The following is a 60948-nucleotide window of genomic DNA, read 5'->3' on the forward strand; positions in this document are numbered from 1 at the left end:
TAACGGTTAAAATTTAAAATTCCGTCTTAAAATTTTGAGTTCAATCCTCTAATCAACAGGATCGGATGAATTGTGAGATTAAAAAAAAAAAAATTGTGTAACCCGATATCACATGTTTTAGATCATCAAAGCATAATTTGGTAAGCTTAGTTCTTTAGATATGGGACGATAGTCTCTTTTAAACAAAGCAAAAGCCTCTTTATCTCTATATAGACCATAGAACTCTAATCCAAGGCTAGCCTTCTCCTTCTTAGTCGCAATGCTCGTGGCCGTGGGCGAATTATCATTCTCTGGAATAAGATGATGCGATTTGGTTAAATTTAAGAATGAATATTTAATTACAAAAATTTGTAAAATCATTATTATCTTTTATGAAATTAGGATATTCATTCCAAAATCACATCATTGGTGTTGATATTCAATCTCTCGTGTAGATGAAAATATATGATCAATTGCAAAAAAGATTAATTTTCTAGTCCATAATCTTAAAAGAGTAAAGAATAAACCATCGAGCCTTGAAGTTAAATCGGACAATTTGTATATTTTTATTTATTTATTTTATATATAATACGTGTAAAATATGAAATTATTATATTATAATTTATTTTAATACGATAAATATAAAACATATTTTTATTTTTATCAAATTTATATATCAATTTTAATAAAAATTTAAATAATATCTATTTTATATTTTTTTCTCAATGATATTACTACTTCGTATTTAAAATTATCAAATTTATTGAACACACTTATAGTGCTACGATGAGATATTGTCATAATAATGGGTTTGTCTTGAACTATTGAATCGCTTAACTTAAACATTTTAGCCAATTTTATGAATATGAATTGCATTTAAAAAAAAATTTATCAGAAATCAATTGTGTATCAAATCTTTTGTATTTCAAGTTTGAAGGAAGGAAAATAAAGGATATTTTCCCCAACAACTTACAATACCGCTTGTTTTTAACACTATATAAGAAAAATATAAAAAATTGAGATTTTAAATTTTACAATTGGAATAGGAATAGGGTTTATATTTTATGAGTGATAGTATTTATAAAAATTAATAAATTAATTATTAATAATTAATTAGATATATAATTAATATTAAATATCAACCGACGCAATAATTTTTATTAGATGAAATTCAAAAATTTCTTCTCACTAAATAAAAAATTATTGAATTTCAGTTAGAAAGCTTAAATAAAATCTCCAAAATCTGTGGATAGAATAATATTCACAATTAATGAGAATTAAAAATATATAAATAATTCAATGAATTAGTTTTTGAAGTTTTGAACTTTAGAAACGGAATTATCACTTTTGAATGACAAAAGTAAAAAAATAATTTATTCATGTAATTTTATCTAAAAATTTTAAGAAATTAAAAATATTAATTATTAAGAACTTATTTTTGCTTCTAATATTTTAATTCCTTAAAAAAGAGTTTTGAGATTTTAGATACCATATTTTCTTTATACATACATTTTAATTACTAAATATGATAGTCCGAACGTATATATTTTATTTCACGTCAAACACATATATATACTTATTTTATGTTAAATATATATAATACGAAAATTATTAAGTCGTAATTTTTATTAATGTAAAACATAAATTATTATTTTATTTTTATTGAATTGATATATAATTTTTCTTAAATTTTTAAATTACATAATTTTATAATTTTTATATCAATTTTATATCAAATCATCATTATATCGTACTTAAAATTATCATTTTCTTATGATATTTAAAAATATCATATTGCATCTAGCAAAATAATTATATTATATTGCTAATATATATAACCATAAATTGTGTTTTCTTTTTCTATATTTATAATTAAATAAATTAGTTAATTCAAAAACATATTTCTTATCTAAATTTTCCTTAGAAAACAAAATGTCAAAACCAAATTGAAACCTGTTGGCTCCTACGTCTTCAATTTCCATAACTAAACGGTTTCTTTTTGTTAGTACTATTAATATTTCAAATAAACCATTTTAAGAAAACCACATTAGAATTTTCTTTCGATTTTCCGGCTATTTCTCTGCTTCGTTAAAAAAAAAAATCTCTTTGATTTCCTAGCTGGATTTCTAATTTTATCTCTCATATACCCCAATTTTCCTTCACTTTCTCGTGCTTTCTTGATTGATGAATAAAACCTATTCAAAATGAATCAAGAATCAGATTCTCAAAATCACTATTTTCTTTTTCTTTAGCCCTTTCTTTGAGGGTTTTAAGAGAGAATTTAGGGAGAATAACATACTCTTTTGGTTAAAGATGACTCGTCCGGTTTTGATGAGAGCACCGCCTGTGACACGGAGGCAACCAGTTTTGTTATCGGAGGATCCGAAGACAGCGAGGAAAGGGAACAAATTCGGGGCAGTGGTCGGTGGGACCGTGGCGGAGTGCACGGCTGTGTTTTGCTGCTGTCCATTTAGCGTTATGGAGCTGCTTGTTTTGGGTCTTTATAAGGTTCCTGCCGGGCTTTGCAAGAAGGTTTGGAAAAGGAGGAAACGACAGCGTTTGATGAAAAAGAATCCGGGCTTTTTGGGTCCGGCTAAGGTTGGGCCCCCGAGGGCAGAGTTGGAGGCTGAGCCGGATCAGGTAGTGGGGAAAGGGGCCCGATGTGGGGACGATCAGGATGATGGGTGCGCAGGAGCCGTTCATTTGGAGAAGGAGATGTGGGACCGGTTTTATGGGACTGGATTTTGGAGGAGTCCTTCGCAGAGAGAGACGTGACGAGACGTATCACGTGATGGGTGGAATTAAATCAGTTTGGGAGTGGGACCTTTTTTTGAATGGGACTATGGGGGAGGTTTGGGAAATTTTTATTTTTGGTGGGTATGAAAGAGGAAATTTGAGATTTTTTTGTCTCGCTTTGCAATTTGTGTTTTAGGCCTCCAATGAAATGCATATTCAAAGTTGGACAGACTGTTAATTGACAAAGGCTCATGACTTTCCATCCATACCGTGTTGGCCAAACCTTGTTTGTTTTTGTGATTAATATTTTGATTGCGAAAGGAGATTCTAATTTTTTATGCTAGTGAATAGAAAAATATATTCATTTATCATTAAATCAAATACTTAATTCTATTTATTTTTATTTTCAAATTTTTTATTATTTTATATAATCTATGTGATTAAATAAAATTCAAAATTTCAATATGTTACTGAATTGAATTTAAAGTTTAATTAAAATAATTCACTCACTTTTGTAAATTCTCATAAGATTAAATTTTGATTTTTAATATTTACAAATTTTATTTTGTAATCCCTTAAATTATGATTTTTTATAAAAAAAATATTATTGAATTATTAAGTTAAAATAACATATCTTATATCGTATCCAATTTTTATAAGAGTGAATCTAAAATTCAAATACTAATTACGAATAAATTTTGATTTAATGATAAGAAGAGAGTTTTAAAATATTGATATCTTAGATTTAAATTCTAATAAATGGAGGTTTGGTAATTTAATTAAATTATAATTTATCAATTAATCATTCAATGATATAATAATTGATTATTCAATTGATAATGAGTATAACTAATCAATTTTTGAATTAGTTAGCATATAATTGAAGTTGGCTTGAAGATTACAAGTTCAAGAGAGCTTATCCAAATAATTTCCTTTTCAGTCTAATAAATAATAAAATAAAAATTTAAAAATAAATTAAATACTTAAAAAAATTGATTATGAGTGTAACTTAAAAAAAAAAAAAAATTCAATACCAAGTATTGTAAAAGTGGTGTGAGTTTTTCAATCAAATCTAATCATTGGTATGTGTTGTGTTTTTACATGTATTTAATGCTCATTAACTTTGTGGTAATATTCAAATAAGCTTTTCAATTTTGCTCAAAATGAAAATGTCTCTAACATTTTATTATGTGAAATTAAAGCTACAAACTTTTATTTAATTGTAATTAAATCATTCAAGATATAAAATATTCAATCTTTAGTTAAAATTTGTTAGTTGGATGATTTAATTCGTAAAAAATTATTTATTTATATTTGAATGAATTGACAAATATTTGAGAAAATGTTATTTTATAAATTATGTCAATTGGTCATTATTTATCTTTTTTAAATATCTAATGAGTATAATTGCAATAAATTAAAAATCTATAGCCTCAATTTCATGTAATAAAAGACTAAAATTTTATTTACATTTTAAAATAAAATTCAAAATTTTATTTAGATATTACGCCCCTTGATTTATAAAAATTCACATCTAAAGTAAAAAAAATTCGAAAATGATAAAATATTTTGACGAAATTTCAAAAATTTTAGTGAATTCGAAGAATTCTCACATGTTTACTAGGTTTTAACTTTTAAAATATGTGACAATTTTATAAATTTATTTATGAAGTAAAAATTTTTATCATTTATTTTGCAAAAATAAAAACCCTAAAATAAGGTAAAATTATTCAAGAATTATGTGAAATTTATTTGCTAAAAAGATAGAGGGAACCTTAAAATAAAAGCTAAATTGGTGAGTACTCTTATTGTAACATTGTGCTTCGCACGTTTGTTTGCTGGCCTTTTTGTACATAAAATGGTGATCGATAAGATTATTAGAAAAAGTAGTTAATAAAAAATTATCGCTTTTTTGTCTTATTTTAAGTATTCACTCCTTTTTTTTTTTTTTTGATGTTTCAAAATATTTTTTATTTTTAATATTAAAATATTAAATACATCAAAATTAAAGTTTTTTAATATACATGAAAATAAAGAAACACTGCAGTGACGGCATAGAAGAAAAAATCGTCAAGATATTACAGTGAAGTTGCCACGTGTCGAAACCACAGACGCCACAGGACCCAGCTGTAGGTTCTTTCTTTGTTTTCTCTTGTTCACCCCACTTTGCCTCAGTCTTCTCTCCACTCTCTTAACAATAATAAAAAGTCATTACTTTCATCGATTCTGCTAAAAAGATCCCCAAATTTGAAGTCTTACCCTTTGTCCAATCTACCAAAAATCTAGGGTTTTTTCCAACGACCCTGTTTTGGTAAACGATCTATTGGGTGGATAATCTACTGGTTTCCTTAGTTATACTTTTAAATGGAGGTAAAGTAAATTCTGGGTGTTTCTTTGATTTTGTTTTCTGTGTTTCTTTGGGGTGTTTGGTTGGTGAGGAATTGAAGGTAAGGTTTAGGAATTTGTCGGAAAATTTGGTGGACTTTTATGGGTTTTTTTTTTTTTATCTATTGTGAATTTTGGAGTTTCTGTTTTAGTAAAGTTTTTAAGGCTTAATAATTTTTATCCTTTGTTAAAGTGAACTGATTTTATGCATCTGATCGGTGTAGTGTCTGTGTCTTCAGTGTTGATTATATATGGACTGTTTTGATGGGTCAGTCTTTATCCAGGTGTTGAATTTGTTTACTGGTCACTGTTGGTTTTATTTTGTGTCTAAGTCTAAGACTAATGTTAGTTTCTTTTTTTTTAAAAAAAAAAAAATTTGGAATTGAGATTAAAAATGGATGCTTTGGTGTTTGGACTTGCAGGGGATGGAAGATACCAAGTCTGAGGCGCATTTAACCTCGGCTGCAGCTTTTGTGGAAGGGGGAATCCAGGATGCTTGTGATGATGCCTGCAGTATATGCCTTGAAGCATTCTGTGAAAGTGATCCATCTACTGTATGTATGCCTTAAAATTTTGATTCTTATTTGTTTGATATGTGAATGGACATTTCTTTGATCCTTGGTTGTTACGTCCCTTACAGGTGACCAGCTGCAAGCACGAGTTTCATCTTCAGTGCATTCTTGAATGGTAGTCTAATCTATATTCATTTTTTAAAATTCATTGTAGTTCTATTTAGTTCATGTTATATCTGTATATGTGAATGGTGGTGGCGGGATGGTCTAATTTTGTGCTGGAATGTGGCTATCTTCTTACTTTTATAAATCAGTCAGAGAAATGACTTAAGTTAGTAAAATGCGCAAATTGACTAGACTTGTAAAATTGGGAAAATGTTTACCAATGGGGATAATTTAGCTGTCGCTTTTGTCTTATGGTTTAGAATTTTGGATCCAGTACTGTTTTATGTTGTACATTGCAAGTTCTTTTTAGTGTTTTAAAAGTAGGGGGTTTTGTAAATTATAACCAAATACATCATTTCTAATCATGATGCTTAATTAGAATCAAATTGTGTCCTAGTTGCCTAGGTCTGGATTGCAGGCAGGTCAGAAGCAGTATTACAATTTAAAGTATGAAAGGACATTTTTCATTTCATTTTTTTATAACCAGAAAAGAGATCAAACCTCTATCAACTTTGTTGGCATAACTTCATGTTCATGATAAGGAAGCAGTTCAAATATGAATTAGGCATGATGTGTGCTTTTGTTTGTCCATGAGAGCAAAAATTACTCATGTGAAGTGTTAACTGATCATTCCCAATTCTATTAAACTCTGAAAGAAGGCTTCTGGGAGGTAAGATGCTTTGTATGAAGAAACGAAGGTGTTGCTCTATGGATGTTTATTTTGATGTTACAGACTGGTTGACGGATCTGAAAATGGTATATATTAACAAATTAGGGTTTTAAATTAGGTTTTATTGTGCCAAACTTTGTGAATAATTTTCCCTTCTTTGAAGGTTATGTTTGATTAAATTTCTTTCTTCAAGATGCTTCTCATACAAAAAAAAAATGCCTGAGTATGGAAAATTATTTTCCATTTTGCTTTCCATGGAAAGTTTTTTCTCCCATAGCTTGAGTTTTGTTTTGCTAATTCCTCACGAAAGATGTCACTCAAATTACCCTCCTTTATTGAGCCTTAGTCTAAGTCAGTCGTCTTCACTAGAGTTCAACACCATATCGTAAAACAAGTTGAAAATTTGGTGAAAACCTCACATGCCTTTTATTTGAATACCTTGCAAACCAATCCTAGGTAGTAATTTCTTTGGAATTATTTGAAGACGAGGGACTTATTGCAAAAATATCTAAATTCCTAAACGCTTGAAGTTTTAGTGTGTAGGGGGGATGGCCTATTCAAGTTTAAGATGACTACATATTTTTGTGAGACCATGAGGCCTGTGTGCAGCAAGTTTTTGGTTAGTGTAGTGGATAGTGTAAAATGGTCTGCATCTTGCACCTAGGCTACTTTCTTTGATTGATGAACTGGTGGCTTATGCAGAAGTTATCAGTTTCTTTATATCTTTTCCTCATTTTACATTTCGTTTTTAGGAATGCATTTATTTGAGTTACTTCATATTGTTAGATCTCTTAGCAGGACATTACTTCTCCTCTAAACATCTTAATATTTTCTGTTGGATATTTAGTTTGTTATTGGTGAATCAAAACGTGTGGTATAATGCAACTTTAACAGAGAATGCTGAAGTTGATGGATCACTCTGTTGTCTTTTGTACGTTATTTTACATGGCTTTAAGGTTCACCTAATTTCAGTTTTCTTATTATTTTTTCAATTCTTTTGGAATTTTAGGGTGGCCTTTTTCTTTTCCTTTTCCTCCTATTGGAATGGGGATAACCCCAAGTCATCTAGTAGGAGTAAAGGATTGATGGGCCCTGTAGGTTCGACCCCCCTTAAAGGGGGATATGAATGGCTGTGCCAAAGGCCATAGCTTATGTTTGTTTTACTGTGAAGCTTTTACCCCTCTTTTTCCCTCTATTTTTCTTGACTAAATTGTGTAGTATTAATCTCATTATAATCTTTGTTTGTGTATTTACCAAGGTAATGACAATTTCTTTTGTCAAAACTAAAGTAAATTGCTAGTTTGACAATATGCATGACTAATTGCTATATGTCTGTGATGTTCTTGTGATGCATGATATAGACATGGATTTCTATGAGAGTTTAGGAAATTCTAAGACACAAGAAGCAAACAGCAAAGGAGGCATTTATTAGAGTATGTGGGTTGAATGAAGTGTGGGTGGTTGTTGAGTGTATAATATTTTCTAGATGTCAATTATTATTATTATTATTATTATTTTTTGTTAAAACTGTTTTTCTCACCTCTTCCCTCACCACTATCAAAGGATTTTCATAACAAACTGGAATATAGGTTATGATGATGAAATACAGGTGTTTAGAGAAATATATTAGAGCTATAACATCCTGGTGAAGGTTTTTGAAGCTGTACTTGTAAGGGTTTGTAGAGATAATTTTTCTGAAATTTTGTTTATTTTAGTACTTAAGAAAAATATGGAATATTAGGATGTAAGAGGGTATTGGAGATTCTTTGTTTCAGATATTATGAGCACATAAAATCTCCAGTTTAAAACACCAGCTTTCTTCTACCATATTGCATTCAATCTCAGAACTAGTCCTGAATAGCAATCTATATTTCCAACATTAGATTAAAAAAAAAAAGAGCTTCAGGTTTGATTAAAGTCGAAAGCCGATTAAATTGAATGCTTTAGAAGAATTTATCAAAGAATATAATTGACAACTTCAATTATTCTAGAGTGTTGATGATATACTTATTACATGCTTTGAGGACTGTGACCCTCTTAATTTTCAATCATTCCACTTCATGAAAGAATCTGATGTGAATTTATGGGCTGTATGTTCTATTGAAGTTGATATCATTATATGAGATATGAATTCAGTTCATTCTACTTATCAAAAGGGGTAATAAACAGCAAAACTTTATCTTAATTCTTCATTTTACTATTTTAATCTTGCAGGTGTCAGAGGAGTTCTCAATGCCCCATGTGTTGGCAGCCAATTAGCCTGAAAGATCCAACCAGGTTGATATTTCTTCTATGTTTTTTTCCCTGGTTTATTTTTTGTTACCTGTTCCAGATTCTTCTTGCCCGTGTGTTTTTACATGCTCATCATATCTCTTGCTTTGGCAGCCAGGAGTTGCTGGAGGCTGTTGAACATGAAAGGAGTCTTAGGTTCAATCCTTCTAGAAATGCAACCATATTTCATCATCCAACTTTGGGGGATTTTGAACTACAGCATGTTTGTATTTCTTGTCTGCTAGTTAGATGCCTAGCATCCTCATTTTTATCATCATAAATTGAATTTAAGCCCTTAGGAAAGAGCCTTACTCATCGGGTTGCTTTAAATGCAGCTGCCAGTGGGGGCAAATGATGCTGAGCTTGAGGAGCGGATAATCCAGCACTTGGCTGCTGCTGCTGCAATGGGGCGAGCACGTCATATTGCAAGAAGGGAAGGTCTGAGAAATAGGTCATCAGCTCAAGGTCGTCCACAGTTCTTGGTTTTCTCAACTCATCCTAATTCACACACTTCTGGCCCTGCATCTTCATTATCTCCAACTCAGAGAGAAGGTGAACCAGCCCCTGCAGTCACCATTGGTACTCCATCCTCTCCTGCAAGAACAGTGGGTGAAGAATCTTCAGCATCAATTACCCCAATACAATCTGCCTCAGCTGATCAGCAGTCTGCCTCAGTGTCTGGCTCCGGTGTTCTTTTGGTAAATGATCAAGGGAATTCATTGAACAATAGGTATTTACTATTCGCTAATTTGATTTTCCGTATTTTTCTATTGAGTATTTCTCTGGTGTAAACTTCAGAATACATTTTTCAGCCTTGCTTTATGTTGATCACAATAATATCTACTTTTGTTCTCTTGCAGGAGGTCTCCTAATCAGTCTTCTCCTAATAGTCAAGATAGAGCAGGACCTTCAGAATTCCAGTCATTTTCAGAATCACTAAAATCGCGGTTTAATGCTGTTTCAATGAGGTATTGCTGATATGGAGAAATTTGAGGTTTTAAGTAGAGTGATATTCTGATGACTTATTTTTCATGATTTATTTTAAACTTGCACTTGTATTTTGACTTTTGGATCTTTTTAGATACAAAGAGTCAATTTCAAAGAGTACTAGGGGGTGGAAGGAGAGATTTTTCTCTCGCAACACTTCCATGGCAGATCTTGGTTCTGAAGTTAGGAGAGAGGCTAATGCTGACATTGCAACAGTCTCGCGCATGATGGAGCGTCTAGAAACCAGAGATAACACAATCAGCAATGCTACTGTATCAGGCAGTTTAGTAGATAGGTCTAATATAGAATCAAATAGCCACCGGATATCAGATGCTGGTGGAGAAACTCCTCTGACTGATGCCAGTGTGCAAGCTTCATGTGCTGCAAGTTCTGCTTCCAAATAAGTATTGTTTCAGCAACTGCATCAACTGAAAGTGTTTTAGCTTCAAAGGTAAGCTTAGGTGTTGAAATTACTTCATTTCAATAGCTGCATTTAGATGTTCTTTTATCTGATACACCTTCCTTTATAAAGTTATGAAGTTGGCTATTGCTGTGATGATTGGTTCCATGTGGTTATCATCATCTCATATGATTGAGTATATATTATAATTTTATTTAGTAGTATGTTTCTTTATGCTTTTATAATTTATTTCACCATTTTATAGTGCTTAATGATATAAAAATGCAGATATATGACTTTGGATAGTGACTGTACTACACATGAACATTGCGATAACATGCATGTCTTCTCTGATATTTGGTCAAGTTTTCTTTTTCCTGATATGTTTTTTATCGATTTTTTCTTCTTTGTCAAGCCATTCTCTATGCCCTGGGACATCTGAAGAGAACGTTGGTGATTAAGAACTGATTCAGAATAAAAGATGCAGAATTCGGAACTAGGGACAAATAGATTATGTAAATCTGTTTATATTTTTAACGTTATGTATGAATATATATAAAATTTTAAGCCCTGTATACTAGTTGCTCAAGTGTTGAAGATGTTGTGACAAATTCTAGCTTGATGAGCTTCATGAGGATTATACATTTTTAACAGGCACATACGAATTTTATTCCTATATGAGATTTCTACTTGATACCTTGTTTCAGGAACTTTGTTCTTCTGTCATAAGACTGTTAAATGTTGTTCAGATTTTTTACACAATTCGTATTGGATGTGCATGGAGAATGAACTCACATATTTAATATCTCAGACTAAATTAGACTAGAAAAGAAAAAAAAAAAAAAGAAAAAAGGTTATTCAAGCAGAATGTTTTAGACAAACCAAGTCAGGGACAGGGAAGGGGTTTCTTTCAATTGTTTTTCCAACAAGAAATACTTAACATAGCCTGCTTGTAATTGCAGTGATACACCTAGAAATCAAATTAAAAGGTGTATACTGCCATAGTTGCTTATTTCAGATCTTCAACCATCCAAACTTTTCAAGGGGAAACAAAGCCTAAACCAGGTGGATGGCAAAAGAATTGTCAATTCAAGCCAAGTTGTAAACTGCCACAAAGGGCATGAGAACACTCCCTAGCCATAGCTTGCCATCCTTCTCTTCGACTTCGCTAACTGCTTTCACAACCTTCCCCTCGCTATCCTCTAAAACCTGCAACAGCTTCCCCTCTGGGCTGTATTTGACAACTGCTGCGTGCAGCTTGCCTCCGACCTGAAGCAGGTATTGAATCTTTGTAGAGATGGGAAGCTTGAGAACGAATTTCCTAAGCTTCGGGTATAATCCCAAAATATGAGAGTACGTGGACCTGCGACAGTGAATTGCTACCCAAAATTCGCCATCTTGATTCGTGCGGACATTGTCAGGAAATCCTGGTAAGATGGCAAATACATCCGAAGCCCCTGCTTTCTCACCTTTCAACCAGTACTTGAGTAATCTGTATTTAACAGATATCCAACCATCACTTACTAATAGTTAAGAGTTATCTTTGAACTATCAAGAACCAACTTTTGAACACATACAAGTTTTTAATATCAACATCTCCTCTTGAAACCTAGCAATTGATGATCAAAGCAAATGAAAGGAGACCAAAATTGTGTTACTTTTCCAACAGAAAGACAGGTTACTTTCATCCACATAATAGCATAGCCTATTTGCACAAATTTGAACAGAATCGTATAGCAACGCTATTCATCACCCGTTGTAACTTCCATTTTATAGTGTGATCTTTTCAGAATTCCTAAAGCAGAAGATTTTTTTTAAGCAGTATCTCCTTTTACTGCATGAGTTGAAGCAATGGGTTCTAGCAGTGTTAAAAGGTATCTTCGGGTTTAAATCTAAATAAAAAACTTTTGTATTGGCTACAGCACATTTAAGGCAACAATATTGAATAAATCAAGAACCAAGCTCACCTGCCCGTACATGCTTCAGAAAATACAAGAAAAGAACCATCCTTGCTTAAGGATACACCATTAGGAAATTGGAGATTTCTCATAAGGACAGTGGTTTCCTTTGTGTGTAGATTATACTTCAGAAGCCTCCCACTATTCTCAGAAGAAAAAACTAGCTGCATGAAGTTCCTGAACATTATTATCGTGTCAGTACTAATTGATAGCATGTATGGTGGGGTCTTACAAAGAAGCAACATATATAATCAAAGAATTTACATGCATTTAGAATTAAACGATTTCTACCCATACAAAGACATAGTGTAAAGGGGAAGTATCGACCAAATCAAATAACTACATGTGGACAATCCTCTAGTCTCAACATGATTTGGACGTTCCTCCCCACAGCCAAATTTGCAACAAAATGACAGTGTCCTCTGCATCCTTTTCCATGTCCTAGTGAATAGGTGGCATTTGAATGCCCTTGTGATTCAACAAAATGGTTCAATTATGCATAAGTTTTTTCAAGTGTACCATGAATATCAACAATATTATTGTCCAGATCTTAGAAAGAAAAATTATCATCAGAAACCTACCTTCTCTGGTATTTGCTGCTGCTGTCAGTAAAATATACGTTTCCTTCGTTATCAATGTCGAGGTCATTGGTAAACCTCAGGGGCACCCCTTCTGCCTCAGTTACGAGTGATGTTGCTAATCCACCTTCTGGACCCACTTTGAACAACCCCAAATACGCATCGGCAATGTACAAATCACCTGTGTTCTTATCAAATCGGAGGCCCAAAGGCCTGCCACAGATATGCTCATTTGGCAGGTAACTCAGTGGTGATGGCTTTGGATTACATAGTTCTGACCTGAATCCCAAATTACATATGGTAAAAGATTATGAGAGTAATATTTTAACGGTAAATGAAAAAAACACCGTTTGGAGTAGGAGAGATTTTCCAAGTAATTCCCCACAAGAAAAATACATACTATCATCACAATTAACAGAACAAATAGAAAGTTAAAAATTCCCAGGCTCTGATACTTCATGCTTGGTTCATTATCATACAGCATCACTTCATGAAGGCTGGCATTCCTTATTTCCCATAGAAATTTGTACCAAAATTCAACTATGTAAAATTATTTCTGCAACAAAAACAACCAAAAAAGAAGGAAAAAAGGAACGTAAACCCATTGGCAAGAACTTGAAAACTCACCTATTGCTTGAAGTATAAGCAAAATCCTTCCACTTTTCACCAGCCCAGAAGAGAATACGACCGTCAGCAACACCAGTGTAAGGACCACGACCAAAAGGGTCAAATGCCATGCTCTCAGGACCCTGAACTTGGTTCAAGAACTTAATCTCTGATTTCTGAAGCAAATTATCCTTGTCCCTAACCGTCGGAACCAGTTCCCATGAGGGCATATCCACCTTGTAAGCCTTAAAGTCAGGAAATTCAGATATTGCACTGTGCTTAAAAGGGTCTATCCCACAGTATAAAGCAAGCAGCAGAAACAGTATACCAAGAATTCCCATTGGCGTCATTGCTAGAAATTTTGAGATAAGAAAAAAAAAAGAAAAAGCTTGGAACCGAAAATGATCTACTTTTCAGCAGACGTTTAAACCTTCACCAAAACTCGGCAGTCCAAATAGCTGGGCTTATTTTCCAAGGAACAAAGGAACAAACTATTTTGTTTGTTTGTATTGAAGGATGGTCAGAGGGTTAGGTAAAGCTCATTTTTGCGGCCTTTCTGGCTATTGGGAGATTCTGAAGTGAGTATGTTGCTGTGCTTAAATGTTGGGTTTTAGTTTCAAGAGGCAGGGCCATAATGTTTAGTTTACTGTCCAAAAAACCAACTAGTCATAATGTTTTTGTTAGGTGCATAAATTTTGGACCACAATACATACTAGTTACGAACTCACAAAGCTGTGAAATCACCTAAAAAAGCAAAAGGAAGACGAATATCCCAACGAAATAAGCAAACAAAAAACATTAAAAAAATTGAAAATTAAAGTCAAATAAAATCTTTTTATTTCCCGATCAACCCAAAATTTTTGTATTTTTTTGAATTAATATGTAAATTGACAATAAATTATATTAGTTTTCATCATTTGGTGCTTAAAAAAAATTAATAATTTGAATTTTTAATTTTACATTCATCAAGCATTTTGCATTATTAATGCAATGAAAATACACCACATTTTATAATTTTATTTGTTGATTTTTTGTCACATCAATATATTATTAACAAAGTTGATATTTAAAATAAATGATATGATAAGATGAAAATTAAGTATCAAAACGATAAAAAAAATTTTATAAGTATCAAATTATAAAAATAATCTCAACCAAAAAATTTTTGAATAATAGTATAATTCAAAGATTGAATTAAATATTAACTTTTTTTTATAATCTCATACAGAGCCCAAATTTTAATACGTATAATAAAATTAAAAACCCACAATAACTATTATTTTACATTTAATCAGAAAAGATTTTGAATTATTCTAATAGAAAAACTCAACATATAATATAATAAATATTTTCATTTCATTCTTAATATAAAGTTTTAATATAAAAAATTGTTTCATAAAATCTAGCAAATATCCAACACTTGACAGGTATAAAAATAATTAACTAATAATCAATGTATTCCGTTTTTTAATTAAATAATCAAGATATTTCACAATATATGAAAAAATAAATAAATTTATCTTGTTGGCCGGGGGTTGATTGGAGTTGGAGGAAGAATTGGTTAAACTCTTAATCTAGAGATTTAGATAAAATTAAATACGATAATTTAAAATACGTGATGATATTACGATACGAAAATAATATATAAATATATATAAAAATGATATAATTTAAAATTTAAAAAAGTTTATAAATAAATTGAATAAAATTAATATTTTATATTTTTATATTCATATAAAGTATAAAATATAATTTTTTATAAAATATAATATAAATATTGTATTTTATACCACATGAAAACACGTATTGTCCTATTTAATTAAAATCAACTTTTATGTTTAAAAGTGGCTGGGCAGGGCTAAGTTACCAACAATAAAAGTTGTTGGCTCGAAACAGTTAAGACTGAGGTAGATATGCTAGAATCCATTAATGCTCATCAATTAAAATTTTATTTTGATATAAAAATATCGTTTGAAGATAAAAAAAAAAAATTATATGAATTAAAATTTAAAATTATTAAATTTTATTTTTTAAAAATAATTATATGAATTAATTGGATTAAATATTAATTTTCAAACATTAAAATTTTAATAAAACAAATTGGTATCTCTTGTTTTATCCTTTGATGACAAGTAACCTAAATGTTTTCGGTACATATTTTCTAAAACAGTTGAATCTCATCCCATTAACTCCAATTCTCTTCTTAAAAAAAATAAATAAATAATCCTATATGTCATATTAGGAAAAAAAAAAAAACCTAAACGTTCAATATCACAATTTAAGTATGAATTTCGGAATCTCTAATCCTTCTTTTATCCTTCTAATTTTTTTATTTTTTTATTAAAAAAAAAGTGATTTCCAACCTAACTTTTAAACAAAATAAATACATGAATTTTTTTGAGTTAAATGCTCGAATGTTTATTTGTAGAGTGTTTAACTTACTTACATGGTCCAACAGAACTTGGTCCAATAATACTTGGGCCTGGCTTATGTGTCCCGGCCATCTTTCCACTTTAGAGAACAGCTTGTATGGGCTATCAGGTCCAATGGACTCTTCAAATTTGTTTTTGGGAAGTAATAGACATCATAAACAAGATCAAGCAACACACAGACTAGGGGTGAAATGTTGGTGTACAGTATACACTATACAAACACAAAGCCATCCATTTCAATTTTTTTAATTCATTTTAGGGATTGCTTGAATATAAATAAAATGTTTTTGTATCTTGAAGAAAAATAAATATCTCAAATGACATAACCGATATTACATAATCGATGAGAAAATATCATATAAGTGAATTAGAGATTTATTTTAATTGATTCATGCATTCATCTTTAAAAAAATAATGTTTGATAAATTTAAAATTTAAATTTTAATATTTACCATCTCTTTTATTTTTAAGATATAACCTACTTTATACAAAAAAAAAAATAAAATAAAATCACACGAGTGTTTTTGACATAATAATTGTAACTTAAAAAATTTTAAAATTTACAAGATCTATGTAATAATTTCTCATTATAACATCATGCAGCGTAAAGAAAATGTAAAATGATTATAAAATTTTTGTTTATCAAATATTGAGAAATGTTTGCATAAATGATAAATTGAAAAGAAAACAAAAGTGTTGGAGTATTGTTCTTAGAACTCATTTAGCTGGCAGGCTTATACAATATTGCATTTGGTTGGATGTAGAGAAATGGGAGACTTTGGATTTTTGTGTAGTGGGGATATATGCAATATTATGCTTGTAATAGTAGTGGATTCATAAATTTTTTAAAAATATTAATTTATAATATATATGTATATAATATTATCAAATATATATCAATTTTATCAATAAAAAAATGTTTAAAGAAATTTTTTTATTTTTTTATTTTCTAATTTTAGAAGTGTTTAGAAAAAAATTTTAAAATATAAAAAAAAATTATTTTTATTTTTTGTTTTTTAATTGTTAGATATTCATTCACACCTCATCACACTTGGATCCGTACCGATTTGTAATAGGATTTGATCATGTCAAAAGTGGGGCACTTCCTCTTCCTCTGTTATCGTCCATGGTGGGCAGCAGTTGACTCTTTTTTGTGTTATCTATTGTTATCAGCCTTTCTAATCTGTCTCTCTATTCCTAGTTTTCCATAAACCCTTTCTCATTAAAATTAATGCTTTTCAATCAAATCAAACTTAAAAACAAACTAATGCTTTTTTTTTTTTTTAACTCATTGAATAAAAATATAGATAATCCTTGGAGCCCCTGACTTGAAATGATGAGTTCCAAATATGAGATTTAGTTTAATTATTTATGTAAAATTTTGAAAGAGTGATATTTGAATTTTAAATTTTAATATTTTTAAATATAATATAATATTAAAATAATAAAAATAATTATAATAATAATATTTAAAATTTTAATAAAAATAATATATATTTGATAAAAATTAAAAAATATATTATTATTTAACATATCAATATAAATTATAATACCAAAAATTTAATATTTTATATATATTTAATACAAAATAAATATGATATAACTATCCAATTTATTTTTTTTTTCAAACTGTTCAATTCTTTGTATAATGAAATATGAACCCAAAGCCAAAGCAACTAGCCATCGCCGTGATGGGATGATGGAATTGGGAAAAATTAAATGCTTTTTGGCGAGATGTGTTGATTGGTGCACATGTTTTGGCTCTACTAGCGAACATTGACTGTTCTTCAAACTCCCAAGCACTCCTCCATTGAGTATTTTTTTTTTTTTTGAAAAAAAAACAAAAAAAAAGTAAGAAGAAAAGGGGAAAAAAGAACATAAAGTAAAAGAGCAATCATGGTAGGCATGACGCATGGAATGCGTTAATGCACGTGTTTATGTCATTTCCATGTCGTTCACATAAACCATAGGGTTGATTTAACCATTTATATATTTAAATAAAACAAAATATTAATAATTTATATATTTATATTATATTTTATATAAAAATTATTTATTATAATTTTAATTGATATGAAAGATATAAAATAATTTTTTATTTTCATCAAATTTATATATAATTTTTTTAAAAAATTTGTCACCGTATCAATTTTTATATTAACAAGTAAATTTATAAAATAAAAATGAATAAAGAGTACATAAGCAATCAAATAGATCAACCAATCAAATCATTATAATTAGATAAATTCAATATTAAATTAAACTAAATATATTTGATAAGATTTGATGGTTGAACTTGATATATCCATCTATATATATATATATATATATATATATATAGTGTTTAATTGATTGAATTCAACAAAAAAAAAATGGTCTTGCTAACACTAATGTATATGAAACAAAATACAAATAATAATAACAAAAAATCTAAATAAGAAATAACCATATATCTATTCTAATGAAATAAAGTGGAAAAATGCAATAAATTTTAAATTTATCTGAAATTTTGAGGTTTTTATTGAAGAGAGTAAAATAAATAAAATAAAACCCAAAGTATAAGATATTAAGTAGCAGAAATATTCTAAAATATAGGAAAATAAAAGAATGCAAAAAAATTAAAGAAATTCGTAAATGTTTAAATAATTAAAAATTTTAGCATAAAAATAATAAAAAAAGACAAAAAAAAAAGAAATAAGACAAAACTCAAATAAATCCCAATAAGAAAGAAGACAATAGAAAAAAAAAAAAAAAAAAAAGCTTGCAAAATCTCCAAATACTAATATATGGCCACAAAATATACCAAAAATGTCCTAAACATTTGAAAAATCCCCCCTTAACTCCTTGTATTGAGGATTCATTATAATTTATAAATTAGATTTAATAATTGAATTCTAACTACATAAAAAACACTCCAAAATCAAATGGAAACCTTGAAAACGATACCTCAAATAATTGATGAAATCGCCAATCATAGAATTCCCGAATCATCAAATTTTGGTTGTTTGAAGTTTAGCTATTTGTTAGTATTTATTTTTGTACATTAATTTGGGTGATGAGGTTAAAATGTTTTTACTTACTGCTTTTGACTTATTGGGATTCACCCATTTTAAAAATCATCTTATTACCCCTAACCAAGTATAATATCACTTAAGCAAGATCACAACATGTTTTCAAAGATTAATCCATGTTCATGCGTATATGTCCATGTATAGCCCTTGTTTCTATCCATGGGTAAAAAAAAAGCAGTAAAAATACCATTTTGGCTTCGGAACTTAAAATTTAACTTAAATGATTCACCCACCACTCTTAAAAGGTGAATTTTGTTAAGATTGCGATCTATACTCCGCATTTGCAGTTTCTTTATTTATCCATCGACTTCGGCTTTCCTTTATAAAAATATATATTTCTTCAAAGATCTTGAAAAAATCCTAATAATAATCATGATTTTCTTTTCTTATTGTATAGTGATTATATTATATAATTATAATTTCATCAAATATTATTTTAAAATATAGCTGTCGTAACGATTTTGTATCCGCTTGATGAATCATAAATGAAAGAAAAAAAATAGAGTTGTCACTAATCTATTTTTTGGTTAGGTGCAATTTGTCATATATTAAAACATATCATTTTAACGAAATCTTAAAATTAATTAAAATTTATTAAAAGAATAATTTTAAGGTCTGCGAAATAGTCTAGGTTCAGGAATCAGTTGCGTGTGAGAAATGATTAGCACTCTCATAACGTCCGTTTAAAACGGTACCAATTAATTACGTCTTATCCATTGATTTTGATAAAAACAATCTTATTTTTTATGTTTGAAAAAATAATTTCCTTGATTTTTCATTTATTATTTTTTTAACATCTTTTATTGTTTTATTGTTTATTGTTTCATTTTTATTTGAAATAATTCTTAAAATATTTCAGTACGTTGGTAATATTATAAGAATTTTTTCTTACCTAGAGATTTTTTAAGAATCGCTTCTTTGAATACCTTAAAATCTCATCCTCAGATATTCGAATTTAATTTTCGTAAAAACCATATTGTGCATGATATACAAAAAATGCTAATAGGTTAATGCACACATTTTATTATTGATTTTTATTATCTTTTTATTATTTACTTAAGTTTTTGAAGAAAAGATGAATTTTTATTATATTGAAGATTTTCTATAAATATTTTAATACACTGGTGATATTTAAAAAAATCTTCTCATCTAAAGATTTCGTAAAGTATCTCTATTCGAAATACTTTTAGAATCCCGTCATCGGTAATATTTAAAGGCCAAATCAGTTGTTTTTTTTTTTGTTTCCTTTTTCTTTTTTCTCTCTCTTCCTTTCAGACACTCTCCCCCTCTCTCTAAAAACCCAGAAACCAATGACTATTGTGCTATGCCGGTCATCATCGGTGGTCACCGACTATCGTTCGTCGATCACCAAAAAATCCCAAAGCTTACAAAAGGAATGTTCCTAGCTTCCTGAGTCCAGATCTGAACCTAGTTTTATGAAAAAATGCTTTAAACAGTGGGGATCTGACTTAGAAGTTTTTGCCAAATTTTTTTTTTTGTGTTTGTGTTTTTTTTTTTTTATGCTGGCACTGGGTTTCCCTATCTTAGGGATTGAGTTTTTTTTGTTGATTTTTTTGTTTTGTTTTGTTTTTTTTGACAGAATATTTTTTTTGCAGGGTCTTTCCTCCTTCCTCTTGTTGCTAGCTTCATTGCTCTATTTATAAAGCAAAAAAAAGACCAAAATATCAAAAAATTTAAGATTTTGGTGGCTTAAGATTAAGACGGCCTCCGATTGTCATAATGACTATCGGTGGCTATCAGGGCTGCTGACAGTGCAATTGTAGGTGGCTATTAGAGCCATTGCCAAAGAAAAAAAGAAAAAAAATAAATGAAAAGGAAAGAAAAGAAAAATAAATAAAATGGTGTCTTCAATTTCATATGATATATTAGTAAAATACCGAAATTTTCTTTTAGTAATAAGTGTTCAATCCCTAAAGGTCTCAAACACAAATCTAGAAATTAATGTGAAACATTAGAAACGTAAACAACATTACAATATTAATATTGATAAGTGGTAGCCTTTCTTTTTCCCGTTTCTAGTTTTGGTAAATCCTTTTTGTTAAGGCATTTTTGTTTTTGGTTTAGTAGGGACACTTCTTAATAATGATCTTAAAAAGTCGGCCCTTAATTTTGACTTTCAGACTACATATTTATATATATATATATATATATATATATATATATTCATTTCACACCTTAGATTTTCACATTACTTTAAAATTTAAACAAAAATCGTCACTTAATCTTCATTTTGCAAGTACAGTTGGGTTTAATTTCTAGATTTTATACAAAATATTTGACAAATTGTCATGAACACAGTGAAATTCTAGGTGACAGACAAGAAAAGGTGTATTACTTTGATTCATGGTTTCTTTAATGAGATTACATGTAAAATAAAAATTATGATAACAATTAGATATATATATATATATATATAACATAATTATCATAAACAATAGAAAAATTAGAAAAATAGAAATTTATCAAAAAATGTCAATATATGGAGAGACGTCTTAATTTTGAAAACAAAAAAAATATATTATTATCGATTGTCATATGATTTTTTCATACAATGCTAAATTCTTAATTTCGATGATTAAAGTTTAATTCGCGATAATTTTAAATAAAAAAATTGAAATGATGGGTTATTATGTGGTTAAAATATAGTGCATCATCATCAAAACGGTTTTCAAGCATCGATTTTTCAGATTTTTGTAAAAAAATCTATTTTCAATCAAACCCGTCATGTGAACACAAAATATAGATATTCGAAACTTCACATTTCATTCTTTTTAAAGAATTGTTTTCTTTATTATCGGTGAGTTTCAATTAAGTTCAAGTTGTATGACATATATGGTGTTCATCAATTGATTGTTGTTGATATTTGGATTAAGCACATACAATTGAGGCAGACACTGCATGTGGATCCTATGTTAGAGAAGGAATTTTATCCACGCACGACAACTTAGATATATGTTGAAGAGTGCACAAAGAAAAGAATAAAATTTGCGGAAAGAATTTTTTTTTTAAAACAAAATTTTTGTACTATTAACAAACATATGGTGTTCACCAAAAGATATTATTAATTTATGTCAAAATGTTTAGGTGATTCAGATATTCTAAAATCTAATCTACAATTTACAACTTTTTTATGAATATGTAAAGGTATTCATGAATATAATCGACTTAAGTTAACATCTCAAAATATTTGTTTAAGATTTGATTCAATTCGATTCATTTATAAAAATTTATTTATATTTTTTTTTATAAATTTATTATTAAGATTTTTTAAAATATTTTTATATTACTTTTTTAATTTTTTAAATATATATGTGAATTAAAATTAAATATAAGTTAAGTATTTAATAATAATTTATATATTCAAGGACTACGTTGGGTTCAGACTTGAAAATTCATGTCTAAGGCCCTGCTCAAGTCAAGCAAACAATCCGATCAATGAACAGATCAATGAACAAGATCGCACTCAGTTGTACATAGGGGATCAATGATGTAAAAGCATTTCCCCAAGTCAATGTATTTTCTTACGATGCTTTGGGCAAATTCAACAAGTATTAATGCTTTTTTTATTGATGAAGAAGGGTTCAAATTTAACTTCCAAAAGTTTAAATAGGAAGACACTGTTAAATTATCAATAATTTTATTAATATCCTTTTAATCTATTTTAGGGATATTACTTGATTGTAGGTGATCTCATACCTTAATCTTAAGAGACTACTTTGGGTATTATCACTATATATATATATATATATATATTGTCTTTCTTTTCAAAATAAAAGTTAAGTCTAAAATATTAAAAGAGTCCCTGAATTTTATCATTTTATTTAGATAAATTTTTATATTTTTATTGTATTTAAATAAGTTTTTATTTTTTAATTTGTATTCAAGTATGTCCTCATTCCAAATAAAAAATTAATTTATGTTAATGACTTATTTAGATATCAATTAAAGGATAAAAACTTATTTGGATAGAAATTAAAATTTAAAAATTTATTTGGATGCAATAAAAATATAAAAATTTATTTAAATAAAATAAAAAGTTTAAAGGGTTTTTTTATTATTTTAGCCAAAAGTTAATAATCGTAATTTAGACATATCTTTTAGAAAGGCAACACAAAGTAAGGGAGCTCGCTGGATTAAAAATTCCGATCTTTGATTGGATAACACAAAAGAGATTACCATTTGAGGAATATTAGCATAATAATGTCAACTTGTGCTTGAAGCTATATGGTATCTAAATCTTAATGGAGAGATGCACAAGTGACCTACCAGCCAATAGCCTGCAAACACACGATATATCTCTTTATTTGTATCTTAAGCAAAATTTATTTGTAAACAAATTAATCCTTCTTTATGAACTCGCAAGTACAAATATTTTTTTTCTAGCTTGAGGGAAAGATAAGTAGGTCATTCATTGAACCAGTTTTGAGGTGAGATCGATCACTAGTTGAATCTTTGGACCACTAGGTTGAAGAAGTTCTGATATCATGTCATTGGATCACCAAATCTATCTCAAAGTTTAAACAATTGCACACAATGTTAGGTTGGATTTATAGTAGCTAGAGATTTTTAAAATTTTTTTATCTTTAAGAATTAGCACAAAATTTTTAATTAGGATTTAGTTAGAGAAACGTTTCAATGATCTAATAATTAGCCAAAAAAAAAAGTTGTGTGAGCTATTAATAAAATGTTAAATTCTTAATTTCAATCATTAAAATTCATATCTTAACGTCTCAAATATATAAAAAAAAAATAATAATAATAAAAATAAAAATCCCATAAATACAATTAATTCATATCTTAACATCTCAAGTATAAAATAATAATAATAATAAAAATGAAAATCCCATAAAAACAATTGGTATACATCATAGACAATTGTGTTTGGTGCCTTTTCACGTCATAATTCTAATGGAATATGATTGTTAGGAATTAAATTACTAGAAAAATTACATTGCAATGTTTGGTATACATAAATAAAAAAGTATTGATTAAAATCTTGAAAAAATGTTGTTTTATTTTCTCACATGGAAAAGTAACTTTGCCACCCCTCCTTTAGGGAATCACATTACCATGTTTTGTAAGAATATGATACTCATGAGAAAGTTACATCCTCACGAATCTAACATACCAAATATGCAAATCTATTTCTCAACAAAACAAAATCTCAAGAATGTGAGCACATTCCACGTTACCAAATGCCCCTGTAATTTTATAAAATTATATGTTTACTAAATTAGAACTGCTCAAGAGTCTAATTACTCATCCAAATCTAAAGGTTTGTTTAACTTTTAAGAGAGTATGAGGAAAAAATTTAGACCCATAAACTTGGGTAAATTTTTTAGATTCGTTTAAATTTTACGTCGGACCTTAGACATAATAATTAAAACTTAAGCCCCACTCAACCGGCGTGAATATCATAAATATAATTAAACTATTATAATTATATAAATTTTTATTTTAATATTTTATTTAAAAAGCATATTTTTTATGTTTTATTATATAAATTAAGTTTAATAGGTAAATCTAATTAAAATCTATTTTTTTAACATAGGTTGGGTTTGAGAAAAATTATAAACCTGAAATATCAAATTGAATTGTAACTTAATAAACATATAAACTATTAATATTAAATATAAACTCTACTTGATTCACAAACACATTTATACCAAATACCGCCATGTATATATTTTCATAGAATCATCCTATAGTTACCAAATGCAAATCTTGGTAAATTAGAAGCGAACTTTAGTTTAGTGATTTCAACATTTTCCATAAAAATACTATATTAGTATTGTTTTAGCAAGAAATTGTATTGTTCATTGAATTTTGATCATGTCTTATGCAACTTTATTACTAAGGAGCCCAAATTGCTTAACGAGAAGCAAGGTGTAATGTTACTGTATCTTTCTAATTGTGGACAGAACTTATTATATTTTGCACATTTTAATTTGATTTTGACAATTAATTAGTTTCCTAAATGTTCCAATATTTGTACGTTTTTTCACTTGAAGAAATTTCATGAACTTTCCTCTTTTTCTAATTATTGTAGGGTTAGATAGATCTGCTCATGGGTTAGGTGACCCACCTAAATATGTAAATTCGTCTAAAATTTTAAAAGGTTTGAATATAAATATTAAGACCGTTAAAAAAAATTTGAATAAATAATTAAGACTCGATAAAAAAATAAGGTTGAACTTGAGTTTCACCATTTAAAGTTCAGGTTTGACTTAACTCAACTTAAAAATTAAAAAAAATATATATTTTTATTATAGTAGAATAAGGTCCATTTACTTTATTTTTTATAATGAACAAGATCATTTGCTCTATTACTTATAATAGCATAAAGCTCAATTTTTTTTTTATGCAAAATATTAAAATAATGATCTAATTTTAAATTATATTCAATAAAATTAAATTGAATTTAAATCCAAATGACTCATAAATTTAATTAAAATTAATTAAATTAGTTAAATTAATAATTTTAAAAAATATATTTTTTTCAATTTTAAATATTAATACTTTAAACGAATTTATACTTTATTATTACATATAAAAATAAACTTAAACAAAAAAAAGATTCAAAAAATCAGTTCAAACCGAACCTAAACTTAAAATATTAAAATATCACAATAAATTTATGATTTGACATTGGCAGCAATTTCCAGGAAATTTCAAAGAATTTAACTCTCTCATTTACAATTGTTTGGCAGTTGCAATTTATTTTGATCGCTACACTGCATTTACAAACCCAACCTATGAAGCATAAGATTAATCATATGTAAATACACATACAATCGGCACATGAATATATTATATTTTTTATAGCTTACATACCCAATATATACATTGCATTGCATAATATTGTCCATTTCTTTTAGGCGTAAAAATTTTTTAATTATTAAAATTAAATTTTAAAATTTTATTAATAAATCACATGATTATTGATAATATTATTTATTTTTAATTTGTTATACAGGTAATAATTTTTCTTAAGAGTTAATTATGTAATTTGGATAATTTACAATTACTGTGAACGAAAAATAAATTTTTTTTTCACTTTTTTTCTTGTGGATATACATTGTTTGTTATCTTATGAAACATTAAAAGTGTCCTTTACAGGGATGAAATTGAAAAGATGAATATTTTTCCGCTACGCCGGATCCTGTCTAACCACGATTTGGTTCTTAAAAAGGAAAAGATAATCTAGGCAGGGCAAAGGGATTTATATGAGAGACAATTAAATAATAATGTTGAGGAATAAATGAAAACTGATCTCAATAATAAAAAGGAGATTTTAATATGTACATTTATTAAGCAGCAAGTGCAAACTTTATAACGTGTGAATTTAATCTATTTTATTTTGTTATTTGATATAATAATTATGTTATATAAATTAAAATTTTATTTGATTTATAATTAAAATTTCTATACAAATATTTAATTAAAAAAATAAAATAAATCATTTAAACCCAATCACTAAATGAATGTCAATGATTAAAAAAATATAAAATTTTTTAATTTTGCATTCGTGTAAATAAAAGAAGAAGATGAAGGAATTAATGCTTTACAAAACCTTTTTATGTTTTAGCTTTTGTTTTAACTTTAAATATTATGAACAAATAAAAAATAATTTCATAACAATTTCTTAATAGTTAATACGTTAAGGTAAGAAGAGGTTAATAAAATATAATAAAATATGAATTCAAAACTTTATTTTGTTGAATTTAATTAATAAATTATATTTAATAAATTTAAAATTTAAATTTCAAAATTTATATATTTTTTTTATCCTTAAATCCACCGTCAAGCCGTCAATTACTGTCGTGAACCTTAATAATGATGCTAATATTTAGTTTCATATTTCCTAATCACTCCTCGTGTCATTATCAATAAACGTGGTGTTTCTTTCATTTAATTGGATACAAAAAATTCACACCCTTTTATTGATCTTATCAACATAGCTAAAAGCTTATAACTTTTATTTTTATTATTATTATTTTTTAAAATCTTAATACAATAACAATAAATTAAGTCTCATATACATTATAATTTTGGAATCTACTGCATGAAAGATAAAAAAAAAAATCATGTTAGATTATAATCTTGAATTTTTTTTTACGTCACTCATTTATATAAGAAACAACATTTTCATTCATTTCCTTAAAACTCATATAATTTCTTATTAGTTGCATCCATATCTATCGTAGTCTACCTCTAAAAATTTTGATCTCTCCCAAATTTGAAATATCTTTTCTCCTAACTGGTGCATAGATAGGCTTACAATTCATATATCCAAACCATCTTAAATGACCATCTCTCATCTTTTTATCTTTTCCTCAATTCAAACTATCTCTATTTTTTTTCAATATCTTCAATTTTAAATTTCTCTCTTCTAGTCTTATCACACATCCATCTAAGTATTCTCATATCAGATACACTCATTTTTTTCTTATATTATTTCTTAATAGCTTAACACTCAATTTCATAAAATAATGTAGGCCTTTCCATTGTTTTATATAATTCCGCCTTTAACTTTAAAGGCATGTTGTGATCATATAACATATTTTATGCACTTCATCACTTCAGCTATCTTGCTTGAATATTATAATTTACTTCCTCTTTTATCTCAACATCACTCTAAATAATTGATCACAAATATAAAAAATGAGTTCTTTTTTGTACTATCTCATCATCCAACTTAATTAAATTAGCACTCGCTATTTTATGACTACTAAACTTACATTCCATATATTTAATTTTAGATCTGCTCAATTTAATGTCTCGAAACTTTAGCGTATGCCTCTATAATTTTAATTTCGTATTAAGATTATCATTAATTTTAGCAACTAAAGCTATATTATTGGCAAATAACATACACTATGACACATTATCTTGGATATGTCTAGTGAACTCATTTATAACTAATACAAAAAGAAATGGACTTAGTATTGAGCCTTGATGGAGGTAATGGAAAAGCCATTAGTCAAGTCCTTAAACATCCTTATATTCATTATTACTCCTTCATATATATTTTTAAGTATGTTAATATATTTTAAAGGAATTCATTTTTTTAATAAAGCCCACCAAAACATTTTTCGAAGAATTTTATTATATGCTTTTTCCAAGTCGATAAATACAATATGTAAGTTTTTTTTTCTAACTTAAAAACCCTCTAACAAAAGCCTTAGTAAGTGAAATACCTCTATTATGAAGCATCTTAGCATAAACCTAAATTGGTTTTTAAAAATAATAACCTTTTATCACAACCTATATTCTATTACTCTTTCTCAAAGTTTTTTAGTATGACTCATAAGTTTTATTTCTTGATAATTCGAATAATTTTGTGTTTCACATTTATTCTTGTATAAAAACACTAAGGTACTTTTCCTCTTTTCTTCTAACATCCTTTGAATACACTAAATTTTATTGAAAAAATCTATCAACCATCCTATCCTTACTTTAGCCAAGCATTTCCAAACCTTAATCGGGATTCCATCTTGTCTTACAGCTGTCTTTGCTTTCATCATTCTCAAAGCCTATTTAATCTCATACCTTTTAATATTACGTTTAAACACATGATTTATATCTCTAAAAGGTATGTTAAGCTCACTTATATCATGCTCAAAATTACCATTAAAAAAATTATCAAAAAATCTCTTCATTGCTACTTAATTTCCTTATCTTTCACTAAAACTTTTTCGTTATCGTCTTTGATACATCTGATGCTATTAAGATACCTACTCTTCTTATCCTTCATCTTAGTAATTTTGAACAATATCTACAAGAAAACTGATATATATTGACACTAAAAAATGTCTATTCTTTTTCTCCATCTCTTGTCTCTAGTTTTCTGTATAATTCCTTATAAATCTTAGACTTTGAATCTTGAATAACCTTTTTGGCTTCCTTTTTTTATTGTTTTATAGTTCAGATAACTCATCTCATCCCTATTACTTTTTAAATTCCTATAATATTCCCACTAGCTTTAATTGTCATCTTTACATCCTCATTTCACCACCAAGATTCTTTTTTAATGGTGCACGACCCCTAGATTTGCCAACTTTCTCTTTGGCAATCATTTGAATTATAGTAGAAGTTTTTTTTTTTTACATTTCTTTTATATCCTCATCAGGCTTTCAATTAACCTCTTTTATCAGTTTATCCCTAAAAGCTAATATTTTGTCCTTTTTCAAGTTCCACCTCTTAATACATGATTCATTATTTTGATGTATTCTCTTTGACCATTAAAGGTGAAAGATATCTAAAATTAGCAATCTATGTTATCTTGTCACTCTTACTCAATCTAACCTTACAATCCTTACAGCTACTTTTATCATCTTTTCTCATAAAAAAAAAATCAATTTGATCAGCATTTAACCCACTCCTAAATATCACCAAATGTGATTTTCTTTTCCTAAAACATGTACTTAATATAGTTAGGTCAAATGTAATAGCAAACTCTAAAATATTATCCTCCGTGTCATTTATTTCTCCAAAGCCATATCTACCATCAATCCTTTCAAATTCACTACAATCCTTACCTACATGATCATTCATAGCTCTTTCAATAAACAACTTTTCTCTGTTTAGTTTGACTCGCACTAATTCATCTAAATCTTTCTAAAATTTTTGCTTACTTACTTAAACCAAACTTATTTACCGGGCATAAGCATTAATGACTTTAATAGTTTCCTCTCCTAATAGAAGTTTAACACATAAAATTCTATCTCTCTTTTTTTAACCTCAACCTTATTTATCCTTTCATTTCTACTCCTATCTTTTCCTGTGTACCAAAACTTAAAAGTCCTATGTTTCTATCTATCTAGTATTTCCCTTACCAATTTAGTTTTTTGGAGACACATAATATTAATTTCTTTCCTAATCATGATCTCTTTTGTCTTTATTAGCTTATCAGTTAATGATCCTAAATTTCAAGTAGCTAAGAGTAACTTACCTCTATAAACTAGATTATTTACTTGTGTTCGTCCATTAAAATACAAAAACTTTTACCTTTTTGACACCACACTTAAACAATGACCTAGCAACTTTGGTTTTCATCTTGGTTTGGCTATGTTTTATGCTAATCGTTATCCTATCACAACATAAAAAGGTATCAATAGAATTACTAATTTTATTAATGAAATGGGTGTCTAAAGAAAGATTTTAAATGTATCTAAAAAAAATATTTCTTCAAATTTTTTTTTTAATTTTTAAGGTATCCATGTACACCCCACTTTCAAGCATGAATCCACCATTAGATGATTCACTCTTTTTTTTAAGAGCTGAATTCATATAAGGGTGGAGTTCAATCCCCAACATTTACATTAATTTTATTTCCCCTATCCCTTAAACTTCAAGTTACTTTTTTTGTAAAAAAAAAAGGATATTTTAATATATATTTTTATTAAATTTAAGTACAAATTTGTTACGTGTGAATTTAATTTAATTTTTATATTTGATATAATAATTATGTTATATAAACCAAAAAATTTTATTTAATTTATAATTAAAATTTTATATATATAATATTATTAAAATCTAATCCAGTCCACCCGTCAAACCGCCAATCACCATCATTAGCCTTAATAATGATGTTAATATTTTGGTTTCATATTTATTTCTTTCATTTAATTGGATAAAAAAAAAGTCACACCTTTTTATTAAGCTCATCAACATTCTTGAAGCTTGTAACTTTTATTTTTATTATTGTCCCTAAAACCTTATAATAAAATATTAAAAAATAAATAATATGGTCAATTTTAACATAATTATTTTATTTAAAATAGATTTGATCATTTGAAATACGAGACGATGATATGATATGAAGATAATACGAATAAAAGACACGAAAATAATATGACTTAAAATTTAAAAAAAAACCATAAATAAGTTTAAGAAAATCAAAAAATTATATTTTATGTTTTTGTGTTAACATGATTTGTAACATAAAATTTTCATATAAAATATGATACGAATTTAATATTTTATACAACACAATAACACGAAGGCCAAGTCTATTCAAAAGTGATTATAGTTAGAACATGATCACATAGTTTAAAATTGGTTTTATGAATTTTTTATGATTTGGATTAGACCTAAAATTAAAAAAAAAAAATTAAGGTCAAATTTATCATTAACTATGACTTAATATTAAAATTTATCATTATATTTTTAATTTTTATTTTTAAACATTTCATGAAATATTTCATTAATACAAATGATAACTTTTCATCAATCTTATTAATTTTATTAAGTTTTTTTTTCAAAATCAATAAAATTAAAAGTATGATAATAAAATATAATAAAATTAAGATACAGTGATAAAATTCAATATTTGTCCGTAGTAATAATAAATTTAACCTTGATTTCACTTAAAAAAAATTTACATTCAAATTAAATAACTTCAAACTTGTCAATAAATTTGATTATAACTCACTAGCTACATAACTAATGAAGTAATGATCTAATGATAAAAACAAGTAAGGGCTCACCTAAACTCACATGTCATATTAGACTTTAGGAAGTTAAGATGTTCTAATCAGTTGGAAAAAAGATTAAACAAGAAAAACGGTTTGTGAAGAAGAAATAGTAAAAACAAATGTGAAGCTTAAACATTTACTTTATCATCACATGATTTTAGAGTTTAATTTAATTTATTAATGTATATTTTTTAAAGTTTAAAATCTAATATTTAAGATTTTTTTATGTTTGTAATACAATATCCATAAAAAATAATTGATTTCATAATCACGTTAAAAGCTTTTAATTTCGATTAATTTTAATTTGATTAAGTTAACATATTATTGAAATTAACATTTAAAAATTATGAATTTAAAAAAATTTATACATATAATATTTTTTTAGCAAGATATGTAATAAAATAAAAAATTTTAAAGATAGATTAAAAATTAAAAAAAATTCTGATTTTGAGTATTTTCTCATATCTCAATATAAGCTCTCATCCTCTTTCCTTCTCACATACCTAAAACATTCCAAGGCATAAATATCTCGCCCCCCTCGTCCGCTACAGAGAGCCTGGACGGTTAAGGGATGGATGACTCCCACCCACTCATTCTCTCAATCATAACACCACCCAACCCCTTTCCTCTTTCTCTTTCCTTTCCTACTTCACATAAATCCATATACCCACATTTGTACCACTTCCTTTCCCACTTCACTACTCTCTCTTTCTCTCTCTCCCGACCAGACTAGACCTATCAGATTTTTTGTACACTTCTTAAATCTCTCTATCTTATAATTAATTCATATAAAATAGAAGAAAAAAAAACAATAATTTTCTTGTTCCTTGTCGTCCTAGCTCTCTCTTTGTTATTATTATTCCCGTTTCTCTTCATCAATTCTTCAACCTTGATCCATAATATTTGTATTTCTTTTGCTTTCCTTCGTTCTAGGGGAATATATAGTTACAAAACTATTTTAAAAAAAAGAGAGAAAAAAAGTTGGAAAAAAATGTCACTGGACTTGGCATCTGAACGTGTTTGTTATGTTCACTGCAACTTCTGCAACACCATTTTAGCGGTACAGCACTGAATTCCATTATTATTTCTTTCTCTATTTATGTTTCTTCTTCATTTTTTTCCCATGTCTTTTGCAAAGAGAGCTGAATTGGCCCTGACTGGCTTGTTTCAGTGTTACCCTTTTGTTAGCTGAAATCATTTTGGTTCTTTTTCTTGAAGAGCAAAGTGGGAATTCACCTGAAAAGACCATATATGGTCTTCTAACCCAATTTACAAAATGTCCTTTTCTGGGAAAAGAATTTTCACTTTTCATGGTTCATGGATCATGAGATTTTCTTGATTTAACTTGGAAAATAGCCTAAAGATTCTGTTTCTTATGTCGTATGTTATGAAAAATTTTAGCCTGGTTTTGTTTCAAAGTCTCCAACATGACTCTAAAAAAGCACAAGTATTATATATATGTATTTGGAGCACAGTGTGAAAGCATTTTGGAAGGCCAAGGAAATATAATAACTGGGTATTTGATGAATTGGAAACCCTTCAAAAGACGGATCTCTCATAGACAAGTAAATGAAGCTTGGACCAACTGAGTTTCAACAGTTCAAAGAGAAGCAAAATATCCCAAAAGACTACTTCTGGTGATAAAGCTTTTGAAGATAGCTATGACTAGGGCTACAGGTGGGCATTATTTAGGGTTCTTCCAGGTCAAGGTACAAGTAAAAAATGGAGCTTCTTTCCTTCTCTAGCTACCTTCCAAGGTCATGTTCGTGGTATTTCATGTCTGATGTACTACTCTCCAACCTAATGCAAGCCTACCACTTGCTTTAGTTTTCCACTTGAAATTCTCATAACCAGTAACTTGGGTCTTCTTCATTTATCAGCTACACCTGTCTTCTACAGCTATTACCATCAAGAATAATCATTTTTAATAGTTTAATTCCATATCTGATGAAACTAGAAACCACTGTTTTTTTTAAGATCTTTTCTCTTCAGGAGGTGGAGGTGAAGGCAGGTGCTTCTGCTTCTAAACACCATGGCACTGAAAGAATACATCATTTTTATCTGTGATCAATATATATTCAATATGATATCAAGTTCTTTTTATTATTTGGTGCATAGTTTCAGGTTTTTTTTACCTTTAAGTACAAAAAAGGGGTGTTTTTCTTTCTTTGTAAAAAGAAGTTGTGGGGAGAGCTGGCAAAGAGAAATCATGGCTAGCCATAAACCGAAGTGCTTTTCCTCTCTTTTTTTAACCTCCTTTCATCATATCCTGCCTCTGTTAAGCAACCCTTTTTGAAACCAATCTCTCTTTCTATACATCTTCTCTCCTATCCCTTTCATTTTTCTTTTCCTCCAGTACTCCCAAACAAACAAAAACACATTTAAAATACAAGATCCTAAACACTGCACAAAGATCAGTAAATAAATCACCATTCATGATTTTATCTTTTCTTTATTCAATGACCATCTTTGATAGCTGTGGTTACTGGTCATGGCCTTTATGGTTTCCGTTCCAGTCACGTCGTTTTCACCTCTCTCTCTCACTCTCTCACTGGGCTTTTTTTTTTTTTTTTTCTAGCTTTTATCATCTTGCTTGCGGTGTCAGGCAGAAAAGTCAGGCGCACCGAAAGGAAAACAGATATTGGGAGAAGTCCTTTGTAGTTATAGTTATTGCCCATGTGAACTGTGCGAGCATGAGGTCTTAATATAATTTGGCACCTGCTATCATTTCTATCTCTTGATTCTTCCCCATATAAAAGTACCCTCAAAGAAAATTGAAAGCCATACATAGTTTGTAGGGAAAGGATTACTTCATGAATCCTGTTTCTTCTTCTTCTTTCAAAATTGTTTTGGTGGCAAGTATTTGGATACTCTGAATATGGCAGATCTGGGGACTATAAAAGGATAATGTATGGGATCTCAAACTATATAAGGTTTGGGACTTTAATATCATATTGGTGTTTGATCATGTTGTGTGAAGCAAAAAACGTTCATCAAATTTTTTATTTTGATCATCAGTAGCTTCAACTCTTTCTACGACCAAAATAGAAAGATATGGTTGGCTGGCTATGCAGACAAAACTCAAAAGCTTGATACATTGTTGTTTCTGATCAGTTCTCACTACTTTATTAAGCTTGCAGGAGCTTTTATAACATTTCCAAAATGGTAACTTTTGCAGGTTAGTGTTCCATGCACCAGTTTGTTCAACATAGTGACTGTTAGATGTGGGCATTGTGCCAATCTGCTGTCTGTAAATATGGGAACTTCACTTCAAACGATTCCCATTCAAGATGCTCAGGTATTTTCGGGTTCTTTTGGCCCCTCTTTTTTCTGGGACATTCTTATGACTTCCTGAAATATTAAATTAAATTCAATACATGAATAGTTTAGTAAAGAATGTTATAGTATTTAAGACAAGAAGGGATACATTTTTTTCAGTAACCAATGATTCCAAAGCATATTATTTTGTGGGTTCCTAACCCTTTTAGCTGATAAGATACTCTGGTTTTTTCAGAAAAAAATATGAAACAATTATTGCTGTTTCAGTTGACTTGACCTCTTTCCTCTTCTTTTTCTCCAACTCTTCGTTTCTGTTATAGGGTTTTTGCTAAATATGTAACCATGGCTTTGGATGTGCTATTTAAATCAAGGCCAAAGTTTAGCATCAATGGTCTTCTGCTTAAAAAGTGCTATTAGTTGTGGCCAAAGAAAGGGATTGTTTGGATGATGTACTTCTTTGTTTTATTTTGAGAGGAGTTGCAGAAACAGCAGATAAACACTGATCAGGATCATTTAAATAAGGAATGTGGATCGTCTTCCGAATGCAACAAGTTTTCTGCATTTGATTCTGCTGAGGATGAAGCACCTAGAATGCCCCCTATTCGCCGTCAGTCTCTCTCTCTCTCAGAGAAATATATTTATAATTATTAGTTTATTACATTCAAATAAATTGAGCTAGGTACAATTCAGTAAATGTTACATGTATTGCTGATACCAAAGGGTTAAATGCTGAACCTACTGTGGAAAACCCTGAACAAAAAGGTATCTCCCTCACACTGGCAACAGCAAATAATCAAGTAGAATTAATCACCACAATGTCAATAGGGCCACCTGTGAGCTTTCGCCTTTCAGAAACAACTTAAGCAATCCATCTGATCTCTCCTCTCCAATCATGGCCCCTCCCCAGATGGTGACCTTACATAACAAGTTTAACTTCTCAATAATTATTAACAGTTCCCTACACTACCCTAAACCATAAGAAAGTTGCCCCTAGAACATACGTTAAATGATCATATCGCAGTTTGATATACATTTCTTTATCTCAAAGAATTAATTAAAAGCAATGCCTTTTGCCTTTGTGGTTTGTTTGCATCTAAGTAGACCATTAATGAGTATCCTGACTGCAAGCCTATACTTGCCTATTCTATCAAACTTTCACAGGCCAGAATGTTGATTGGCTATGCCAATAGAAAATTTTCCACCCAATTTAGATTGAAAAACAGTTTCTAGAGTTAGGATCTTTGGGATATTGTATGGTTTGGCATCTATCTGCACATCTCTATGAATCAAACGATTATGATTATCGATCAGAAGTTTTAACTCTAAGAGCAGTGGGACCACTGCATATATTGACATTTGGAATTTTACAGCCTTACTTGTTTGGATTGTTGATGGATTACATGAGCAGTCCCGGTGTCCAAGATTCAAATTAATCTGCTATTAGTGCCAATACCTATTCTGAACAGAACAGAAAAAGAATTATATAGATATATGAAACCTTACTTAGGCTCCATTTTGATAAGATTAAAAATAATAATAATAATTACTGTAACTGTTATTAAAAAAAATATTATAGTTGTGATTAAAATAAATTTTAATAAGAAATTTATATTGATTTGACCTCAATATTTGAATTTAATTGATAGTATAATGAGCTTAATCGTACCATATCGAAAGTGCGGTGAAATTCAAACAGAGACTTAATAGATTGATGAGCCCAAAGGATCTAAATCTAGTGTTTTGTTTAATTAAGCTTGCTTATAATTAGATGTTTAATGAACTATATGTGATCAATAATGCAGCCCCTGAGAAGAGACAACGTGTTCCTTCTGCATATAACAGGTTCATCAAGTAAGTTCAACAAAAATTTCATGGTTACTTGATTATGGATCATAACCCTTTTGTCTCTCTCTCTCACTTTCCTTTTCTGGGCTCTTACTATTTTTAGAGAGGAAATCCAAAGGATCAAGGCTAGTAATCCAGACATCAGCCACAGGGAAGCTTTCAGCACAGCAGCAAAAAATGTAAGTTTTTCATGTTCTGCAAATGTGATAGATCGATAAAGAATATAATCACTGTTTATCCTTCCACGACATAACTCCATTATAAGAAATTAGTCCTTCCAATTAATATAGGTAGGCCATAGTTCTCCCCTCCCCCATTTCGCTGCAGTTCTATATTAAGAAGCATTTACTGTGGTTTGTTAGCATGATTTACACAATGTTAGACCTCTCAACTATCATTAATATAAGGCTTGTGTTGTAACTCATGGTTTTTCAGTTAAGGTGTTTTCATTACTTTTTTTTTTTTTTTTATAGTTGATGGGTCACTTTGAGTATAGAAAGCTAGCCAATGATAATGCATTATCCTCAATCATATATATAATCAATAATAATGAATAATATCAACAACAAAAAAAACCATATACAAGTAGTTACTTCTTTCACCCAGATAAGTAACTGCTCCCTTTATCTTATATTAAATAATATCATTAGACTTACATAACACACATTTTAAAGAAAAACAAAGATAATCTTTATTAAAATTTTAAATTAAATTCAATATATATAAATGTTTAAATTTTTTTTTTTTTTTGTACAAGGCTTGTAACCATTTTAATGCCAAAACTGATTAAAAAACTGAGAAATCATTGTTGGATATAATATATATATATATATATATATATAATAAGAGTTGAAATTGAAGTTTAAAAAATGAAAAATAAAAAAAATTAATATGATTTGAGATGTCATAAAATCAAAATGTTCTGAGAGAGAGAGAGAGTTGTAAAATAAGTCTTTTAACATAGGAAATATATATGGTCAGAGAGTGATTTTAACGTAAGGCTAGTCATTTCCTGAACCCATCAGTAATTTTCTTGCTTCTGTTTTATGTGAAATTGGACATATATGGAGCAAATGTTATATGAAACCCAGATATGCAGCCTGCACTAGCTTAAACATTTTTGGCAATATGATCACAAACTTGTGTCAGAACTCTTAAGCATGATTTGATATTTCATAGTAGAAAAGGCTATCAAACTCTTATAATATTTGCAATATTTTAAAAGATATGATAGGGTCTAGTAATTGGAAGATAAAGCCTCCACTCATGAAAATTTTCAAATGGATGATTTCCCTAAATAACTTATTACTTGTTTTTACATACATACTCCTCCAAGGGTAAAGCACTAAAACTTATATATTTTTTGAGAAAAAAAAATCTAAAAAATGGCTTGTAATATTAAAATACTGCAGATATTTTTAATTTTTGCCAAGATAAAGAATCTTAAGAGGAAATATTTAACCAAGGGTTTCAGTAAATTAAATTGATCTTTAGGGTTTAATTTCTATATGACAAACTTTTTCTAAGGTGATAGCTCTTGAAATGGTTACAAGTACAGTATCTCTTTAAGAAGAAAGAAAAATCAATCATAATATACAACTGCAAGAGTTGTTCATGAAAGATAGCCAAACTTACCTAACCTATGATAGGGAAGATCATCACTCAAGAATCAACCAAACCTTTAAGCTGATGCTTGTAGAGTAGTTGGTCCTTGGTCGTTCATCACAAGCAGACGACTGAAAAGGAAAAGCTTCTTATTCCACACCACAGGTTTAAGAATGCACATTGAATTTCACCAGATAAAACTGATGAGACCTTCATTTATTGAGGTTGACATAGAAAAACGTTATGGTGCTGCCTTCTTTCCTTCCTTGTGCTTTTATGGAAATTAATGGACAAGACCATTGGACCTGCCTCCATGAATGCTTCAAGTGTTTGAGCCTACTAGTTTAAGCTAGAAATTAACAGGGTTAGAAGGGATAAGAGATAGGCACAGTTATGCTTCTTAATTAATTGGTTATAGTAGTTAGAAGTAAAATGCTATATCCACAGCTTGTGCTCAAAGTCAATGATCATAATTGTTTTTGTTCACATTTTACCTTTTATTATTAAATATAATTAACTGTCTAAAGATACTCATGATCATCAGTCGTGACCATTGATTCTGTATATATATTCCTTTTTTTTCTCTCTTTTTGAATGTTAAAAAGGCAGGATTTGAACTCAATTTTTTGAACAAAAGATACATGGATCAATGATCCTCAGGTGCTACGTACCGTGCCTTACTGAAATTTAATACTTAAAGTTTCCTAATTGATCAATGATCCTCCCTATTACTACTAATGTCTTTCAGAAATTCAGACGCCCATGATATATTTTCCTTTCCTTTAGCCAAGAGATCAAGAACAATTATAGGAACATAGAGGCTATAGCTTCCTGTATAATTATGTCCAACCATGCATGCACCTTCAATAAGACAGCAGCATACCGGTAGTTTTATTACGATGATATTGGCCTAGGCACCAAAGAAGAAGAAAAAAACAAAACAAGGGGAAGATTTTGTCTATGCCTTAAAAGGATATCTTCAATTTCTTTCCTTTTTAATATTGATAGTTAAGACCAATAGAAGAAATTAACTTAATCAACCAACTTATGGATATACTTCAACTAATCCTTTCCCAAAGTCAGTGTAATTAACAACATTATCGTTTTTGCAGTGGGCACATTTTCCTCACATTCACTTTGGGCTAAAGCTGGATGGAAACAAGCAAGCAAAACTCGACCAGGCATTTGCAGATCAGGGTACTCAAAATTCTAACGGGTACTACTAAAAGACAATGGCAACCTGTGAGTAGAAGCCCCAGACATCATCATATATATCTATATATATGTTATTATATGTTTAATTACTAAAGGAACTGAGGTTTTGATGAAGGCCCTCCTGAAAACCTCACCTTGTTATCATGTGTGTGTTGCCCTTTCCACCTCTTAAATTTCCATCAGAATTGCAATTTCTTTCTATTCCAGTGATTGATTGTATTTTATGTTGAATTCAGATCATATTTTCAAGTAAACAAACATTCCCAGGGAATAATATGTGCAATTTCTTTTGGAAACAATTATGGCAAAGTCTTAGTCTCTATCTCTTGTCTCTCTCTATCTGATCGTTCTAAATTCTTCAGAGTGGACAGTCACCTTTGTCCACTGCATCTAGCTAGCCAGAGAGGACCACTTAACCAATATGACATTTCATTGGCATTTCAAGCTGTGATCTATTATAATGCCTGCTTCAGGCTTTTATTTGAGCCTAACTCATCGGCATCGATCTTGGAGAGAAAGAGAGAGATGAGAATTGAGAAATAAAGACGTTAGGTTAGCAAATAGCAATAGTACGTAATAGTTTGGACGGATGACATAATGGATAAACAGTTCTTTTGCATGTGTCCACATGTACAACAATACACCACACACACACACACACACACACACACACACACATCCTTGGGATACATAAACAACTTCTATAGCTAATTTGGCCAACCAAACCATACAAATGTTCTTCAAGGGACTACTGACTGCAGAAATGTATATACATACTCTTTCTTTACTTGATTGTGTCTTAAATCTTAATTTCTTTCCCTAAATACCTCACCAGCCTTTGAATGAAAACTTTCGACTCTTAATTTTTGTCACCTTGTTTCTTCTTGGGGCCACCTTCAAATTGGGTGTAAAACTTTAATCTTTTTTTAATATGTGAGAAATATTGCTACATATATTATAGCAATTAGTATTAATAATCAAATACACCAACGACAAGTTGACTTGATTAGTAGGCTTGTTTGTCTTTTCTATAAACTAAAATTATATAATTATTTTAAATTCGAGTCTTACTAACAATTATTAACAATCTTTGACGTACCAAATATCAATTTAAATTTTTTATAAAAGAGTTATTATTTAAAAATATTAAAAAATTTTAAATTTTAAATTTATTAAATATTATTTTTACAAATAAAACAAACTAAATTAAAATTTAAATTCGAATATCAATTTAAATTTTATGATAAGGAATCTTTTCAAGAAAAAGCTCTAAATATTTGCATTACCCTTTTTGAAGGGGCATATAGCCTATGGTGCTCACTTATTTATACTTTTCAGAAGTCAAAATGAAGGACAAGGAATTGTTAGCGGCCAAGCAGAAAAATAGTAATAAAAACCCTAGATGTCTAGTCAACAACACGATTAGTGAGTGATGCTGGTCGTTAGGATTGGTGCAGATTAATCAATGCTTAAGTCAGCCATTAATGATTTGTAATCTTTTCACTTTCATAGCCCCTACTTCTAAGTTGTATCCTCGTCTTTCTCTGTCTCTCTCCAGTCTGAGCCAAAACTTTTTGCACTGTTCCTTTTTGGTTTTGAATAACAATAAGAGAGCTAGCCGACATCAAGCAGTAAAAAGCTTAGATATGCTTCTGTCATTCTGAGGTCATGAATACCCAAGTATCAACCAATAAAAACAAGCTGTGATATATATATATATATATATATATATATATATATAAAGCCACAAGTAGTCATGATTATCCCTTAGAGTTAATTTCATAAATAATTTTTGAATTATAATATAATTTTTAATATGGAATTTGAATTATAAATTTATTAATTAATATAATATTTTTTATTTTAATTAATTTCAAATAATCAAATATTATATTAATTAATAAATTTATAATTCAAATATTAAGCTAAAAAATTTTTAAATTTAAATATTATATTAAATATTTTATTATAATTTAAAGGTCTTTTGTGATATAAAACTTATATATAAAAATGTTTGAAAAGTAAGATCCCTTTGCTTGGTGCAATCCCTACTAGATACATAGAGAGCACGGTCACACTTGATGTCATGCTTAAAGAATTGCTATATTATATATTTTTGCAGGTATGTAAGGATATAAATTCTAATCATTCACTTGTAAAAATGCTGAAAGAAATTTCAAAATAAGTCTGAATTCAATTTCACAAAATCTTAAAACATTCTAAATAATTCATAAGAGCTTCTAAAATCTTTTCACCTCCAAATTAGTAGTTATTTATCAACGTTCACTCAGCCTAGATCCTTCAATGAAAATTAGTCGGCTGCTAATTATTTTTTGACATTTTAAAAAGAATAAAATAAAAAATAAGCATACATATTGAGTAAAAAAAAACTTCCTCAATTAGCTGGATCAATATATGCTACATACATATAGATTTCAAATCACCTCAAAAATATGCTCAAAACAAAATTTTAAATTAATATTTCATAAAAACAATCATTCATATTTTAATAATAACATAAATTTCTGATTTAGTTCATACACTTTTTTTTTTTTTCATTTGAGTTGGAATTTCACATAAGGTGAGACAGTGACCTCACCACCAAACGTGCATGGCATTGGCATGTGTTGATATATATATATATATATATATATATATATTTATAGCATGAATTCTCTAGACTCCAATTGTACTGTAAATTGTAGTTCAAAAGAAAGGCAGGCCTAGAGAAACATTAAGAAACAAGAGGGTAATAGGGTGTAAATGAAAATGGGGTTTGTCTTTTGGGATAGGAGCTAAAAGTACAGAATCTGTAATGTCAAATCATAGTTGGTATTTGCGAAGTATATATATATATATATATGTTGAGATTTTATTTTCATGTGTTTAAAAATTATTTTAATATTATTATAAAAAAATGCATGGATTGGGTTGTCATGTCACATATAATAAAGCCAAGCTATCTGTTTCTATCTCTCTTTGGGGATTGGATTAGAAAAGGAAAGAGCCGCTGCTGCGTATCTGAGCAATCAAGCAGGCAGCAGCAGAGAGAAAGAGAGAAAGAGAAGGGTGAGTCAGTCAGTAGTGAGTCAAGGCTGTCTCCCCACTTCATGCCTTGTCTGGAATTCTGATATGATAACCCTCTTTTCTTTTCTTTTCTTTTCTTTTATCCCACACCACAACTCCCTGCAGTGTGCAGTCCCCGCTCCTGCTTTCCTCACTCACATTATTTTAGCACCACTAGCATGCATCTCATTACCTCTCTCTCTTCCAATTCTTTTTTTTTTTTGGTCAAAATCTCAATAATTACCTATTCATTCTTTAATCCAGAAAGGAAAAGAGTGGAGACCACAAGTACTTGTATCTTTTTGACATGAGCTTATCTCTATTTGCTCACTGAATATTTACCCATTTGGTCATTCATAGTAAAATTTCTTAGGATTGCTTTAAGATTAATATTTAACCAATGAAAAATTATGATTTAACATTTTTAAGTGTTTAGTGTTGTTGTAAAAAATTAAAATGCTTAAAAAATACGCAATGTTAAAAGGAAAAAGTAAATTTTTTTGTCAAAAATGAATAATGGATTGGATATTTGATAATTTTGATTCCAAATTATAAATTTCAAATTGCAATTGCAATTTTCAATTAGCTTTTATGATTAGTTCACTTTTAACGGTTAAAAAAAATATTTTTAACACAAATCATAACGTGTTTAGCAAAATTTTTTTGTTCAAAAACCGTGTTTGGATTTGTGCTTTTGAATCATAGTCCAAAACACAATTTTTTAAAGCAAAAATAATGCTAAACATACTATAGTTTGTTTTAACAGCATTTTTTACTGTTAAAAGTGAGCCAATCGCAAAAATTAATTTAGAGGCATTTAAAATTTATATTTTAGAGATAAAATTACTAAATATTTGTTTAATTATTTATTTTTGAAAAAAATAACCTATTTTTCCTTTCCAATATCACGTACCTTTTAAATATTTTAATTTTTCATAACCATGCTAAATACTTAGAAATTTAAAATCATAATTTTTTTACAATAATTTTTTAAAGTACTTTTCCAACATAATTTTTCTAACCTGAGTTTTTCCCACAACTATGAAGAGATAAGATTTATAAGATAAGGTAGATTTTGTAACTTAAAAATTAGACATATATAATTTTAGTTATTTAGAATTATTGTTTTTTCTTATTAACAAAATGACCATAAATTAGGCAAAAATCTTCTTCCACATTTGAAAACATTAAAAGCTTAAATTTTCATTTTAAGAATGCTATAAATACTAAAACTTTTTTTATATTTAATTTTGTTAAAAATTGAATCTGATCTTTAAAATTAAAAATTCAAAACTTTATCAATATATCAGATCGACTGATAGCTTAAATAATAAAATTTTGATCATTTCAGTTTAGTGCATGCGCAGGCTAACTTGTTAGTTCCTTTTTTTATTATTATTATTATTTTTTTTTGGAATGCTATTTACTTGCACAATAAAAAAAATTCTAACAGTTGGATATCATTAACTAAGACATTTCTAAACTGAAAAGAAAAGAAAAGAAAAATTCATGTATATACACATAGGTAAATAAATTTGATAGTTTTTTAAAAATGAAGCTTTAAGTTCATAGTGTTCGATTGAATTTGATTTGATTTTGAGATTTTTACTTATTTGGTGTTAATGGTTTTGAAACCTGCCGCTATTTTTAGGTTGCATTTTCAATTTTCTTTTTAATATACATATAAAAGAAATTATAATTTGAAAATATAATAAGGGATCGAAGGTTACGATATTTAAACCTCAAACCTTTGAATGTTAGTTTGTAATAGTGATTATATAAATCAACTAAATTAATTTCCAATATTTATACATGATTTCAATTGAACTTCGAGAAAATCAAAGAGTTTCAATCTTATCTTTAAGTTATGATCTCATCTAACATATCTTATAAATTTAATATATTGATAGTAATTTTTCAGTATGGCATAATTTTGTAGGGTGACATGTTTTTGCCTGAGGGAGAGAGCCATGATGTCAATGTTGGCATGAAAGAGATTTTACAATACAAAGTCTAGTCTTAATTTGTAATGTAATCTGTTATTCAATTATATCAATAGAAATTCACTTTTTTTTCCCTTTCAATAAAAAATAAAATAAAATTCTTATGGTGTATGTTCGTTCTTATTATTATTGCGAAAGCGATGCCAAAACCCCAAACCAAATTTCCCCAACTTAATTAAATGATGGATACGTATTTTGTTTTGATCAAATTCTCCCACATGACAATGGCACGAATTGGACCACCTCCAATGTACGTAGTTGCTATTACGTAACACACTTGTTACGGCATTAAGACAAACATTATTGAACTAATTGACCTGTGAAATTCATGACTTATAAGTCGAGAAATAATTTTATGATAGCGATTATTTACGTCATTTTATATTTTTTTTTATTCAAATAATGTCATATAATTGTGTTTTTCAAGAAAATCAAATAATTATTACCTCTCAAATAGGATAAAATTTTATTTATTTAATAATTTTTATAATAAATTATTGATATTGTTTTAAGATCATGATTATGTTATATGATTTTAATTGACATTACATATGTTAATATGAAATAATTGTTTCATAGAATCCTTTTTCATAAATCAGGATTGGACTCTCCTTTATTAATTTTCTAGTAATTATTTTCCACAATTACAAACATTATTTTTTTTAATAAATTTTATACTTTGGTTTCTTGAGATTCCAATTTATTTTTTTAAAAAAAAAGAGTAATATTTCTTGGAATTAAAATGATTAGCATTTTATTTCTTCCAAAATATATATGTAGAATGTTAATAAGTGGTGCAAGTGGAGAATTTGTTCTTTTTTTTTATTATTATTATTGCTAAAAGAAAAGAAATGTGAGAAATTATTGTGATCCTAAATCCAGTCTGGAGTCAGTGTCCTCCAAAACCAAAATAATAATGTTCGAGTGTACAATGTCACTTGTATAAATTCTCTTATCTCCTTTGTACACTTCGCTTTCACTTCTTTTTGACCACCCTGTTATTCAAAGATAAGGTTTTTTCCCAAAAAAAAAAAAGTTGTTACTTTATTTTTGTAAGCAAACAATTTAATTTTCATGCATATAGTAAGTTGAAGAACTTTTTGGATCTCATATGAAATTGCCAGGAGATTTGGATTTGCCTATGACATAATGACTGGAAATGGGAAGTTCTTTTGGACTTTCCCTTGCATGCATGAATTATTTTTTGTAATCTGATGCCTACTAGCTATCATAATTGTTCCATGCATTCAAACAAATTTACCATAAAAAATCTATGCTTGGTGATTTTTAAACCAATTGAAATTGAATTATCAAGTGAGCAATCAAATTAATCAAAGCAAAAGAAAAAAATTACCTGCCTTTCTAGTTTCTTGAAAGTTCAAGAAAATTCTTGTCAAGTTGAAACCAAGAAATCTTTGGCTTTTTTTTTTTTTTCCAGAAACTAAAAGCAACTACATCACAGAAATTTGGGCTATTTTTTAGCAATTGGAACATGTGCCAAAATGAAAACAAAAATTGAATCCGAACTTAATTAATTCATGCAATTATCCTTAAAAGGGATAACATTCAACAAGTTCATTGATCAAATCCCGTCACCGGTAACCTTTTCTCATATCTCAAATTACAAGCTCCTTTGTAAAAAAGAATGTCACCACTTTTAGAATAATACCATTCTTCAAACATGCTCTTGTCAAATAAATGTTGGATTCAATCACTGTCTGACTCTAATTATCCAATATTTAAAAGGGTTAAAAGAAAAGAGAACAAGAATTAGCTGCTTGTTGAAAATGGAGAATTAATTCTCACAGCTTTGAACCAGTCCAAGCACATGCAAATAATGCAATTCTTTATCCCAACTGTCATCTGTCAATTGTTAAGATATATGCTTGGGGTGATTCCAAAACATGCAACATGATGTTTGCAAATTGAAACAAAATTCTCAACACTGACCTTTAATGAGGAAACCCCAGCATTCCTGACCAGGACAATTTCACATGATTAAGTTGAATTTTTCTTTTTTAAATTAAAAATTGAAATTTCTTTTTCAAATTCCATAAATTGGACCCCCCACATGCAAGATCACACCATAAATTTGCAATTCTAGTCTTTTGTTTAATTTGTGTCATCTTCTCTTTAATACAATGCCAATAGATAAACAACTGATAATACAAGAAACCATCAATTGAAATCAAGTAGAGATTAAAGGTTGACACTCAAGTGAGTGAGAAATGAGAACCACAAGGACCTGAGCAAAATGTGAACCAAGGGATTGTGGTCCTGGAGTTGAATGGGCTCATGGTACCATGGTACCATGGTACTACAATTATCAAGAAAGTCAGGTCACATCTTGCACAAAAAGGGGAAGAGAGATGTGGTCCACTATACTAGTAAAACTCATTGAGAAAAAGAGGTAATAATATCTTCCATCTTATCCTACATATGGCTAAGAAAAAAATCTCATGTCATTTTTCCCTTTTTTTTCCTGAGAATTTACTTGATTCCATCTTTTCAAATGACACGAAAATTCCAGTCATTCCCTAAGCAAAATCTGGATTGAAGTATGCATGCAGGCATGAAGAAGTAATTTGTATTCTACATTCACATTCTTAGAGAAAGGATAAGGCAAAAGTGCAGAGAGGCAATAAATTATGAAACATTGGACATTGGCATGTTGAAAATGGTAATTCATGAATTAGCAATTTAATCAATCAATTCAGTGTTCAATCGTCAGTTGTACAATAACAGTAAACAAAAACTACACTTTCATGTGTTAAAAGCAACAACCTCTGGTAAAACTTTCACAATGTGAAAAACGCAAAAAGCTAGACACCAGCAAATGGTTATAGGTATAAAAGAAAAATGATCCCCTTCAGTCTCTCTCACCTCTCACCTCTTAAATTGCTACTATGTTACAGCCATCACTGGCATCTACTCTAAGTTTATAATCTCCCTTCCTCTTTAATGCTAGATACTATCAACTTAGACTAAACAATGCCAAAGATGAAAGAATGCCTACTCTTTTGAGATTGATAATTGCAAAGCAGCAAAAATTTAGATATATTCACCAACAAATAATACCTGACTTCAAATGGTTTAATCGGTAAGTGATGACCCAGATGCTTTTATTCCACAACTCTTCTGTAGAAAAGAAGATAAGCAGCAGATGTCTTTATCTTCTCCAGGCTGACAGCATAAACACGGCTGTCATCGAACTCGTACCACAGACCACCCCCATGCTACATCAAAGAAACAAAAATTAGAATATTCTAGCTGTACCAACATACAATCAAGTACACGTGCAATTATTTTTCACAAATTCTTAGAATGAAAAGAGAAATATTTTTATATTTCATGCTAAACAAATTAATCAGTATCACCATTATATAATCTATTGGCATTTATGTATGTACATCCTCTTTTGAAATAAGCCTGCTTTATAAGACCCAATCTTAAAAGGATTTTGGGCACCTTTTTTCGGGGATTTGGGAGAGGGTCTGGGGCTTGAGAAGTGTGGAAAAAGCACATTCAGAAACTCGAAAGTTGCTGTACTAAGGATTTATTTCAGAAACAAAGTTCCTAACTAACATGTGCAGAGGTAACAAGCAAGAACTAAATAAGCTAGCTCATAAATGCTAAAATTTGTTTAATCACCAAACTAAAAATTTGCATGTATCAGGTCCTAAGGTAACACATGGAGAAGTCTCCATGCCTGTGGTGTAGACCCAGATACTTGCATTCTCAAAATGTTCATGTAACCTGATCAATGTTCCAACAAGGGGACTGATCACCATGGGTATCAATTTACTGAGACAGGTTTGACGTGTACAGCAACCCTATAGGTGTATGAGTTAGTGTATATGTGTTTTGTTCGGTCCACTTGAACAAGCCCACAGTATATAATGCCGCATGCTACACACAAAGGTAATATGCTATCATCTTATCTTGTTAATTCAATTATGATTAATATGAATTACAAATTTTTAATAAAAAAAAAAAAAGTCAATAAATCGCTTTTTGTATTAATTTTTTCTATGGAACCAAAATCAAATCATGGTTAGGTCTTCACTTACATGGACAAATGCAGTATAATGACCACCTCCCATGCTTCCATAGTGATTACTGACGGCATAAAGCATGTAACGATTAGATAACTCACCATTCCTATAGCCAATATAATTTGACAAATCAAGATTGTCAACAGGAAAGTCAACATATGTCTCCAGCTTGTTTTTCAAGAATCGATTATATGAGAATCTTTTTAAATGAATAACCAGAATCTCAGGCAGTCTCCAAAGATCCAATTTTTTACTGGCTTGCCGGTGCTCTTTGCAGCCTGGACAATACCTAAAATTACATTAAACAAGACCATCCATTAGAAAGACAACGACGAGGAGCAACTTATCCACAAGAAGAGTTTGGTGGTTGAAAAAAGTGCTATTGTTTGTGCTTATTAGCCAATTTTCTCAAATACATAAATACATTCATATATGAACGGGCCAATGTTTCAAGTACTCAAAACAACCTATTTGAGGATGTTTGTGGGGATTAGTAGCAAATCTAGAAAACAAATAGATTTAAAAAATGATAATTATCTCTTTCACAAATTAAAAACAAAATGACATCTTTTTTCTTTTATTCTGAAGGACATGCAGGGCTATTAGTTCATAAAAAAGGCATTGCAGTGTCCAATAGGAAAGACCTGCACGCAAGGTTTTCTATAAGAAGGCAAAACAAAAACAAAGAAACATTGCAAGGATCAAAATAATCAGCAAAATAAGATTCAACTTGATGATAAAAGTTAATGCTCCCAAATGAGTAGCAAAAATTCTAGTTATTTAAGATGCAAAAAATTTCATAAGCAAAGTTAAAAAAGAGCAAAACTATAGACACTGACCACATGTCCTCTGGTCCAAGTGGCTCCTCCATCAAGAATGCTTGAAGACACTTGTAAAGAGAAACAGATTCCTGAGGTCTCTTTGCAGAAAAGCAAGACTTAAAAATCTGCGGTAAAGAGCTAAGAAGCTGTATATCATACTGTTTAACATATTTTTCTGGCCAGGATGCTAGCACATGTAACCTCCCAGACGCTCCGGCAGCTCGTACTGCTTCACCCATAATTATCTGGGATTCCTTGACTATTCCCTTTTCATCTGTTATGTAAAATTGTAATTCAGCCTCTGAGGGTGGGACAACCCCATTTGCATCAGGGGGCTTTTCAAACCCATTTGAAACTGGAGATGATGCATGCTCTTTCTGAGAAATGTCTTCTACTGCAGTACTCTCAGAGGTATCAATCTCATCTAAGACTTCTTCAGCCTGTGACTGAAATGGATTTAGTAGTTTCAGATACAGACCATGGATGCCAGATCCATTGACAACATTAGAAAGCCTTGTAACAAGAGGAATTCCGAATGTCTTCCAACTTGAAGTCAGTTTCCCATGGATGGACTGCCTGAAAACAAGAAATGTAAAAAGCTTAGGTTACAAGAGACCAAACAAAACTAAAAGATATTCTCCAGACAAACCCAAATTACATGAGTGCAGCTGTAGGTGGGTGGATAACAAAGCTATTTTTTTGAGCCAAAAGAAAACAAGCAGTAAGTTTAAGTAACATATATCTTGCCAATCATAGGGGCTATCAACAAGTAGAGAAAGGAAAAGGAAAAAGAAGAAGAAACAGGAAAAACGGTTCAATCACATGAGTGTTTTATGTCATTTGGAGGTAAAAGACCAAATAATATGTGATTGCCTTTAACACTCAACAAGTTATCAAGTGAATCTACCATCTTTCATTCCCACCTAATGTTGAGAAGTAAACTAGAATTGACAAAAAAAAAAAAAAAAACTATCATCATTTTCTGTTATTAAGTTTACCTAGGGATTGTGTTTAACCTTAGTCGTCTTACCTATAGGACCCATAAAGCAATCCAAAAAAGTTTCCTTCTGAACCAAGCAGCAAGGTTTAGATTACAAGAAATGAATCATATTCTATCGAATCTACAATAAATGTTTGGTAAATAACTTTATAAAGTTGTTGAACTGATAATATCATAAGGAGATGCAATAATTCCAAGTGGCAATGCAAAGATGCTACTAAAGGATAACTTGACAGACATATATTTTGCCTCAAACACATGCCTTCAATAACAAGCACTCATAAATATGACATATAGAAAATATATATATATATATATATATATTAGTAACAGCAAAATTTGGTAGTCACATGTAATCTAAATTACTTATTTTCAATTTACATGAACTTAAAGAATATTCTTTTAACAAGAAATAAAACAAGACATGCAAACATATGAAAATCAATAAATCATGAAGAGGGAGGGATGCCGAGTGCTGAAAACATTGTCAAGCTAGGGATTAGACAAACTTACTCCTCCATCTGCCGATGCATAAACACAACCAAAGGAGTTTTGTCGATGTCTTTAGTTAACCGATAAGCAACCAGTTGGTCATCATCTCTAATCAAAGATAAAGAATCAGCAGGCTCTTCAAGATAACGTATAATCCGGTTGTTGTATATCTGCAATATAAGTTAATGCTTAAAGATTTATTAAACATTTATAAGCATAACAACAATATTAGTAACTAACCAAACAGATGCAGATGTTGTAAACAATGCAATATACCTCTGCCACCAGAAGGGTCTCATCAGCCCCCAAAGAACATGCAACACTTAGAGCCTGAATAAGGTCTTCAAATTTCCCACTCTTCGGGACAGTAATTGTAAATGGATATGGTTGAGAAGTTCCATCAGTACTTATGACAGTTACAGTCATTGTTCGCGATGTCGTTGATGGTAAAGGTAGTGACAGGTACATGAATGGATCAAATGTTATAGAAACCTTTTTGCATTCTGGACAAACTAATGTTGATTTAAATTGACCCTGAAATGAATATAATCATGACCAATTAAGTGGAATAATACACTTGTCAACTAATACAAGAAACACCACCTACTTTTATACTGAAATACGAAGTGCTATTTAAGATAGTAAACAAATTAGATCCAGCTTGCCTGAGGTGTTTCACAATAACAAATTCTGGACTCAATCTAACATGTTAGTCCACTAACTAAACAAAATAAAACCATGCTATAAATCAATAACTGAATAATTGATTCAAACTAAAAGCCATGATTCTATCATTCTACAAGAACACATTAAAACACAAATGAAAATTGAATCTTCCAAGATGTGTGCTATCACCATCGACACCACAATGTCCCTCTCCTCCAAAAGAAAAGAAATTCAATGCTATCTACTACTTTTATTAGTCAAATTGTCAACTTAAATCTTGCAAAAAAAATTTTCTCACAATCAAAATCTTTAGGAGTTCAAAAGAATGAAGGTTAAATAACCACCATTGGCATATGACTGATTACCATGTGAACCATATGAGCCAACTAAAACTTTTAATATGAGCACTCAGAACCCAATTAAATCAGAGGAAAAATAGAATTTACCTGGCACACATCAACAATGATGGAATCATTGCGAGCAAGGTGATTTTGCCAATACTCATCAGCTACTTCTTCATCTCGTCGACCCTCACCATCCTTCACTTCAACATAAGGCTTACTTTTCACACGATTGAGATCCTCATGAAGTCCATCCAACAAAAATGCAAGAAGTTCCTAAGATAAAAGACACATCAAATTAATAAAGAAAACATGGAATATGATCACATTACAATCACCCACCTGAGGAAAAACAAAATTCAACTATTGAGAGCAAGAAAATGTTCACTGACTTGAGAATCATGCTGATTGAAGCCACTAAACTGAGGAGCAAAACGAGCAAGCTTTGACTTAAATGTTCTTGGTGCCACAGGGGTTGCTCCAGGGGCCCATAACTTCCTCAATAGATCCCCAAAGGCTGAAGCAATCTCACCCTGAAAAAAAGTGCATGCTTTAAAGGATGCATACAAAACTTCACAGTATTCTGAAAGCAGAGGGAATGAAGTAAATATAACGTACATTCATGCCCAAAGGATTGTCGTGATTTATTTCTCTACTATAATCTCCAAGAAAATAGTCAACCATCTTTGGTGTATGAGCCAAGCACTGAATGGCACTGTTCATGAAACAAGTGTTTCCGAGATTTTGTAATCCAGTCAATCCCAAAGAACCAGCTTCTCCAGATCTTCCACAGAATGTTGAAGCATTAGTACAGATGAAATTGGACTTTGCAGTGCCATTGCAACCATTTATCAAGACTGAAGCACCAGAAGAGCAATTTGCAGTATGTTGTCCTGACATTTCATCTTTTTTCCTTTCTCTACATTTCATGGAATCTGACAACCCATAGACTTGCAACTCCAGGAGAATCTACAGACAGAGAAAAGCAACAAAACATTAATGGCATACATCAAAATTACAACTAATGATTTGTAAGATGAGTAATTTATATGACATTCCAATTAAGACCGACAAGAAAGCAGCAAGAGAGCATTACATTAACATGGAGAGGAAAAATCAATTTGCCCCTTGCTTTAAGATTGGTTCACACTTTGCCACACAATGCTTCCTAATCACAGCTGGCATCATCTTAATATTCATTCCATTATCTTTCCATTAACACAAATTCTTTACTCAAAATTGAAGGACTTCAGTTATATAACATTCCCTCTTGGGGTTACACGTGATAATTTATAATGCCACAAAATTTCGTATTTGTTGGTACTCAAATTTGATGTGAGATAAATTTCTAGAAATTTTAGTATAATGAAGCAATCAAAATAATAATAATAATAATAATAATAATAATAATAATAATAATAGTATATGGTAGGAGTAGTGAATACATGACAAATGGCTTAAATTGTACCATAAAAAGGAATGAATCAAATGGAAAATGGGAAGCATAAGAAATAGTGGAGGTAGAACATCCCTTGTATCCATGAAAAACCAAGGAACTCTCCTTAAAGAAACTCAAATGTCAAGATCTTGCCTCAAAACGAAAATTAACCTAGTCTAATCTTAATCAACTAAATAAAGGACTCTTACAATATTCTTTTTTGAATATGTCCCCTATGATGAAAACCAGGTGGTTTAGCTGAACACCGAGTATAAAACATACAATGTAAAGCAATTTTTGAGAATTGGTTCTATTTATAACAATCATATGGGAATTATACTGAAGAATAATATAACGGTTCTCTTCTTGTTTCTGAAGTTCAGGTGTTTGACATTTAAGCTTCAAGAACAAGGTTCAAGGGTCAGTAAGGAATAGAAATCAAAAAATATACTGAGGAATAATTCTAGGTAAAACATGAGGATCAAAGTGCATTTAGTCAAAGATTCTGCATACTTAAGTGGTTATTTTAGGCAAGCACAGCCAATTTTTTAAACATTGAACTTCCTTTTTAGAAGCACAGAGTGCAGACAAGCAAAATAGTAAAAAAGGTGGGTTTTGAAAACCTTAGAATGACATCATGGAGGGAGAATGGACAGAATTAAACAAATGAATCTATGCAAATCAGCATCTCATTTAAAAAAAAAAAGTCCTCTTTACCTCCTGATCTGATTGGCGTTGGCAGTCTTTGAGAAATCTATTTCTCTCATTTACAAAATATAGAGTTGTTTGTCCGGAAAAGTCCCAAATGCGTAACTGTGCAATAGAGAAACTTAGATGGTCATCCCATTTAAACAGTAAATAAAAAATCCTCCTTAATGATATGGAAAACTACCTGCTCAGAGTCTACACTAAAGATTTTGCAGGCTCTTCTGAAAAGTTCCACTGAATTGTCCTGTAAAGAGTGAAACATAATGTAAGCATAGAGAACCAAGGGCATCCGATTATATTCCTATATGTAGAAATCTGATTCTCCTACATTAGTGCAGCTTGATTTCCTAATTTATTTTGGGAATATTTCTCATTTATTCTTTTGATGTAGTCAACTATTCTGATTGTCAAGTTTTTAGAGATTTGTTTCTATTTTAGAATAGAATAATCCTCCTTCTTTCTATTATTTTTTGTTTTTTGTTTCATGTAAGTTTTTTCCTAATAAGGAACTTCATTGTTCCTATTTATTTAGATGTACTCTTTCATTCTAGATAGAATAAGAAGAAATAAGGGCAATCGTTCTTTAAGTTATCTTATGTTATCAAACCAAGTCGGCCTAAACCATCAGACTATAGCCACACGAGTTTCCATTACGACTAGCAAGAGTGAGAACTCTTCTTCTATGGAGGTATGGCATGATGAAAGTCATAAAGAGGTGATGCTCCAACAAACCCTTCAAACCAAGTCTACAACCTTTGGAATTAGTTTACTAGCACAACAAGATAATTTCCTAAACACCTTAAGCATTCAACGGGAAAATACACAATCTTATATTGTTGATTCCGGAGCATCAGATCACATGATTGGAGATGCATCCTTATTCAACACATATAAACCTTACTATGATAGTTTTGCTATAAAAATTACTGATTGCTCTCTCTCAAAAGTGGCAAGAACAAGTTCTATTGTAGTTTCAAAAGACATAACACTTGACTCTGTCCTCCATGTCCCTAATTTAAGCTGTAACCTACTTTCCATCAGTAAGCTTACAAAGGATAGATTTTGTGTCACTATATTTTTTCCCAACTTATGTGAATTTCAGGAATTGGGCTTGAAGAGAATTATTGGTAGTGCTAGGATGTGTGCAGGGCTCTACCTTCTTCAAGATGATGCACTTAAGAGACCACAAAACTCTTGTACAGCCTTAGCCTCTAGAGCCAGTAAGGATGACCTTATCATGTTATGGCATTACAGATTAAGACATCCAAATATTTCATACCTAAAAAGGCTATTTCCCTTATTATTCACTAACATCTCTAAAGATTTTCGGTGTGGAATTTGTCAACTTTCCAAGCACACTCGAAATACCTATCCTAGCCTTTTCTATAAATCATCTCAGCTCAACCTTTCTCAATGATTCACAATGACATTTGGGGACCATCAGGAGTTAACAATATCATAGGTTCTAGGTGGTTTGTTACATTCATTGATGATCATACTCGACTCAATTGGGTATTCCTTATGAAAGAAAAATCCGAGGTTAGCCAAATCTTTCAAAGCTTCAATAGCATGGTACAAACCCAATTCCAAGCCAAAATCCAAGTCCTAAAAACTGACAATGGAAGGGAATAATTCAACTCTATTCTCGGTCCTTACCTCACAAATCATGGCATTATCCATCAAAGCTCCTGTGTTGACACTCCACAGCAAAATGAGGTTGCCGAACGCAAAAACAGACATTTGATAAAAGTGACCAGATCCCTCTCATTGACTTCCAATGTGCCTAAATATTTTTGGGGAGAAGCTGTCCTCACTACAACTTATTTGGTTAACTGAAAGCCTTCTCAAGTTCTTGGCTTTAAAACACCTTGTCAAACTCTCCTTGCTTCCTACCCACAAACTCTTGACTCTTAAAACCCTAAGGTTATGCAAGAAAAAACAAAAAACTAATACTCTACTCAAGGAAGCAAAAACTGCAAGAAGAAGTGGACAACTGTACACAGCCCAGCACTAAAAATCAACCTGATCTGAATCTCCAAGAACCTGAAACTAACACGGTAATGTCCCTATTGAATCTGAAACTGAAACTTGTGAGCCAGCTAGTGACCTTGACATTCCTATTGCATTACGAAAAGGTGTGAGATTATGCACCCCAATACCCTATCTGCAAGTACATCTCATGTGACAGGTTAAATCCCAACTTTCGAGCCTTTACTACTAATCTTGACAATGGGCAAATTCCAAAAATATTCAGGAAGCCCTCAACAAACCAGATTGGAAGGCAGTAGTTCTTCAAGAAATCAAGGAACTAGAGAAGAATGGGACATGAGAAATTTCAGATTTGCCCAAAGGGAAAAACCTGGTTGGATGTAAGTGGATCTTCACAATAAAGCACAATGTAGATAGAAGTATAAACAGGTTCAAAGCTAGACTTATTGCAAAAGGGTTCACTCAATCCTATGGAATAGATTATGAGGACAAATTAGCTCCAGTAGCCAAACTCAATTCAGTTAGAGTTCTATTGTCACTAGCAGCCAACTTGGATTGCCCTCTCCACCAACTTGACATCAAGAATGCATTCTTAAATGGTGACTTGGAGGAGGATGTCTACATGGAAATTCCTCCTGGTTTCGAAAGGCAATACAACATGGGTAAAGTGTGCAAACTTTGGAAATCTTTGCATGCACTTAAATAATCTCTTCGGGCTTGGTTTGAACGGTTGACCAAGGCAATGAAGAGGTATGGATTCCTTAAATGTCAGTCTGACCATACTATGTTTGTTAAGTTCACTAATGTAGGAAAAAGAGTTATTCTTATTGTTTATGTGGATGATATCATAATCACCATAGACCACAAGGAAGAAATAGATGATTTGAAGAAACTCCTTGCGAAAGAGTTTGAAATAAAGGACTAGGGGTTCCTTAAATATTTCCTTGGGATGGAAGTGGCTCGGTCTAAGAATGGAATATCAGTATCTCAATGTAAGTATGTACTTGATTTACTCAAAGAAACCAGTATGATTGGATGCAAACCTACCCATGGACTCAGCTAATAAAATTGGAAATAAAAATGGAAGTCTCTCACGGACAAAGGGCGATACAAATGACTAGTTAGGAAGCTTATATACCTCTCCCACACACGACCTGATATCGGGTTTGCAGTAGGGATGGTGAGTAGATACATGAATAATCCAACCAAGAAGCATCTCAAGGCTGTTCATCACATCCTACAGTACTTAAAGAAGCAAGCTGTTGTAGCTAGGAGCAGTGCTGAGGCTGAGTTTAGAGAGGTTGAGTTTAGAGCAATGTCCCATGGTATTTGTGAAGGAATTTGGCTGATGAGGTTACTTGGAGAATTAAAAGTTCAGATTGTGACATCTATGACACTGTTTTGTGACAATAAGGCTACTATAAGTATTGCCAAAAATCCTGTTTATCATGATAGGACCAACCACATAGAGCTGGACTGACATTTCATAAAGGAAAAGATAGAAAATGGGTCGGTCAAAGTGCCTATAACCCTACAAGTTCACAAATTGCAGATATTCTTACTAAAGCTCTTCCTAGAAGCATTTTTGACATATTGAAATCTAATCTGAGTACGATTAACATTCATAACCTAGCTTGAGGGGGAGTGTAGAAATCTAATTCTCCTACATTAGTGCAGATCTGATTCTCCTATATTAGTGCAATTTGATTTCCTAATTTATTTTGGGAATATTTCTACTTTATTCTTCTGATTTAGTCAACTATTCTTATTGCCAAGTTTTTAGGGATTTGTTTCTATTTTAGAATAGAATAATTCTCCTTCCTTTTATTATTTTTTGTTTTCTGTTTCATGTAAGTTGATTCCTAATAAGGAACTTCACTGTTCCTATTACTTAGATGTACTCCTTCATTCTAGATAGAATAAGAAGAAATAAAGACAATTGTTTTTTAAGTTTTCTACACTATAATATGGAGGGATAATGATTTAGAAATGTGAAGTCGTGAGAAATTGAACCCCAAAAAGAATTAATGAGAAATGCATCATATGAGAGCAGTAAAGGAGAGAAAATTATAAACTATAGCATGATTATAGTAATACTTTAACTGTAAAAAATCTAAAATCCCAAGATGCAAGCAAAATCTTATAAATAGTGTATTCTATCTATATGGAATCGATTCATCTGTCAATCGTAAAGTTTCATACAAGTCGTTTCATTACAACACTGGACTCAAAATCAGAAATTACATTTATTCCAGTTAATGGATAGATGATAAAAAATAACATTGGTTCAATGTAATTAATTATTTTTGAAACTATGCCTTTACAACAACCATGTAATAAATATGCTAAGCCCCTTTCCAGAGCAAAAAATGAGCGTACACCTTTCAAATTATGCTGGCATGCTCTATTTCCGTTTTACAATAAACATATTGATTGTTTGCAATATTAATATTAAAAATTAAATACACATGAGAATGTGAGAATGTCTAGACATTCTATTCTGGATTGTTAGACATTATAAAATATATGGCCAGCCTAGTGTGATACATCTTCATAAACCAAAAGTGGAATAATCGGTTACTGAATGAAATTACCTTTTTGCTAATTTTTACTCCCAATGAATTTGTTTCCCGTGGAATAGAAAGTCTTAGCTGCAAAGGATACACATCTGCCATGTCATCTTCAGCAGCCGAAAAGCTTCTTCCACCTTTTGCTGCAACTTTAGCATCAGTGTGCCTATGGAACAGCAAAAGTAGAACTTGAGAGATATTAAACAGCTCTTTTTAGTTTCCAAGGCCATATAGAACTGATTCATAAAACACTAGAACAGAAATCTAGGAATCACATTTTAGAAATTGAAACACTCTATGGTCTTCATTCTAAAACGCATATAATCAAGTGGCAAATACCAGATGAAAAGCAAAGAGAATATGAAAGAATAAGCCATGCAAATATCCTGAAACAAAAGGAACCGAAAAAAAAAAAAGGAAATGATGCATAAAAGCTGATTATAAATTGTCAATTTTTCTAACCACTAATTAAAACTTTCCAGAAGGAAATTGACTGCACATTTATTGCTGATAGATTGAACAGATCACTCTTACAAAAGGAGGTCATGTTCCTCTAAGACTGACAAGTTTAGTTTTGACATAGATGAGGGAGCAATCTTAAGTTCTAAAAGATTGGGGACGTGTGCATTATAGTTTTCAGCATGATGCATACATGTTAGCAGGCCCCCTAATTCATGTAGATTGCAGATGATGCAAAGGTTAAGAAAGCAGATCTTGGGTAAATTCGTTTTAAAAGGTCACACATAGTGCCACAAAGTATACAGAAAGCAGGAATTGTACTGAAATATATCAGGGCATGGTGGAAGGATTCCAAGTAGGATAATCTCCAATGTTAAGAATTATCAACCTTGTTGCTCATGGACCTTTTTTTATTCTGTTGTCGCTTCAAGGAGCAATGGAATCACCCCAACCACAGCAAAAAGGAACCAGATAGTTCACTTAATGAGGGACATATAGTTAATACAGAAATTAAGGCTCTTTAAAAGGTAGACTAGGATTAAAAACTTTAATATACTAAAACTATCACTCTTCTCTAATCCAAACAATTGGAGCAAAAACAAACTTCAATTTAATTCACTTGTCTCATACAAATTCTATTATTTCCTCTTCGCTCCTATCAATCCAATTAACATCCATCGCATAAACTCTCAAATGCAATGCAACCCTATTACAAAATCAAGGCATTCAAACAACAATGGGTAAGTAGAATTACCTATACAAACTATTTTAACATCAAAGGCAACCAGTGCCTGATCAGGTTATACTAAAAATCAATCTTAAAAGCACTCACCATTTAAGAGCCTGCAACCACATTTCCCCAGGAACCAACGCATAATCCCGTCCTGAAACACCAACCTCACCGTTTTCACCAGTGTGCAAAGAATCCTCCTCCTTCCTTAAATTAAAAGAAAGATCCGAGTGGAATATGTTGTTGATTAACTTCATGGGACCCGCATACGACGTTCCTGGCGTTGCTGTGTACAAAATCCCCCTCTTCGCATCAGATTCACCTGAAGTTGAATCCTGTGCATCTTTCCACCACCTTCAAAAGAAATGTATAAATACGAATCAACTCTTGACCAATGTAGACATTATCAAATCACTAGAAATCCAAATTTGAAAAAAGAAAAAAAAAATAACGGAACAAAACACAAAAATTTTCAAAAATTACATGTCTCACTTTAAAACACAGTTTCTAAAAAACAAAGAAAATGCTTACAAATTTCAACAAAAACAAAATAAAGTATTGAAAAACTATCTTTTTGGTTACAAAGAAAGTTACCCATAACAGAACAGCGGAAAAATCAAATGTTTATTAAGATTCCAAATCACATTACCAAGATTGACTACACCATTAATAACCCAACTCCAAAAGAAAAAAAAAAACTTCTTTTTTTTTTGTGTATTGATAAAATTTAAGTTGGGTTATTGTAGATTTGGTGAAATGTTTTGTTGGAAAGGAAATTAACCTGAAGGGGACAAAGTAAACTCGCTGGTCATTGTTGTTGTTGTCTGAGTCGAGTCGGTGAGTGGGATCGGAGGAATCGTCGGTAGGCAGACCCACCATTTTCGGAAGAGAAGAAAGAAAGAGAGAGAGAGCTTAAAAATGAAGAGAGAAAATGGTGGCAATCATTTTTGCTTTTCTCCATAAAATTTTGAGAAAAGAGAGAGAGAAAAAAAAAAAAAACCAATGCCGGATTTGGCAAAAACAGAAACAAACAAAACAAATGGAGGTTTTTTATTTTTATTTTTATTTTTTTCTAGTGAAGAGAATTTAAGGACGGAAAATAATATATTTTAATAAATATTATTTATAAAATTTTGGGACCTATTTACCAAACAAGCTACAACTGTCATGGGGAGAAAAGCAATGCTGGTAAATATAATTTTTGTTTAAGTTAAGATAAAAATAGATTTGATAATTTATATATTTTTTTATTATTTTTTATTAAATATAATAAAACATAAAATTTATTTTATTATATTCGTGTTTATATACTTAATACAAAATATTTTGTTCACTAAACTCAAAATTTTATCAAAATTTTAAATTATATTATTTTCATATATTTTTTATATTTTTTATATGTTGTGTGTAAAATTA

The 60948-nt window shown here is 30.1% G+C and overlaps 5 protein-coding genes across 10 annotated transcripts; 3 read left to right on the forward strand and 2 right to left on the reverse strand.

The window, feature by feature from the left end:
• Nucleotides 1-1938: 1938 nt before the first annotated feature.
• Nucleotides 1939-2961, forward strand: LOC111302697 (uncharacterized). The gene has a single exon (XM_022898484.2). It carries the CDS (start codon nucleotides 2293-2295, stop codon nucleotides 2752-2754), a length of 462 nt encoding a protein of 153 aa, XP_022754219.1. The 5' UTR covers nucleotides 1939-2292; the 3' UTR covers nucleotides 2755-2961.
• Nucleotides 2962-4883: 1922 nt separating this feature from the next.
• Nucleotides 4884-10811, forward strand: LOC111303845 (E3 ubiquitin-protein ligase RHF2A-like). The gene is made up of 9 exons (XM_022900315.2): nucleotides 4884-5085; nucleotides 5523-5654; nucleotides 5741-5787; nucleotides 8662-8724; nucleotides 8833-8941; nucleotides 9054-9448; nucleotides 9579-9686; nucleotides 9800-10156; nucleotides 10521-10811. Exons 1-8 carry the CDS (start codon nucleotides 5080-5082, stop codon nucleotides 10107-10109), a joined length of 1170 nt encoding a protein of 389 aa, XP_022756050.2. The 5' UTR covers nucleotides 4884-5079; the 3' UTR covers nucleotides 10110-10156; nucleotides 10521-10811.
• Nucleotides 10812-10944: 133 nt separating this feature from the next.
• Nucleotides 10945-13827, reverse strand: LOC111303844 (protein STRICTOSIDINE SYNTHASE-LIKE 3-like). The gene is made up of 4 exons (XM_022900314.2): nucleotides 13269-13827; nucleotides 12645-12920; nucleotides 12073-12240; nucleotides 10945-11597 (listed from the first exon to the last, which is right to left on the reverse strand). The coding sequence occupies exons 1-4, from the start codon at nucleotides 13595-13597 to the stop codon at nucleotides 11195-11197; spliced, it is 1176 nt and encodes a 391-aa protein (XP_022756049.2). The 5' UTR covers nucleotides 13598-13827; the 3' UTR covers nucleotides 10945-11194.
• A 17949-nt stretch (nucleotides 13828-31776) lies between these two features.
• On the forward strand, nucleotides 31777-39493 carry LOC111303846 (putative axial regulator YABBY 2). Of its 4 annotated transcripts, none has more exons than XM_022900316.2 (6): nucleotides 31777-32310; nucleotides 34429-34548; nucleotides 35013-35136; nucleotides 36332-36380; nucleotides 36478-36553; nucleotides 39092-39493. In XM_022900316.2, exons 1-6 carry the CDS (start codon nucleotides 32242-32244, stop codon nucleotides 39203-39205), a joined length of 552 nt encoding a protein of 183 aa, XP_022756051.1. In that variant the 5' UTR covers nucleotides 31777-32241; the 3' UTR covers nucleotides 39206-39493. The 4 variants fall into 4 exon arrangements, with proteins under 4 accessions (XP_022756051.1, XP_022756053.1, XP_022756052.1 ...); XM_022900318.2 differs by lacking the exon at nucleotides 31777-32310 and adding an exon at nucleotides 32752-32959; XM_022900317.2 differs by lacking the exon at nucleotides 31777-32310 and adding an exon at nucleotides 33057-33257.
• A 7433-nt stretch (nucleotides 39494-46926) lies between these two features.
• Nucleotides 46927-60493, reverse strand: LOC111303847 (ubiquitin carboxyl-terminal hydrolase 8-like). 3 transcript variants are annotated; one of them, XM_022900321.2, is made up of 13 exons: nucleotides 60314-60493; nucleotides 59635-59886; nucleotides 58368-58509; nucleotides 53969-54028; nucleotides 53794-53889; nucleotides 52257-52607; nucleotides 52031-52171; nucleotides 51744-51914; nucleotides 50908-51165; nucleotides 50653-50801; nucleotides 49158-49715; nucleotides 48420-48607; nucleotides 46927-47499 (listed from the first exon to the last, which is right to left on the reverse strand). In XM_022900321.2, the coding sequence occupies exons 1-13, from the start codon at nucleotides 60409-60411 to the stop codon at nucleotides 47468-47470; spliced, it is 2496 nt and encodes an 831-aa protein (XP_022756056.1). In that variant the 5' UTR covers nucleotides 60412-60493; the 3' UTR covers nucleotides 46927-47467. The 3 variants fall into 3 exon arrangements, with proteins under 3 accessions (XP_022756056.1, XP_022756054.2, XP_022756057.2); XM_022900319.2 differs by having other exon boundaries at nucleotides 48334-48607; XM_022900322.2 differs by lacking the exon at nucleotides 50908-51165 and having other exon boundaries at nucleotides 48334-48607.
• Nucleotides 60494-60948: the final 455 nt, after the last annotated feature.

Source organism: Durio zibethinus, chromosome 13 (genome assembly GCF_047325235.1).
Source record: "Durio zibethinus cultivar Kanyao isolate XHJ-2024 chromosome 13, ASM4732523v1, whole genome shotgun sequence".
Lineage (NCBI taxonomy): Eukaryota > Viridiplantae > Streptophyta > Magnoliopsida > Malvales > Malvaceae > Durio > Durio zibethinus.

What these genes read in the sequence shown, in the direction of transcription:
- LOC111303847 (XM_022900319.2), bottom strand. Translation starts at nt 60,411, where the DNA reads ATGGTGGGTCTGCCTACCGACGATTCCTCCGATCCCACTCACCGACTC. An exon ending in GAGTAAAAATTAGCAAAAAG is followed by an intron (nt 54,029 to 58,367) that starts GTAATTTCATTC and finishes CACTCTTTACAG; the next exon opens with GACAATTCAGTGGAACTTTT. An exon ending in TTAGTGTAGACTCTGAGCAG is followed by an intron (nt 53,890 to 53,968) that starts GTAGTTTTCCAT and finishes TCTATTGCACAG; the next exon opens with TTACGCATTTGGGACTTTTC.
- LOC111303845 (XM_022900315.2), top strand. An exon ending in CTTCAGTGCATTCTTGAATG is followed by an intron (nt 5,788 to 8,661) that starts GTAGTCTAATCT and finishes TTAATCTTGCAG; the next exon opens with GTGTCAGAGGAGTTCTCAAT. An exon ending in GGGAATTCATTGAACAATAG is followed by an intron (nt 9,449 to 9,578) that starts GTATTTACTATT and finishes GTTCTCTTGCAG; the next exon opens with GAGGTCTCCTAATCAGTCTT.
- LOC111303846 (XM_022900316.2), top strand. Translation starts at nt 32,242, where the DNA reads ATGTCACTGGACTTGGCATCTGAACGTGTTTGTTATGTTCACTGCAAC. An exon ending in TAGAATGCCCCCTATTCGCC is followed by an intron (nt 35,137 to 36,331) that starts GTCAGTCTCTCT and finishes TCAATAATGCAG; the next exon opens with CCCCTGAGAAGAGACAACGT. An exon ending in GCATATAACAGGTTCATCAA is followed by an intron (nt 36,381 to 36,477) that starts GTAAGTTCAACA and finishes TACTATTTTTAG; the next exon opens with AGAGGAAATCCAAAGGATCA.
- LOC111303844 (XM_022900314.2), bottom strand. Translation starts at nt 13,597, where the DNA reads ATGACGCCAATGGGAATTCTTGGTATACTGTTTCTGCTGCTTGCTTTA. An exon ending in AGCAGCAAATACCAGAGAAG is followed by an intron (nt 12,241 to 12,644) that starts GTAGGTTTCTGA and finishes AATAATGTTCAG; the next exon opens with GAACTTCATGCAGCTAGTTT. An exon ending in TCTGAAGCATGTACGGGCAG is followed by an intron (nt 11,598 to 12,072) that starts GTGAGCTTGGTT and finishes TGTTAAATACAG; the next exon opens with ATTACTCAAGTACTGGTTGA.
- LOC111302697 (XM_022898484.2), top strand. Translation starts at nt 2,293, where the DNA reads ATGACTCGTCCGGTTTTGATGAGAGCACCGCCTGTGACACGGAGGCAA.